The following is a 72089-nucleotide window of genomic DNA, read 5'->3' as shown; positions in this document are numbered from 1 at the left end:
TACGGTCCTTCACATCGCTCTCTTCCCACGCATGCGCAGTGGATACAGCGGGGTCTGTCTTGCACTCTGAGGCTTCAGTGGGCTGAGCAACTTGAGGGAAGAGACCCTCGATTTTACCTTGCTTAGTGATCAAAGTTTGAGGCCACACTGGGTTTCAGGGAGGTTTATGTGGCTGTTGAAAGGCAGGAGGCAGAAGCACAGGCTTCCAAACCAAGGAACTTCCTAGGGAGTCAAAGGCCATGTGGGGCTGGCTTCTGCCTGGTAGTCCCGGCTGGGAATAGAGGAAGACTGGATAACATGGGCTATTTCTGAGTGTAGGAAAGAATCAGCTATGGAAGGAGAGCAACGGTTATCAAATTCCTGGAGCATAAATTAAGACAGACTGGAAGTTTCTAGCAAACGAACAAGAGACTATCTCCAACGGCAAAAGCAAATGGATAGGGATAAACACAAATTTAGAAGTTTGGGGTAAGAAAATAAAAGCTGCATCCTCAACCCCAAAACTTCAGAAGCATACCAAGTCTTAATAATGAAGGATGAGGGCAAGGCTGGCCTTTAGAATCCAGGGAAACAGCAGCAAGGAGAAAGTGCATCATTGAGCATCTCCCTGATATTCACCTAAAGCAGGCTCTGGAGAGTGTACTATACCAGATGACTGAATCCAGCAGTGCTTGGCAGCTTGGGAAGTGAAGTCCATTGGAGTGAATCACTAGACTGTAGTAGAATAGACAGTGGGCAAGGCCATAGAGAAGACCAGAGTGTTGGTGGAAATGAAAGTGTTGATGACAGCAGTTGAGATAAACCATGTAGTTAGGAAATTGAATCAAAGGGCTGGAAGCCTGATTGATTATAGAGTGTTTGCCAAAGAGGATGCGCTGCATTGATCACTTTGAGTGTTGGAAGAGCGGGTGTGAGGATGGAGAGGGTACCTGGAGGTCGGCCGGGGGCAGGGTAAAGTCAGGAGGTCATAGGTGGATCAAGTACCTGGGTTGAAGTTAAAACATCAAAGGCCTATGTGGCTGAGGTCTGGAATGCTTCTTCCCAGTGAAAGCTAGATCACCCAGGGCTTTAGAAGGAAGCTGATACAGCTCCCAGCCTTGTTCCAGAGAGGATGGTTGTAAACAGAGTATCAATACAGAGACTGGAAACGACTGAGCAAGCCATCAGCTGAAACATTTTTATGAATGTAAAACTGACACAACAAACACTATTAGGTTTATTTAAAGTGATTTTTTCCAGTTTTTTTAATCAATGTGAATGAGATATGCTGAGTTCTTATTGTTATTATTTCCCTAAAGATAATATTTTAGTTGCTAGGGCAGACCTTTCCAAGGCCTCTGTGCTATTGATGTCTTACTTTTTTATTGTTCCAGTAGAGGGCACTCAAAGCTCAAATAAGCGTGCACAATCATTTTTCAAGTGATTGTTTTATGTAATTAAACCATATATTACATTACAAAGAAGAAATCCCGGCTTAATAAGATTTAATTACTAGTCACACACGCACATTTTACAGGATGAGAAATGATCGTATAAATAATGGAATGGAGACTGGTCTCCCCAACATACTTTCATGCTCACTCCGTGTGCACTAGAAGGAGAAACAAAGTTTCATAAAACAAAACAAAACAACCAGGGTAGACTTTCCAAGTACCAAGCCTGAAAAAAGACATCCAAGCCTCAAGTTCTGTTTCAGTTTCATTTAGACTTCTCTAAGAAGGTTTTCAGGAAAACTAAGAGTAATCTTTCAACTACTGGACACATCTTCAGAGGAACTAATCAGAAAAGTCCCTAAAAGAGAAGTGTGCTCTGAAGTAGACTCCCCATGGCAGACACACCTCGAGTGAATTAGCTCCCTAGCAACATGGGATGAAGCCACAGTGGGTGGTTCCCAGGAAGTTCTTAGGACCATTCCAGGAAGACCGTGGGCTTTAGCGGGCTGGAAAAAATGCAAGTCTTGTCACTACTGGAGAGGAGACTGTCCCCTAGCATAGGATTAGCCATGCCTCCACTGAAGTGGCTCTAGGCCAGCGTTTTGAAGTCTTATTATAGACAGATTGGTTTTCCGAAAGTCAGCTTATTCATGGCAGTGGGACAGAGATCTGAACAGCTATCCAAAGAGAACTTTTCAAAAGTACACTCCTAATAAGAGGGCATGCAGAAGACCCTGAAGATGTCTAAACACCAGTAATGAAAAACAATCAATTTTAGGGTTGTAGATCAAATATAAAATTACAGTAATTGTTGAGTATGTCTAGCCTTGGTATGTATTGTTGGGAGACTAGCAACACCTGTCTGCTGTTTGTTCTTTTGCTCAGATCTCTGGCATTAGTGTAATTTATATTTGTAGTCGATAAACTACAAGACTGAATCTAGTTTCTAAACTTTGGCTAAATATTTCCCTTACCTAGTTAAGGAAGCTTATGTGCCTTATTATAAAGATAGCGGCAGTCATAAGAAAATCAGTTGAATGCAAGTGGATATCAAAGGCAAAAAAGCAAAAAGAAAACATCAAATAAACAATCAAGCAAACAAAATAAAACCAACGAATTCCATGTGAGACACATAGCTAAATGCAAATAAGACATGGTCCAGTCAGGGAATCTGACTCGGATAATTTTTGTAAGGCTTTTTTTATTGTTATGTTTTGTTGCTTTTTTTTGTTTTTTGTTTTTCTCTCTGTGAGTCTCAGCGACTCCTTCTCTACGTCAAGCAGATGATCTCCAGAGTCTGTGCCTTTAGGTAAGGGATACAGCTATGCTTCTCTGAGGACAAATTCTTCTGTCAGTGACCTAATGAAGACATGGCTACAGGCTGAAAAGGTGACTCTGGGTTTAAAAGCACTGGTTCCTCTTCCACAGGACCCAAGTTTGGTTCTCAGGATCCTCATGGTAGCTCATGACCCCTTAAATCCTACTCCAGGGGACCAGGTTCCCTTTTCTGGCCTCTGAGGGCACCTGTACCCAATGTGTGTGCCTCCCTCCTCCCAAAAAGACACATAATTTAAATCAAAAATTTTAACAAAAAGGACTTGGCTACAGAGAATGATTGCAGAAAACCTGGAGACTGAGTGTTGGGTGATTTCAGAGGAGTTAGCCATAACTCAAGGGTGTCAGCTGCCCTGTAATGTTCTATACTGTTTTGTCTTTAAGGCCACATGATGGCTTAGATTCATAATCTCATATAGTAACATTCAGCGACATAAAATTGTCTGTTTCTGTGTTTTTAAGGGCAAAACTCCTGTTGTACACATTCCAGATTTCACCTTCCTGGGAAAATCTCTGGGATGTGTCCAGACCTTGATGTCACTGCTCTTGGAAATATCATCATTTCCAAGATGATGATATTTAGCCTGGAGTGATCAAATCTCCAAGGGAGACAGGGAGAAAGTCCTATCCCTTCACAGAATGACAGGTGACCGTGAACGACATAATATTTTAGCAGGCAGTGTGGTAGCTGGTTGCTGAGTAGTCGTTTCCTCCATTCATCTTGTTTGCAAATGTGTAAGAACTATTGCTCATATGAAAACAATACACGTTTCTAATTTACCAACTAACTAGCTAGCTAACTAAGTAAGTATACACAGTCACTTAGGTGACACTGTCATCTATATTATGGTCTGAAAATCATCCTTATTAGAACAAGTTCTCAGTTTTGCCAAAGTCTGTTGTAATACCCGAGACTGACATATTAAATTCCAAACCTAAAACTGTTTTAATTGGATCCCAATCATTGGATGTAGTGAAATTTCAGGGTACAGATGTTGTCAAAAGCTGTTGCATGGTTCCTGGCACTTGGCTAAGTGGCAGTGGTAAGGGCAGAGGACTGTAGCACTGTCTCTCAAATTCATTATGATGACACTGGAAACGCCACATACTCAGTTGTTCTTGTCCCCATGGTGAACTAAATTGATTCTTAAAGGGCCTGGAAGCACCTTTTTCATGTTCCCCCATTTTCCATTTGAAGGGATCAATTCAAGATGATTCTTCTGTGGGCTACACCAATTCTTTCTTATTCCACTCCTTCACAACACAGCCACAAATGTAAAACCAGGGGTGGTTCATGACCACAAGAAAAGTTGTGTAGCCTCTATTTGAGACATTTTAGAATCTACCTTCACTGCATTGGCCAACAACCTTGCTGCTGTTGATGCAGTGGGCTGCTTCTTCGGGATGGGACTGGGCTTCCTATTGCTCTCTATTCAGCTCAGCTGGGGCTGCAGTCTGAAGGTTTAGGAGATTGTCATACTGGAAGAGCAACTGCATTCACGAATTGTCAAGAGAGCTGAGGTCCAAAATACCAGAAGGTTCATCAGGATGTTCTCAACAGTTAGGGGAGCAGGGCAGAGGCAGATGTCAGCTGGGAAATGGATCCAGAGATTCAGAGCCAGGACAGCATGAGCAAGGGAAAGCACTTCATGATCAAGGGAACACATCCAGAAGAGGGAGGTGAGATGATGAGGGCTGGGTAGGTCAGCCAACCTGCCTCAGCATGAACAAGGGATAAAAATACTCTCTAGACCCGAGATGGCTTGGCCATTAAAATCACTGGCTGCTCTTCCAGATGCCCTGTTCTTGATTCCCAGCACCTACATGATGGCACACAAAGGCCTAGAACTCTGGTTCTGGGGGATCCAACACTCTCTTCTGGTCTCCACAGGCACCAGACATGCAGGTGGTGCACAGATCTACATGCAGGTAAATTACCCATACCTATATAATAAATAAAATGACCAAAACCAAAGAGTTTCCATGCTGTTGGCATCCCCAGGTTACGGGGTCTTTGGGAATGGTCCTGATGAAAATGGGAATACATTGTATTCTACGCTGAGAGTGGTTTGCTGGGACTCAAACCTGCTCTTTCTCAAAATTAGCATGAGTTTCTGTGTTTTCTCTGTCTCTGTTTCTTTCTCCTATTTTAACTGCTGGGCCACACCCTTCTTTAAGTTTTTGATGTAATGCTTCTGAGGTATATTACAAGAATATTATATAGCTTAATTAAGATTCATTATGTAAGGGGCAATAAAATGGTTTTCAAAATAATAGATGGAAATCGTAAATATTCTGCCTATACTAAAATAAAACTCTCTCTTCAGCTCCCGATTTTCTTTTGTTTTCCCATCTTCGTTTGTTTTTGTGCTTTAATTATTTTTCTTTTTGGGGACAGTATAGTTTTCACTGTGTAGTTCACTGTAGATCAGACAGGCCTAGAAATCCACCTGCCTCTGGCTCTCTTGTGCTAGGACCATCAGGGTTGACATTCTCCTATCTTAATCTCTTATTGCTCAAGATTCGTTATAGATTTGGGGATCCTTAGTTAAATGCAATTCTCGAGAAACTGAGCTGAGATGAAATTTATTGTGCCTCTGTCTGTATAGAGTGGAGCACCTCAGGAACACAACCTGAGGACACAACATCTTTATCAGGTCCCTAGGACAATAAAGCCCGCAGACAAAAGCACTGGAGCAACTGAGCCTTGTTTTCTTACATGTGCCAGGCCTGGAAAGTCAGAAATGTTTTCAAGGAAAGTGTCTTTCCAGACAACGTTCGGCTCAAGAAACAGAATGCTCAACTGAGCCTCAGGTAGGAACTTGACTTCTGAGTAGACAGTGTGCTCTGAGGCACACGTACAAGAAACACCCTTTTGTTTCCCTGCTTTGATATTTTTACCACGATGGTGTATTGCCTCAAGGCCAGAAGATGGCTGCTACAGCTCTAACCACGACATCTCTGTTCGAGGCAAAGGAAAGAAATGTCTGGCACTGTTTATGTTTCTGTCAGTAATGGGCAAGCTCCAGCAACCAGAACTGAATCAACATTGCTTGCTACAGAGAAAGCTGGAGGGGATGTGTGTATGTTATTTTTCCAGTCTTTAGGGTGGAGGTATCTGGGAGAGTGAGGTAGGGAATAAACTTGCCTAAAAGTGATTGCCACACCTCGCTAAAATATAGGCCCAGCACAGGGAAGCTATTAAAACCCAAAGGTAAGATCTTATTTGTTTAACTTGGGCACTTTTACTGGGTTTTCTTATTTAAATGGAACTGCTTGGCATGCCATAAGCAACCTCCGAAAAGCGTGGTGCAGCTGAGAGCCTCAGAGAATGACTCCATCCTTACGTTGGGCAGTGTATGGGAATGGCAAAGACGGTGTTCAAGATGGAGTGTTTTTCCTCTCTTCTCGGTATGTTTTTCTCTGCTTATGCCCCACCTTTTCATAAAATAATTTCACAGAAACCATTACGGAGCAGCACAAATTAAAATTAGAGCATAAGGCCTCTATCTCCATAGCAAAGAGCAGGCTGAATGCAGGGACCTGGTAGAGACGCCGTCCTCCTTGAGGTGACGGAGCCCTGCAAGTGGGCATCTATGTGTCCTTCATGTATTTTTTAGTCAGAAGACAGGTCTTAGCACTTTCCACCACAGGTCTGGGACCACGAAGAAAAGCAGAAGTATGGGGAAGGAAACAGACTCCTCAACCCACTCAATCTATTTACTTGCCTAGCTCTTTCCCTTTCTTTTCGTCTCATGGTTTTCCTGAGAGAGATTTTGTTCTATTCCTTCAGCTGTAGTAGGAATATGCTTTTCTTTGGGCCTGGGGCAAAGCACAGGGCCTAGCAGGCATCAAAGTACAGAGCATTGGTGACAGATCTATCTCTACAGCTGCCTGGCCACTAGGAGCCTTGTTGTCTACATGATGCTTCTTCCGCTAAGGGACATATTTACTACTACTACTATTACTATCATTCAGCTAATTAACAGTTTTGTGTTGCTTTCTCGGACTAAAGGAAAATGAAACACACATTTATTGAAAATATATAAGATATCAGACATTGGCCCTGTTTCAGCCTGCAGCATTTGATCTAGCTGGGGTGGGGAAGGGAGCGTATTGCAGTTGGGTTAAACTATGTGTCCAAGGCCAGAGGGAATCAGTGGTAGGAGTGGGATCAGAGCTTGAGTATGAAACTGAAGTCCGGGACCCTCACATTATGTCACTTTAAAGGAATTTTACACATTTATAAAACAGGGGTTAAGTCATTTTGATTTCCTCTGCTTCCCAGTCAATTTCTCTGGGAAAAAATACCCAAAACCATCAGGAAGACTCCTAGGTATGGAGTTCCAAAGCTTGTTCATGACACCTTACTGACTTGCAGTTATGTGACTATGCTACACTTGAGGCTTCTCAAAACCTAGTATACCTACCTACAGAGTAGACACAGTGACTATCATCCCAATAGCTTCATGGTGATAATGGTATCGGCATGAAGGAATTGTGCCACAGTCAAATTATTTACTTTTTGTTGGGAGGTGTTTTGGAGAAAAAAATATAAGCTTTAATTATATTCAATGCATTACTTTTTATTACTGTGATCTCAAGATGTTAAAGAATTCTTTAGAGTTCATTCATGGAATGACTTTTTAAGGAAAAACTGGCTGTCCTGTAGGAAAGGGAAGATTAAATGCTTCTTGGCTTAGACATTTGCAAAGCCAAATGTGGACTCCGCAGCACCCCGATCTTTACAGTGATGAGTATGGTGGATAAAGAAGCAGCTGCTAACATCTGCCTTCTCTTGAGACCTGGGGAGGCTACTTTTAGTCAAAGTTGTGTTCCAGGCATCCACCATAGGCCTCGATGTAGATTATGATAAATTTGGGGAATTTTAATGTTGAGCAGGCACTTGCTGTTCCTTAAGACGATTGGAGGAGCTTTTATCCTAGCAGATATCTCCTTTCTGGTATTGAGATGAGGTAGCTGTGGGGGGGTCAGGGTAAATGGTTTTCAAGCCAGACATCTCCTGAGGCCAAGCCTACAGACGAACGTAGGGTGGAGAAGGGAGCACAGGAACTGTGTGACACAACAGGTCTCAAGTGACAGTGATCAGTTCTCCTGGAAGGAAGAGTTGCTCACACGTGGTCTTTCAGACCTGCAGCTCATACACTCACATCTGTCTCTAGGCTCCTGGCCTCCTCTGCATTACACAGCCCTCCGCTCATAGCCACCTCCGGACTCCTGGGCTTGACTGCATCACACAGATGCATGACTGAGGCTCTCACATCTGTCTCTGGGACCTCATGGGCTCAGCTGCATTACACAGCCCAGCGACTCACAGGCTCACAGTTGCCTGTAGGATCACTTAGACCCTAGACACTGAGCTGGCATTTCAGTTCTTCAGGAAGAGGGCAATTGTGAGAGTCATCCAATTCCCATACGGGTCTTAGTTTTAGCCTTTCGTTATTCACGGGGATGTTAGCTGTCATTAGATAATTTAGCCACATGTCAGGCAGCTTGTGTTTGTTTGCCATGCCACGTAACTTCTTGGTTTTCTGTCTCATAATTTCAAATTCTTGAAAGTCAGTGAGTAAGTTGAGATCTTCCTTCCTTTCTCCTCCAACCCCAACCCCTCTTTCTTTCCTTTCTCCTTGTGCAGTTGTGAACCAAACGCAGTTTATATATAGAAACTAAAAACAAATCCTTGGCTGTGACTACACAAGAACAAGAAATTCGAAGGGATGTTCTCCCTGCATGACATCCTAAAAACTAAACAGTATAGGGTAATGTACAAACACAAGAGCAAGAGTACTAGACTGACTATCAAAAGGGGAAGGAAAGCAGTCAAATAAGAGAGTAGGAAAATGCCTTTGGACTGTTGAAACAATTTAGCAATGGAATAAATTACTAAGGGGCACATTTGTGGCTCCTTAAATCAAGGTGTTCAGGGGGAAAGAAAAGTGAGATAGAACACATCCTCAGGTTGGCCTTGTTAAGCAGCATAAGTGTAGACAGGATATGAGGGAGTGCCAGAATTATTCCCGTGGAATGTTGCAGGAACATCAGTGGTTGGTGGCACCATACTGTGCTGGACATCACGACTCTAGAAGACCATGAGGACAACGCAGCTTCAGCAACTCCCAGGCATGTTTCCAAACATGGAGATGCTTTACGCTCAGAAAACTGACTCAGGCTCATGATGAACCTAGAAATATTATTGCCTGTGGGATCATTAGTGATAACTAATAACACATTAAATTTACAATCTAACGGATTACATTACTTGTTCTCATGTTAGCTAATTATAGATCAAACCCACATCCCATCTCATGGGTGCTTGATGTGGAATAGAGTGATTAGAATGGGCAGGTAAATCATGATTTGTGTTGTCTCATTTTGATTAGAAAACTCAAGGTCACCAGAGAATAGTTGTGAATAGAAAGATGAACTGGCAGGGTTGTATATGAGACAGAGAAGATGGGAGGAAAGGCTGGGAAGACCTTTCTTGTCTGAATATCTCTGTCTATGGGTTGTGAAAATGCTCCATGGCATTTTTTTTTTCAGAACTGCTTCAAGGACAAAATGAGAGACGTATTTTAATCTCTTTATCCTTTTCCAGTGAAGCCATCTTCCTGATTCCCTTTTTTGGTTATTTTCAAACACCAGAGGAAAACAGAAGTTCTCTGAGAGCTACATCTGTATTAAAGGTCCCCCCAACTCCTCAGCCTTGACTGACTACAGGATCCTGTAGATTTGGGAGAGGTGGAATTTTGAGTCGCCTCACGCCGAGTATAGTCACTTTCAGCCTGTGTCTTACTTAACATCCCCATGACGATGAAGTCACGCTGTCACAATGTGCTGCGAAGTTTACATTGTCGGTCTGGATGGATTATCATCTAAGATTGCTGTGAGGTAATGTCTGAGACCATAAGAAAAATCTCCCCGCTCTGCTGCAGCACTGCCGCATGCCCCTGGCAATGTATTTAATAAATGTTAACTTATGATATCCTCATGTGGCTATAAAAGGTCATGAAACCTCTTGCATGATAGCATAGGCCAATCATGGACACTTGCATATGCATTTCTTGACAGCCACTCAAATTTAGCCTAGAATGGATAGTTTTCTTTTTCTTAAAGTAGAGGTGCTATTTTTATTTTTTAGCCCAATCCAACAGACAATTAAATCAAGCATTTTTTTGAACGTTTTCATTAGTTCTGATGTGCTGGTTTTGACTTGGCCAACCCATGTTCAACCTACAAAATAAATCAGCACCTTTCATCTGACAAGAAAGGGAAATATTTTGGCTTAATTTTTTTATTAACAATTACTGAAACATATTTAGCTTCTTTCAATCTATACATTCTGCTATTTCTGTTAGCTTAAGAAAGGTTTCTTGTAATTGGACTGACTTTCTGCCAATTACTAGTCTGGTATTCAAATTTTTGAACCCACCATGTCTAATTCTCTGTTTTTTCTTTCATGCTTTCTCTCATTTGTCCATTGTTCATCTCTTGGCATATTTCTTTCATGAAGAGATGATGACAATGCCACCATTGCAGTTTGTTTATTCAGTTTCTTCCTCATGGATGCCAGCCATGTTCCGTGATATGTGAAAGTCAACAAAACATATAAATTGTACACTGTATTATGTGTGTAAAGTTATGTGCTGGATTAAGAGTTTGACTATGAAGGCTAGTGATGAATGTTTTTAAGACATTATTTCTAAGGTCATAAAAATATATAATGTTACTTAAATTCTAACAGAACTCTGATGAGATTTATGCCCTCCATCTAGAGATTGTCCATGGCTTAATCAGTGTCTTGGGGGCTTCTTCAATGCATATGGGGCCAGGATCTACATTACACCTCCTCATTCCTGGTTCAGGAAGCTATGGTTATGAGATAGGAACTGCCTCTTTATGTTCTGATTTACTTTAGGAAGTTTCTAAGAAAAAAACTGGAGAAAAAAGAAAACAGACTGGAGAGTTATTTCTGTTGAGATAAACACCTCTTTATGCCTCGGGATCAGGGTAGGAGCTACATTTCCTCAGAAACCCTTCCCCAAATCCTCTAAGTACTGAGTGGGCTGGAATAAGAGAAAGCATTCATAACAATTGATTCTGATATTTTAGGGTTCTTATGATAATACCAGACAGTCTTAGAGTCATGGAGATGAAGATTCAGAGAAGTAAAGCAATCTAGATGACAAATTTCCTACCATCCGGACATAGAGAACAGATAACAGACCAGGTCTCAGCAAAAAGCACCCACTTCAACTCACAGTGTACATACCAGCTGTATAACAGACACGATCCACCCAGAAAACAGAGACAATATAACAGCACCAAGCCTGAGGAAATACAGAGGTATAGCAGCTGAGCAAATAAAACAGTTTGATGGTGTGGAAACAGAAAAAAAAATCTCAAGGTAAGGAACAGAACTTACTTTTCCCCTCTAAAATGTTTTTAGAACAAATGAAGCCCAAAGGGCAAAGAGAACTTTTTTGACTTATACTCAGTTTGTAAGAACATTGGTATTATTCTCTAGTTACAAACAAAAAGTAGAAGAGATAGATGACAGAGTTTAAGTCCTGGGACTCAGAGTAAAGATACAGAAAATATGAGAGAAAAAGAACATCATAGACATTAGTTCCAAAAGATTCACTATCTAATTAGTTAACAGTTATGATCTATCATGGAACAATGTATCTCCATATGGTCATGTTTACTGTTTCTCATAGGTTTTAATAAAATTCATCATCAATGAATGCAGAACATGGGTGAAGGTTTCAGTCACAGGACCTTGTTCTATTATTCTACTACTTTTCAGTGGAGCACAGAGCCTAAATCATAGGAACAAGAAGCAGGGAAATGGGCACAGCATGGCTCTTTATTGTTTTTAGGAGTAGGAAAGAGAAAATAGTCAAGATCCCAGTGGGAAGAATGCCAGAGGGGGGCTGCCATTCAAAAGTAGTCATGAAGAAGCAGATGAATTAAGTTAAAGTAGCCTACAGGGAATCCCTGGGAGTCACAATATGGGTGCTTATAAGGGTATAAAGCTCAGGGAATATGTGGTGTAGCAATCAAGTGGAAGGTATCGTGCTAACCGAGCTCTTCCAAATTTAATTTTCATCTTTAGTGTTCTTCAATATCTATTAGTCTATATAAACCAATATACTATGCATATACAGAGACACACATATATTTCAAAGTGAGTAGGCCAATTAAGGTTGGCTTGTTAGCCTTTACCACCATCTTAATTCAAGGCCTTCTTAGGTTCTGCCTAAGAATCTAGGCATTTCCTAGAATTCCTCCCAATGGGCCCTGCCCCATCCTCCGTCTGCTCTTTGCACCGTTCCTAACCGCCCCACTTGTTCCAATGTCAGGAAGCTGTGATTTATTTTCAGCTTTTACCCTACATGCTTGGTCCACTCTCATCTTTCCAGACATTGGATCCCCGGTGAACAGTATTTCCTCAAGCCATGCAGCTTCCCCGATGTGGGGCACGGGCGAGTCTAAGAGTGAAGCCACTAAAGGCTTTTGCCACTTCCACAAATGAGATGACTGAGAGTTACTGAAATCTTAGCTCAGTTGCACCTTCAGTGCCTGTCCCAGGGATGAGCTATTTGGCCTTTCGAAATGTAAGAAACTTTATGAGAACAACAGGCAAACCTGCTTCAAAAGGTTGCTTAGTGGATGAAAAGCGATTGCACATACATCAAATGTTTCACACGACAACAATAACACCCACATTGTGTTCCTGCTCACTCGGAAGAATAATGTTAGAGCTTTGGCTATCATACCGTAAATCTTGGGTGCCTCCTACACACTCCATAAGTTTGATTCATTCTGTTCTCCTTACTGGCCTTTGAATTCCTTAATAGCAAGGACTTTCATACCTACTCCATCTAAGAAATCCATTCTCCAACCACATACTGTGTGGACCAGCTCTTCATTAACTTTTGTCTTTGGCATCTTGTCATTCAGTGGGTTCTTTGGAAACTCAGAGCTTCTTAGCTCTTTGTATCTTCCTCCAGGCATAGCTAAACTTCATTCCTGGTTTATCTCCTGTATTCTTACATAATGATATTTGCATAAACCATTGGCTGCCTTCTGAATTCATTTCTTTCTTTCTCCCCAGTCATAGATTTATCAGCTTTCTATTGGCATTTTTTCTTTTCCCTATCCCAGATAAGTCTTGCTATGTCACCCAGGTTGGCATTGAGTATTCAGTGCTCTTTTGAGCCCTTCTGTCTGAATCCTCCTACAAGAGCCCTCTTACCTGGGCCCTGCGCACTGGGCTTTCAGGCATGTACCATGCTGCCAGGCATTTACCTCCTCTTTTGCTGTGTGGGGGCTCTTGCCCAACCAGAACCTATCCTAACATGTCTCTGCATGCACCATTAACTGGGAAGCAATGGCAATGTCCACACTTGGAAACCGAAGACGCACATGCAGCCCGCAGCTAGGTTATCTGTCTCACAGCGTGGGCTGGGGGATATTTTTATCATGGTAGGATGGACGTTAGGATAGTAGTGCTTCATCAAAACAATCAGTTTCTCTCCTGTACACCGTGAGCTAAGAAACCAACTAGGCAACACACAAGAAGAAAGTGATTTGATACCCCTGGGAACTTCAGTCACTTTTAATGTCCCTGAACTCTACTGGCACCTCGAGCACCTCAACTTTATCTGTGGTAGTCAGCTTTCTTTCGCTGTGACAAAATGCCAGGGTGGGGATTTGACCCATGCTCCAGAGGTTTCATTTCATAGTTCTGTGGTTCTATTATCTGAGGGCCTGTGGTACAAAAGAAGGTCTCAGAGGAACATCCAGTGAATAAGATGCTCACTCACAGCAGCTGGGCAATGAGATGCTCTGGTCACAAGTCTACTTCAAAGGTAAGGCTCCAGAAACTCAAGTGCCTTCAACTAGACTCTGTCCACTTCAGCTGGCAGCAATTTAGGAATTGTCCCAACTGCCAGATTCTTTGTAACCTCATTGGCTGACTTATGTCACCAGATACTTCCAAATTCTTTCTTGGCTTCCTGCAAGGTGTTCCCCACTCAGTTTTCCTCTCCCATCCTGACTGCTATTCCAAATTTTGCACAGCCTTCTCTTTCTACAGTTAAATATGGGGCTCCCAGGACTCTCTCTTGAAGATCTTTCTCCCAGTCTCTATTCCCTCCTGGGAAGGCATTCACTGCTATAAGAAATGGATCTTCAAATGGTGATGTTTCAAAGTCAGCAATGACAGGAAATACACGTTCCTGGTTTATTGCACTTAAAGAATGACGTTTCTGACTCAGGATCTCATCACAGAGGTCAAACAGTTATCAGAAGCTGGGCTTTGTAGTAGATGCCTGCAATTCCAGCTATTCAGTAGGCTAGGGTAAGGGGACCGCAAGTTCACGGCTGGCTATAGAGTGAGTACAAAGCTAGCCTGGGAAATACAATGAGATTGACTGTCTCACGGTAAAAAGAAAAGTGAGCTGACAATGTACCCAGTGGTAGAATGCTTGCTCAGAGAGCCAGCATAACAACAACAGCAATAACAACAACAACAAAAACAATGCCCAGCTATCAGATAACAGAGTGGGAAATGTTAAACTACTTGAGGACAGAGGACAGCATCCTTACAACTCTCTACCTACTATCAGGGCTGTGATCCCGAATAGAGGGAAGGGTGCTATAAGATGCTTTAATAAGTAATCCCTTCCGTGAGAATCTTTCTAGCCTTTGCAATCTCTTCCTCCTTCTGAAACTTGCTCCTAGATACAAAGAAGAGTCATTTTCCGTGTGAGGGTTGAGCTAACCTTCAACTGGATTAGGGTGCAACCGACTACAATTAGGGGTACCCTGAAGAATTTTGACTCATCCAAAAAAAACTAATAATAAATTGCCTCCCAGGGCAAGGTAAAGGAAAAAAAAGATGCTATTTTTATTTTTTTAAAAAAATGTACAATTCAAAAGTGAGTCACAGGGTGTGGAAAAGACTGTTCTGTGTTTAACGGTGAGAACTTGCAGGGGTCCCTAGTTCAGTTCCTGGTTCAGTTAGGTGGCTCACAAACTCCAGCTCCAAGGGTTCTTACACTTCTCACCTCCTTGGACACTCTGTTTTTTTCTTTCTTTCTTTTTTCATTTTTGGTTTTTCGAGACAGGGTTTCTCAGTAGCTTTGGAGCCTTTCCTGGAAACTAGTTCTTGTAGACCAGGGTGGTCTCGAACACACAGAAATCTGCCTGCCTCTCCCTCCAAAGTGCTGGGATTAAAGGCCTGCCCCACCACGGCACGACTTTTTTGGACACTCCTAATGAACACATCTCTACCCCAATGTGAATAGATAGAATAATTCTTAAACAAAAGGAATAAAACTACAACAGGGGTATTTTTGCTTAAATTCTGCAAATAACAGAGAAGGATTCGGCAAAATGGCAAAGACAAAGTGGGCCTCTAAAACCTAAAGGTATTTCAAATCAACAATGGACTTACATGTAGAAAAACTTGAAGGAACAAACAAAAATACTACTCAAAAGTGCAATAAATAGAAAAAAAAATCATTTTTAAATGCAATAGGTTTTTTCTTTATAAAGAGAAAAATCTACTTCAAATTAAAAGTAAAATGCTATTCAATGAATTATCACTTTTTGTAATAGACAAATTTTATCTAAGGACATATCTAGAAGGTCCGAGTTTGCATATGTGAAGTTGTCCTGAAGCTCCTGGTCTTCACGACACAATGCGATTTGGATACTCAGGATTAAATAATAGAATTAAAAAGAGAAATTTTGAAGAAAACACAGGTGAATATTAATTGGATTTCCTGATAGAAAACCTCAACAGACACGAAGAATGCTAGAAAGGTCTGCATGCATTTAAGTACTCTTTTGTTAGAAACACTGCAACAAAACGAAACAGTGAATAATTAACCCGGGAGAAGTCGTGGAAATAGGTAACTGAAAGCAAGGTGCAGTCTTTGCTCTCAAGGCTTGTTAGGAAGAGTAAAATATGCTTATATTAAATTGCTCATAATTCAGCTTTATTTGGAATATGTAAGTCTTTAACATAGTAGTGGCTCGAAAGAAACTCACATGAAATATTTAATCTTAATGAGTAACTTAAAAATCCAAAATTAAAGAAAAGTACACTAGATTTATCTTGGTATGAGGACTGGAACTAGGCTATGACCCAAGCTGATCTGCAGGCATGGGGCCTCACCTCGACACTATTACAACCTGAAACAGGGTAACTTGGTAACATGTATGGAAATATTACATATGTCCACATTTGTAGATCCAAAAATTCATTTTCTAGGAATTTATCTTATGGAAGATAATAAGATTGAAGTAAAAGCATTTTTTTTTAATGCCTACAAAATTTCAGAACTAGTTATACACTGTTAGTTGGCTGGCTCTAAAATAAAGGCATTTGTTTGATTTAATACCATTTGGACATTACTTTTCCAAGAAACGTGGTCATTGACAACAGTCAACATATAATGAATGACAGATGAAAATATCAATTTATCCAATTATTCATTTTCAATTTTGCTTTGCACATACACCTAAATAGCAAAGATTTTGGGAAGGAGGATCATATGTGATTCACATTTCTTATATCTGCATGCATTTTCATGTTCTGTGTAGAGAATATATGTTACTCTTATGTTCAGAATGAGTGGTATCTGAAAGGCGATTGACTGGAAGTGGGCTCCTCAGCTGCCTTCTAAAGCGTCCTTCTATGCTAATGTGCCAGAAGAGGGCGCTGCTGTCTCTTTCCAAGGGAGTAACAGCTCAGTCACCTGGTAAATCCGGATATTCTCCCCAGCACAGAATTTGATTTTCTTGGTGGTCACGTTGTTTTTATCTGCCTGAGAAAATTTCATAAGCGTTCCAAGTGACCCTATGGAAACGTCCTATAGTCACAGTATTAACAAACACAATGTTTATAATTTGTGTTTGGTGAACCTTTGCCAGGCACCTTCTATAACTCACGAGTACCCCTTCATTGGAAGAGGAGTGAAGTAGCGCATGAACTTAGCCCTAGGCTGAAAACTGCCACAGGCACAGTTTGCCCCTCAGGAGTGTGAATTCGCCACCAATTACCTGGTTGTCCCTGTGTCTTCCCATCGTGGCATTTTTTGCTTAAGGAAGCTAACAATCTGGAGATCTCAGAGTTGCTTTGCGTTATTATTAATTGAGTTGTCGTGTAACATTGTCTGGCATGTCCTTCCTGGAGCAGCCTCTCCTCTCCATCTCCTGGTAGACTGCTCATGATTCAGTCCTGAGCCGGAAAAGACCCAAGGAGTAAGGCTTCACCCTTGATTATTGCTCTCTGCTTTTGCTGAGTCAATTTTACCATGACCCAGATCCCCCAGGATTCTGGTCCTTTCTTCTGTTCTACCATGGCATCTCTCATGTGTTTCCAACTAAACTTTATTTGACTCTGACTCCTCAAAACACCCCGAGGTTAGACCTTAGGTAAGGGAACACCTGCCAGATGCCAGTTTATGAGCGAGACAACCCAGACTATGGTAAACCATTTTTTTTTCTGGTGTGCATAATGTGTCTGTGTGTGTGTCTGTGTGTCTGTGTGTGTGTCCGTACATCATCATGGGGACAGTCAGACAGTTTTCGTATGGTCAAAAGAAAAGACAGGTTGAATGTTCTTAGATTATAGGGATATAATCTAAGAACTTGGGAGGTGGAGGCAGGAGGATTGCAAGGTCAAGCTCTGTCTTCTCTGGCTGTTAGACCTTGTCTAACAACAACAACCAACCAACCAAACAAACAAAAACCAAAAGTAAAAAAGGAAAAGAGAACAGAAAATGTGGCAGTGGGATGCTGCGGTATTCTCTGCAGTCTATGAGCTGAAGTGGTCTTCCTTCCCTTTTGTCCACCTGCCTCTTCTGTCCCTGGAATTCTCCACTTGGTAAGTAGGAGTGCATGAGGAACTGGACCACACAAACGTCAGCTAGCTGGTGACTTTCAAGTTAGTGAAGCTACGCTAGTCAGCTACAGAATGCTTCCAGGTCTTTCCGATGGTTCGTGTAGGACAGTGAAGGCTCATTTTAGCCAGTGGCCGCATTGTCTACATATCAGTCATGGTCTATGTGCTGGGCTTGTGATGATGCCTTTATCCTGTATACAACGATTGTTATCTGTGGAGGACGTGCCTTTGGACAAGTGCTCACTAGTCAGGGGAACTGAACTATGATAGCAAAGATCTGTTAAAAGTCTTCAAGTCTGAAACCAACAAATTAACCCCATGTAGTCTAACTTCAAGACCCATATGACTATTCCCTAACTTTTGCCAGTATCCCAGTGGGATTTTCACATTTTGGAACTCAGGTGTGCATAACCCAAGGCCTAGGCCACCACGAAGACATGCCAGAACTGCCTTCTGCAATTGGCTGCTGCCACCAGGGTCCAAGAGAAGCACAGGTCATTTGGAGTAGCATCCTTTCAGAGACTGCCTCAATCTCGTGTTCAGGAAGAAACTGTCCTGGGGTTGTTCTTTCCTGGACTGAAGACCCTTAGTGAAACTTGGCCCTTTCGTGCCTCTGTATGAAAAATGAACTCTTCTCCGGGAGTCTGAAGCGAAGGTTAGCGATGGCTGCTCGGAGGGGGAAAGTGTGAAATGGTAATCACTTTCATATGACACTTGAGAAATGGTATAATAAAGCTGAGTAAATTGGAGCATGAGTGAGCCAGCCCTTTGCTTAATGATGTCACTCACTCTGTGCTTCCTCCAGCCTATGATTAATAAAAGGGGGTTATTACAGTAACTCACTCCTAGTGGGCAGCAGTGACGTCAGCAGCAGCTGAGCAAACTGACTACATTTAGTCGTGCGTGTGTATGTGGGCATCCCCCCCCCCCCCCCCGTGACTAACATGAAGCTAACAGCATCTAATAAAACAAAAGCTTCTTGAAAGTTAAGGAAGTTATTGGTGAACTCTTCTCTACTTGGGAGCACCATTGCAATTGTTCTCACTTCATAGGTAAATGGTGGTAGATAGAGTTTGGCCAAAATGACATTATTGGCCTTCCAGTCCTTTCATTAAAGTGATCACAAATGGTCTTTGAGAGACAAGATTTTCACCTTTACGAGAACAGCTGTTCTTCCACCTATCATTTCAGCCCCTCTTTCAGGAGGAGTGAGTAAGCGGTCAGAGCAGGGACTGTGGCCGTAAATTGTCTTTGGAAAGCTTAAGATTACAGAATTCAGTGACTCCAGTTAAACGGCACAAGATTGTCCTTTCTTACACTTTGCTCCCCCCAACTGATTAATGCGGACAGAGTCCTGCTTACTGTCCACCTTTCCAAACCTGACCTTCCTGAGATTAGAGTAGGGCTCCTGGAAATATTTATTGACCAGGCCGGGCTGCTGCCAGCGTGTGCTGCCAGGACATGCATTGGGGAGGTCACAGTGCAGTGAGGAGCAGCACCCCAGCCACTGTGGCTTAGACGTGCCTGGGAGCTGCTCCCACAGAGGGACACAACCTTTGGACTTTATCGGGACATGCAGGAGGGAGCAATTCCCTGATCTAACACACACACACACACACACACACACACACACACACACGACAGCTTCAAGCTTTTTATTGGCTTTCCCCTCTTGGATCTATAATAGGAGGACACATTTTAGAGGTATCTTTGTGAATAAGCAAAATTGGATTGGAATCAAAGTCTCTGTTGTCTTGGCATTCTCATGGAATCTATTATACATTAAATCTCTGTGTCTTCAACCCAGGAACCAGGGACTTGATGTCTTAGGGGATCCAGGTAAGGGAAGGAAGGTAATGCTCTGTTCTAGGTTCCTCTGAGAATGCTTCCCATAATCTTCTAGGGGGAAATAAATCAGTTTAGGTAGCAGATGTTTCCTGGTTGGGTTTAAACTGAGTTATGATCATTTGTGAACGTTATGCATGCTGGTCAGAATTTTGAGAAGGCATTTTTGTGTGGTTTCTCTATAGGTTACAAGTGATTATTGAGTCTGCATGTACTAGCCATTCTTGGGAAGAAATCCAGGCATTTATGAATCATTTCGGAGTTGATTGAGGCTTTTGGTTCTAAAATGACCATTTACCTGAGTAGACGATGATTCACACGGTGGAGGAGATGGCATGGCGTCATGATGTCTAAGACACTCCCCTTATGGCTCTGTCCATTGACAGATGAACTTTGACTTACCTTCTCCTTTCTGGATGATCTGGGCCACCCAGAAGCTAAGCCATGAACTTGAACCGTATTCACACGCATGGTAGCTTGTCTTCAGCTACTTCTGTCTGAGATATTTATCATTTGTGTTGATGGCGCTTTTTCTGTGTCTTTCACAATCATGCCTGGGACCTCTCAGACGAACAGCAGCACCCAGAGGGCCACAGCCTTCCTTTAAGACTCTTACTTCCTTATAAGACGTTGGCAGGACATTATATTGTTTGGAATGTACACTAGGATTTAGGCAAGAACTCTGCTTTTTTTTTTCATTGGGTGTTTATTGTATATCATTCTCTTAAGGTACTAGACAATAAAATGAAACTATTTTTGATTTTTTTCTTTTTAAAAGTTAAGATAAACATAGCTTTCTCACATTGGTAAAATCAACTTTGGGGAATTCTCTGATGCGTTGATTGACCTGTTACTGAATTGCTGAAGTGAGGATCCCCATTCTTCACTTACCCTTCTTTTTTTCCCCAAATATGTTGTCTTCGAACACCTTGGGTAGGAATCAGTTTATTTAGATTTGTTGCTTGCCACCAAGACTGTCCTTGGTTTGACCCAAAAACTGCCAGAAAATGTATGGAGGGCATGTAAAGAACAAGGTGGCCTAGGAAAAGTCAATTATCTATTGCCTCTTGTGAGTCTCTCGCCATTGGGCATCACACACACACACACACACGAGGACGCAGCGTCACTTCGATCACTAACACTTTGCGTAACTGGATCCTTTCCAGTGATGTAGTCTGGGTTCCCAAGTCCTCTTGGAGCATGGATGGAAAGGGAACTGGGTGAAGCCTTACACTCATGACCCTAACTCAGGGCTTTTCCTCGTTATAATTATTGCTAATTTCTCTAGTGTGGGCACCGTCCTGTGCTGTGCATTGCGGGAAGGCTCTCAGCATCCTTGGCCTCTGTTCAATAGATGCCAGTGGTACCTCATTCCTGGTTGTGGCAGTTGAAAACAATGTCAAATGTCCCGGGGAGCAAAACTGTTTCTGCTGAGAACCACTCTTCTGGAACGAAGTAGAATAGTTTACTTTTTTCTTCTTTTTCTTTTCCCGTTTTATCTCTAGCATCTGGGTGCACTATTGAGTTAACAATCTTCAATACTCTGAGAGCAGGCCCTCTTAGGTAGCCTGAGGCCTGGAGGGATATTCTGGTAGTTGTGAGAAAAGTGCGAGTTTTAGGAAATAGGGTCTTGGGAGTAACTATTTCTGATTTGTTCGTTTTGATACATTTCAGAGAAATTTGAATGTTCCCCTTTCCCTTTTCACCTCTGTCTTGAAGTACAACACCCCCCCACCCCCATAACCCCCTTTGATTTTGACGGCAAAGCACTGCTCTGTTTCTGGCCCAAATCCTTGTATCTAACATTTGGTCCAAACTGGCTCCAGGCTGTGGTCGGTAGGAAACAAGATAGGTCTGCCAAACCCATACTCTACTGAAGCCATTGGATTAGATGCTTCACCAGGGACTCCCACAGTCTACCCAGAAAATACCCACTCAGAATCCTTCCTCCTCTTTCCGGATGCTAACTGCCTCTTGGAGGAGGGATGACCGCTCACAAGGAGGCAAGGGTTTCCTTCTTAAACCCAGAATAACCCCCAGCTGCCAAGAACACCTAGAAAGCCCTTTTCATTTCCAGAGTCACGTTTCATGTTCACTTTCCCAGTGGGGATGAGGCAGAAATCATGATTTTTTTTTTTTTTTTGGAAACAGATTTTTCATGGGAAGGAAACCAAACACCCTGAGTTGTCAGCAGCTTGTCCGTGCCTCTGAACCACCAGCCTCCTGTCATTCAGCTGAATCAGAGGATACTTCTCAGTCACCTGCTAAGGGTGTCCATATCCCCTGTTTGGTATATTTAGCTAAATCACAGATTCTATGAGCAGCCGCTAACCACAGAGTTGTGGACAATGGCCCCCTTTCCAAGTCTGGCTCCTCGATTCGGGAATAGCGAGGGGAGAACGATTAATAGTCTGGATGAAAGCTTGAGGACATACGGTTTGCCGGAGAGAAAAAGTGAATATTCTCACTTCTTGATCTCTGCCAACTTTATACTGGCCCAGCTGCTGCTCAGGGCAAACACACTAGTCCAGAGTTAGCTGTGCCCCTATGATACGTGTCATCCCAAGCCACAGGCCAGCACCGAAATGCAGGTCTCCCTATCAGCACAAAGGAGCTCTATCCTCAAAAGAACTTTGTTTCTTGACCAGCTCGCTAATTGTGATTGAAAACACCAGCTCCCCAGCAATGCTCACGCATCCGAGTTAGCAGAAACAAGACAGGCCCTAATTGCTCCATTTACATAAAAGTAGAAACATACAACTTCTAAATATAAATCTCTGGCACATCGTTTCTTTTGCAATTACAGTAAAATAAGGTACCAGTTTCCCTCCGGGCTCCTCCTCACAGCAAGCTGCTCCCCGGGTTCGCTAGTGGCTGCTCCTCCAGGCGAGCACAGGGCCAGCTTAGAGTTGGAGCTTTGTTAAATAGCCAGTAAATCAGAACGCCTCCGCTAGGTGCAGCGCGGTGGCAGCGGGCCACTCTGCCAGTGCGGTAGTCGGTGGGACCGAACTCCACACTCGGGAAAGGGGCAGTCTGCGGGCGCCAGGCCTGTGCTGCCGCTCGCCTTGGTCGGCCCGGAGACCGCCAGCCCCACTGCAGGTCCTGGTCCCTGACATTCCCTGGCACTGAGGGCTGGGATCAGAGATTCCCAGCTGTACTCACTGAACAGTGATTTTTTTTTTCCTTCCCCTCCCTGAATTCTTTAACTGCCAAAAGGGGGGGAAAAATCAAGAGCTGCGCTTTTAAACGAAGTTGCCCTTGCTGGTGTTCAGGGTAAAAATAGAGGCGGCCGCTTGGACCGGCTTGGCCCTGAGTCCAGGCGTCCCGCGAGCCGGGCTGGAGCTGCGCATTCGGGAGTGATCCCTGGAAACTACCAGCAGGTGCTGCTCAAGGTACGGTGGCAGACTGAGAAGGGACAGGGCCTGGGTGCAGGGAGTCTTCGCGGGAGGGGCAGGAAGTGAAAGAGAAACCAACCCGGTTCAGAGCTGCGCTGACCAGCGCACGCCCTGGGCCCTGGAATTCAGCAGGGAAACGCTGATCCCCAGCCCAGAATATTCCACAGAAGCTATTTTAACCTGCCTGCTTCCTTCACCACCCCAACTTGATTTCCACGGAAAGAGAGGAGACTTTCCCAGCTCTGAGGTTGGGGGATCCAGCTACTACGTCATGTCAAAGCTGATAGACTGACTTAGCAGGTGGGCACTTCCCATGGTGTCAAAGGCCAACAGGGTCTCAGAGTGACCTCTGTAAGGTGGCCTCTGCAGTCAGGGTCCTGAACATTCCCACGACACACATGTACCAGAGATAACATTCTTTATGTCCACTGAGTTTTGACCCTGAGATCCCATTTTATAGATGGAAACACTGAGGCTTGTGTTTAAATGATGAGGAAGCCTCAGAGTTTGGTGTCTGATCGAGGCACTTCCCTGTGGCACCCACACTACATTGGGGTGTAAGTGGTGCTTTCCCTGAAATGGTGTGTGAGGCAGGGGGTGAGTTTCGATGCTTAGAGCCTCTTATCAAACAGTATGGAAGTGTCTCTCTTCCAAGGGTTTGTGTTCATCCTGGGATGGGTATGGGATGGAGCATCTCTGCTTTTCTTTCTGTCTTTGCCACTCATATTCCTTGCTTTCCCTGTAACTTCATTTCCTACTTCAGTTCTGCAGTTCTTAGAATGCTCCTCTCTCTCCTCCTCCCCCACACAGAGCTAGCATCCACACTTTGTAGTCAAGAGATACCCTTGCACAGACAGCTCCTGGTGTCCTAAAGGAACCTTCCCCCACTACACATCAGGAGACCAGAGCCTCTACATTTTGCTTGTGGGCACAGTGAAAAGTTTATTTTATGCATGTTAAATCCGGCACACAAAACAACATATCTGGTCATATGGCTTTCATTAGCTCCCAATTTTGCACATTTTATCCAACTTGTCATGTGAACCTGGCCAGTGCCTCGGCTGTACTCCTTCCTGAGCACAATGGCCTGTCTTCACTGTGCTTTATTGGGGTGTTCCTCCCTCTCTTATCTCCCTGCCAGGGCGATTCCCCCAAAAAACAAAAGTGCCCAAACTAACTTTACTTCTATTTCAAAGAAGAGTTTACTTCTTTTCATTAAACTCATGTTGATAATGTTTATAAATTATAGGACTTGAAGTTCTAGCCTAAAAGAACGATGTATGTTTTTTTTTTCTTTGTGTGTGTGTAGTTTTGTTTTGTTTTCTAGTTAGGAAGTTCACTTGCAAAGAAGGACCATTTCCCAAGTCTGGGGTGATGAATGATGCATGAAGCAGGCATTCAGTTTCAAGGTGTAAATTAATAGTGTGAGGCAAGGCAAAGAGACCATCACCACATGGACATACAGATTTTCCTAGGTTTTCCTCAAGAAACTGGCTATTTTAATCATAATTACAAAATTAGCCTTCCTATAAAGAACACTGTGAATTTTTCTTTGCTGCGGGAAAGGAAAGTGCTGTGCAAATAGTGGGAGCTTTATGAAGGAGCAGATGTTTTATGTACAGACATGAAACTGAACCTGAATAGAACAAGACGTGAAGTGTGAGGAGGATGAAGTCAGAATGGGGCAGTCTTGGAGATGGAGGTGTGCGCGTGCTTGACTCTCTCCTTTTTTTTGTAAAGCATGGACTAATTCTAGCCACAGGCTTTCCTGCTCACTACATCACCCAGGTAGTGTCTCAGAAGCCAAGAGGGATTTCCATAGATAATGAATTATGAAATGTCTCACTCTGGAAAAACGAGTCATCTGCTGATGTCATGCTGATTCTAACCAATCCTAAACAAAGCCCCAGCCCTCCTCTTTGAGAGGTACCAATGTGTGAGTGTAGGACTAAGTACTACAGTATAAAACTTCACAGTGCCAATGCCATGAAGAGGAGCTCAGACAGCTCTGACCTCATGATACAAGAACCGGCTGGCAAACCAGAAGGGATCTGAAAGGTAATGCTTTTAAATTCTTGCTTATGCGCTCTCTACACATTAAAAGTCACTATGGCTAAGGGGACTTTTACAACTTTTTGGCACCTTCGTAGGTATTGTAATTTGTATCGTTTTCTATTGTGTAGGCAGGTTAATACTGTTTTTAATAGTCCTGGAGCATGCAAATAGATTATGTGTTTATACAACCCACTCAGCACACATATACAAGTACATATGCCAAAGAGAAAGCTATTTTTAAGAGTTCCATTTGCAAACAGTAAATTCAGGGAACACACACATATTCACATGCAGAGAGAATCCAAACATTGATAAGTTGCTCTTATCCAAATGCTACTATTAGGACTCTCGAGTTGTTTAGAGTCATTAAACTTTTAGCTCTATGTTAGTCTGTCTTGTAAAACTTAACTGCACCACAAAATGCTCCGGGTTCTGTATCTGAGACTCCAAATAGGTGGGTGACGTTATTATAACACAAAGATATTTTAGTGAACCATTGTAATTCCCATACCCCTGCTACCCTCATTCTTTAACCCCCCTTCCTAAAAATGAGAGTTTTAGGTAATATGGACAGTCTTAGCAAAAACAGCAGAGTCCTCAGTGTTTCTGGAACTCAGAGTCCTCCCACCCCTGCAAAGGTGTCAGAGGGCTTGTAACCAAGAATGTCTTGTGCCTTGTTACTTTCTGAGAAAGGTCGCATTAGTAAGGTTCAGGAAGGCGTTGCTACCTGTCAGAACTGGAAGTTTAACTTAGTGTCATGATTTTATCAACCTCTTCTCCTTGGATGTAGACCTTATGCTTCTAGTCCTGACACCTATTAACTCTGTCCTCCTGACCTGCTTTGCTTGACTAAAATGCTGCGAACATGGTACTCATCAGGTAGAAGCAGAGTGTATCTGCGGAAACGAAGAGGGCTTATGTGTAGGGAAGAAACTGAGAGGGAAGGACAGCTTTAACAGATGGATGCTTTAAAGATACTTCTGCAAGATAAAAGCAATAAGACAGAAAATGAAAAGGGGGTGTGCAGAACTTAAAAAAAAAGCCTCAAAAAGCCATTGTTTGAAAATGCACATTTGTCTTGTTCGGTGAGCACTGTTATCCTTGATGATTTCAGCTCTGTTGTTACTTTGAAGGGAATTAGGAAGCAGCTAAGCTGGCTGCCATGAATAATATGGTCAAGACTGGGGGTGGGCACACAGCAAACAAAATAAAACCAGCACATGCCAGATAAAAAGGATTTTGTCGATATATTTCAGAGATTCTTTCCCCATAGGGCAGCTATTCACATTGTAAGAGTATATTCTTTTTATGAAAGAACATGTGAGAAAGGCCAAATGAATTTTGCGCTTTATCTGTGAAGCCAGGAAAAGGGACAGTAGGCTATAATTTGTGAGATGTGTGCATCAAGGGCAGGGAGAGAGGGAGGGTGGGAGGGAGGGAGAGAGGGAGAGAGAGAGAGAGAGAGAGAGAGAGAGAGAGAGAAAGAGAAGAGAGTACCTCTTCTCTGACTAGGGCTGTAAAATGCTGCTTGCCCAAGGGAGCTTCCAATGCCCTGCTGCGGTGCCCAGTTGGCAAAAACAGAGTGGATTATATGACCACAGACAAAAGTTCTGCTGCGCTCCAGGTCCCATCGGATCGCCTGCTGGCATGAGGACCCTGGGCATTTAAATATGAATGAATGGCAGAAAGAAATGCTTCTGGATTCTGTCAGGCAGAACAACCAGCTGTCTTAGCCCCTCTGCCCCAGGCCCAGTCCCCTGACCTGTATCTACTGAGGACTTCCCTCAGCCCCACTTCAAGGCCAGGTGGGTGCTTGCCTGCTCCCGGGTACTGAAAGGCCGTGGGAGAGAGGACTTCAGGGACATACTTTCCAATCAAGTTATCTCAGTGAATGGAAACAGCGCTTTTAGTTTGTTTGGGTTTCCCCTTCCAAAGAAGGAAGGTGAACCGGATTGAGCAGAGAAAGATGAAAAGAAGGAAAAAAAAGTAGAAGAAAAAGAAAGAAATTTCTAGACCCAAAGTGAACCGAATTAGGAGCATTTATTGTAGAAAGGACTGAAGAGTCACCCCCCACCCCCAGAGAAGGGTAGGATTTGAAGAGAGGTGTGCGTGAGGGAGCAAGGAGCAGAAGGCAGGCAGCCTGTCAGAAACGGCTGTCCCTCCTCCCCAGTCACACAGCTCTTACTCACAGACGCCCTCCCTCTCCCATTCACTCGCTCACTTAGGGCCAATCCGTCTCTCTCTCTCTCTCTCTCTCTCTCTCTCTCTCTCTCTCTCTCCTCTCTCCCCTCCCCCTCTCTCTCCCCCTCCCTTGCTTTCTCCCTCTCTTTCTCCCCCTTTCCCTCTGTCTTCTCTCCCCCTCTCTCCTTTCTCCCTGTCTCTCTCCCTCCCATCCTCTCTCAGTCTCTGTCTCCCCCCCACCCTGTCTCTTCCTTCCTCCCTCCCTCTCTCCCTCCCTCTCTCTCCCTCCCTCCTTCCTTCTCTTTTACTCGGAGACAGTCAGAACTCTCCTCCCTGACAGCCACAAACCTACAGCCCTGACTGCATTCAGAGAGGGAACCTGCAAAGAAAACTTCACAGGAAACTTTTTGCTCTTGTTCCAGAGAATTTGCTGAAGAGGAGAAGAAAAAAAAAGTCCAAAAAACCTGTGCGTGAGGTGGGGGGAGGAAGAGCAGGGCCTTTAAAGAAGGCAACCACACGACTTTTGCTGCCAGGATGCCCTTGCTTTGGCTGAGAGGATTTCTGTTGGCAAGTTGCTGGATTATAGTGAGGAGTTCCCCCACCCCAGGATCCGAGGGGCACGGCGCAGCCCCGGACTGCCCGTCCTGTGCGCTGGCCACCCTTCCGAAGGATGGACCTAACTCTCAGCCAGAGATGGTAGAGGCTGTCAAGAAACACATCCTAAACATGCTGCACTTGAAGAAGAGACCCGATGTCACCCAGCCGGTGCCCAAGGCGGCGCTTCTCAACGCGATCAGAAAGCTTCATGTGGGTAAAGTGGGGGAGAACGGGTATGTGGAGATAGAGGACGACATTGGCAGGAGGGCCGAAATGAATGAACTCATGGAGCAGACCTCGGAGATCATCACCTTTGCCGAGTCAGGTGGGTGCTGGCGTTGGGGGTGGGGGCGGGGGCAGGGAAATGTATTTCGTTGACAGTCCTAGCAGGAACTTCTTTCCCTCCCGCTAGAGACTGCCCGGGAAGGTTATTAGTTAGTAGGTGGTGGTGGCGCCTGAGAGGCAGAGGAGGGGGAGAGGACTTCTTTGCCAGGGAGCCCTGCCCCGCGATGGCTAGCTTACACTTGCTAAATAAATTCAGCGGTTACCCAGAGAGGAAGCTCTTGGGCCAGTCTGGAAGGCAGTCTGCCTGGGGCTCCCTGGCTGCCCTGCCTAGGAAACCAGATCTGAGCAGCCAGATGAAAGCAGGGCATTTGGGGGTTTGGGGGTGCAGAGGCAGCATCTGGACCCCAGCCAAAGTTCTTCTGGGGTAGTAGTGAGAGCGCCTGGGGGCCGGGTGCAAAGGCAGCGCTGAAGCCACTGTCTGAAAACAAATCTCCTTTAAATGTCTGATCTGGGGCTACATTGGAGCCAGACTCGGGCATATTTCTTAGTGACAATCATTTTCACCTCTGGAAAGCCTGCCTCTGTGCACAACCCACCCAAGACAGCAAAGAACAACTCCCAGGGCAGTTAACATTAAACTGGTGATTACTTTCCGGACAGTGACACTTTTGCTTTCCAAATAAAAACAGAACAACGATAATAATAATAATAAAAAGCAAGAGCATCAACAAAAAGCCAAAGAACCTCATCCCCAGCACCGTTTTATTCTTTGTAAAGTTACTAAGAACTTTTTGCCAAGGAAGGCAACCTTGACGATGTACTCTCAGACACTATGACGAACTACTCAAGCCTTAAGAGGAAGAACTTGAATAGATTCTAACTGTTGGCTCAGGGCCGCACTAACCTGTTGATGTAGAGAAAGTACCTGTCTAAAGCTGAGACCCCAGTCTTGGCCCTGGTTGCTCAGACTTTCAGGAGCACACAGATCTCACTGCAGGGCTGTACGACTGTGGGAGCTGGCATACAGCTGAGTTAATAATACCTTTTCACTTTCATGGTAAATGCCAGGCTAAGGAATAGGATCCCTTGCCAAAGCCATTTGAAAGGAATGCCATTGTTTTGTGTGGTATAGCATATGGCTAGCGAAGTACGTGCGGGGACTCCCAGCATTTTGTTTAAAAGTTTACCGCAGCAGTATAAACAATTAAGGCGACACTCAAAATTTCCAATCCTGAAAACCTGTTGAGTCAGATGTTCTATTTTCGAGAAAGCCTTGCAAGACCTGGGCATCCTTGAGGGCTGGGTAGGGTGGGATTCCACAGGCTGCTGGCTGGATGGCTTCCTACTTGGGAGAAGCCAGGCTACCATTCCTAGACAGGTTAACTCTCAGGTCCTTCCTACTTTCTTACCCATCAGCTCCTTCTTGATACTGCTCCCCAAACCCTGGTCATTGTGACTTTATTTTCTGAACCTTATTGAGGAAAAAGACAGGTTGGACTTTTCAGGTTGCTACTCAATTTTCTCCAACTTTCATAGTTGGAAGGTGAAAGAAAATCTTTAAAACATTGGGTGGTGTATCTGGGATGGGTTCTGTGTTTTAGAAGATTGATCCTGGTCCTCACACTTTCTTATAGACAACCTTCACTGATGATGGCCTCAGTTACAATTTCTACTAACTTGGTTGTAACTCTGTCATGTGACTAAATATACATCTGACTTCCACCATGTTTAACTGCACAGTGGGTGCCTTCTCTCTGACTTACTGAGCTTGTACAGAAAATTCATGATTTGGCAGTAAGAGATTTGGCAAAGAATTGGACCGTTTAGCTCTTTCTTACTTATGGCCTTCTCAATACTAATGACTCTCTCCGTTAAATAAGATCTTGTCATTTTTGCTTCTCTGTTGTTTAGTTTGAGAGAAAATGAGCTACTATTTACAATGGTGATTCCCTGGACTCACACATTGACTGAGTGTAAAAGCTACAAGTGGAAACTCCTATAGTCCAGGAACATGGCGCATTGGTTACAGTAGCTTAGCGCTCTTATGAGAAGTAGCACACATTGGCTTCCAGTTGATTTAATATAACCTCACAGATGTAAGTAAGGATCATAGTATAGACATCTACTCTCTATGTAGCGTAGAATATGATGTAAGCATTTTGCTGATGCAGGAAACATTATGTATCATCTGATCAGTTAGAGCAAGTGCATGAAAATGAACCGCAAAGATCTGTCTTGTGCCTTTTGGGGTAATTCTACTTTCCTATGTAGTATGTTAACATATTTCCAGAACAGAAAAGGGCATATGCCTTTTCTCTTTTCTTTGTAACTATTTGTACAACATGGAGTGCGGCTGATGAGTGTCACCTATAAGCACACAATAGACGTGCCTTTTCATATCAAGGTTTTTGGTATGGGATATGTGTTTTACTTTGGTCTCTTTAGTCATGATTATTAGATAAAGGTGGCAAACCCATGAGAATAAAGAGACTCCACGGGCTAGAGTACCTTGATCTTTTAACTGAATTTGTCCGACTGTATTCAAGGGGGAAATAGTTCAAATTAGTGAAGTTGATTTAGATTGCCTTGACTAAGCAGCAGGTATTCACTCTCAAGTTCTCTGAAGTCTGTTTCAATAAATAAATTTTATTTTTATAGATGTCACCCAAGAGTGCCACCCAAAGTTAGCATATGACTGGCCCCAAACTCTCGGTGCTCACTTTTCTTCAAAGGAATGGCAGCAGGGATGAGTAAAGGCAAGCAACTATGGCTTCTATTGTCAATGAAACTGAGATCAGAGGATGTCTTGGCTGATACACTGTATTTTTTTTCTATTTTTTCTTTATTATAGTAGTTGTGCAGTAACAGCCTACCATTGAGTCTACATAGATCCTGCCATGGCTAGCTGCTGATTTTCACAATTAGCCTACATAGGATAGAGAAATTGAGTCTCAATCAATAGCTACTGTCCAGGTGTTGTCTAACGCGGCATACCTTGCCTCTCTTGGAGGACACCAGGGACAGAAGATCTGAGTTGGACATGAGCTCCCCAGGGTGTACTTTTCTACACCTCAAGAAATCCATCTGAAAATGGAGTAAACTCGCACAGCTCCACTCCCCCGCCTCTGCCTTTCTGTGACCTGTTTTGTGAATTACACTTCACTGAGCCTCTTAGGGTTTCACACGTATCGTATCTGAATTTTGGAAAAGATTGGCCACCAGAGGGCGCATCCCTAAACCTTCATCTCTCTATCTGCTAATCTGGAAAAGGCAGTTTTGTGCCTACTCGAAGCCTCAGCTTGAAGCACCCTAATCTGGAAGATTATCAATTACTTTTTCCCTGCAATCCCATCTTCCTGCAGGGTTAGGATTTTATGGACTGGGAGGTGCACAACTCCTTGTAATACATTAAGTAAGACAGAGGCACAGCAATAGGAAAGCCGTGGTTCACATGAATATCCCACAGCTCCATCGGCCACAGAGGAGTGATACATTTCGAAAACAAACAAAGCAGGGCTTGGGATGTGTGAATCATGAGCCACACTGATGTGAGCAGAGGCTCTCCCTAACACGGTCTCCAGGGTTTTACAAAAACACCTTCCATCTCCCCCACTTAGGCTTCCTAGTTAGCCTACTTTATCAGTGCTTTTCACAAGGGACAAATGACAAGTGACTTCTAACAGGGAGAGAGAGAAAAAAGACTATTTACTTAATGCCTGGTAGGAACATGGAGTTCAGCTGCTGGGGGCGCATTTGTTTCCCAGCTGAGAGTGTGGAGAGAAACCGTGGGGGAACGATGTGCAGAGAGATGAGCACCAGCTTTTTTTTTTTTTTTTTTTAGTTTTTGCCCGTGGAGTGGGTGTACTGTAGTGGGGATGGGGAGATGTCAGGAGAGAGAGAGAGAGAGGGAGTTTTCACAGGGAGAGAAGGAGTACCTTCCCACTTTTTATGAAAACACTTATTTGTCTTGGCCCTTCTGCTATATTGCGCTTGAGCGCCATCTCTTCGCTTTAGCTCAGAACTCTTCATGACTGGCTGGTTCCTAGGTCCACATTTACAAGTGTAAAAGTTTTCAGGAACTCTGGAAAAACTCTCCAGCTTGACTCTTGAGAATTTTTTATTCTATTTATATCATGAAGTTAAGACTTCTCTCTCTTTTTTTTTTCTCTCAAACATTTAACCCTTTTCATCATCATTCAAATGGGAGAGGCGATGGAGGATAAGTCAGGCCTGAAGATTGACAGTAATTCAAAAATGATCCCAGTGAGAGCTATGAAAGCTGAGAAGTTAGACGGCATAATTGGTACAAGCAAGCTAACACACCTGCTGTAGGCAAGATGCTCGATTGCAGGACAGGGGGATGTAACCTCTCAGACCTCCCTGATGCCTTTTGCAGAAACCCCTGGAGCCATCCAGAGGCTGACTTAGTACCTCTGAGGACACTAGATCTGTGACGTTGGCCCCTGTACCACTCACTGGGCTGGATCTAGGCACAGGGAAGCTCGAAGAAGAATGGGAAGTTAAAGTTACACATATTTACAGCCATACTGTGCTTCTCCCGTGCTGAGCTTAAGTGTGCACTGGGAATGGCAAGGCTTTCCACGTGAACAGCGACGTGTAAAAGGGCAGCATATTTTACTCAGGATGTTGGCAAGGAAAAACCAGGCTAAACTAAGCTGAAACTTTGTGTGTATTGACTATTTAATTGGAAATTTTCAGTCATATGCTTCCAAATCTGATACCTGGACTTTGGTGCACGTGGCATTTCCATACTAATGTTGGGGAAGAGAGCGAGCAGCCTGCTTACTGAAGCCTTGGCATACCTTTGTGACCAAGTTCGAGAAGAATCCTGAAAGCAAAAAAGAATTGCTACAACCCCCCTTCCTTTAGGCTGACACAGACTGCCTTTCTGCCCAGCCCTACCAGCAGGCAGCATTTCAAAGGTATTCCCTATAAGGGACAGCATTTACCCCTACTGAATGTTCTGCCCATTTTTTTTTTCCTGCTCTGCCGTGTGTCCACCAAGCTCCCAGGGGCTTAAGTGATGAGGTAGGATCACCCACATGGGTTTGCGTGGGACTTTCTTAGTGAATTACTCAGACAGAGCAGGCTGTGATACAAGCCTTGCTCACAAGCCTCAGGACAGAAAATAGCACAGAGGAGGAAAAGAACGTTACCGGGGTTGTTAATGAAAGGTTAACGAGCCAGCAGGTCTCTCTGGGGAGCTGCGGCCTGGTGGAGGAACCCAGCACACACCTGTACACCCGAGGGCCGTACTTGCTTACGGAGCACTAGGGGAAGGCACTTATTCCAGGATTTTACAGCCCCAGATATTTAAGTCAGGCCTGAAATGGATGGGAAGTTGATCCTAAACGTCTCAGCCTTAGCTGTCTTTCTTCCCTTTTCCAAATCATTACATGTTCAGCATGGGGCCTGCTGGAAGCATCACTGCAATATAGCCATTTCTCTCAGGTAGTAGATTATATTTTTCATCCTTATGTAACGAGCTTGAGCGTTGTAATATATTTCTGAAACCAACAGGTCTGATAAACGGTCAATCTGCTTCAGCTCCCATCCATCTCGCTCTCCCCACACCCTTCTGCAATGAAAGCTAAGGTAAAAAGAGAGAAAAAAATGCACTGCTTAATAAGTCAGAATACAATAGAACTTATAAAATGTACCTGCGTATGAGGTAGACGGAGGAAGACTTGACTCTCTCCTCCCCCTGTCCTCCTGGGCATACGGCAACAGCATTTTCATGAAATTGGATCTCAGTTTTATTTTTTTTTCCCCCTGATAAAATATCATGCAACACACAAATAGCAGTTCCAGAAATGGACACCAGGAGAAGGAGGGGACAGGCATGTCAATTAGTAGGGGAAAATCCAAATGTCAGAAATATGGGGGAGAAATGAAGCAAGCTAGGGTAGAAACAAATACAGGATCCGAGGCTTGCGGCTGGTTCATTAAACCGCAGCGTAAATCAGCACCCTTGCCTCCCCGTGACACACAGGCAATGGCTTGCAGTTAATTGTCAGCCAAGACCAGCCTGCAAGGCGTTTGATGATGACTCTCTGAGTCGAATGCCGCAGCACCTGACAGCCTGAGTCCCCTCTAATGAGCTCTCTCTTTGTATGATCCTCTGGCAGGAACACTAAATCATTTGCTTCCCAGTGCAGCGCCTGTGAAGAAGGGGCGGAGCTACCCCATGCATGAGAAACTTGTTCCCATGCAGCGAGGGGCCATCCTGCAGGCTGTCTGACAGGGGCGCATGGTCTCAGCCTTGCTGACCAGGATAAAAAAGCAATTCGCACGCAGTCACTTGTTCTAGCACGCCAGTTAATCCTCTCTTGTCCCCTACCCAACATCTCCAGGCAGCCCAGGACTGTTTATGGGAAGCTTGGTAGGAGCAGGTCAGCAGGGCTCTCAGCCCCCTTCCCCTCACAGCCATGCCAAGTGGTCGAGGACAGAAGAGGTTTGGGAGAGGATTGCCCTTCTTGAGACCTAGTGAACTTTGCCAGTCAGGAGCTGTTTCCTAGAGGAAGAAGGCAGCCTCTCTGGGCTTCTCTAATTTAGCTGCTACTTTTGTTCTCCCTGTCTGTGGACTGACCCCCGGGATAGATCAGAACTACAGAAAGGGCGCTGCTTGGAGGCAGGAGGGAAGATGCTAGGTAGGTGGTTGATACTTTCCAGAGGAATAGCAGATGTGCCCCTACAGTGGAGGAACATGCGCTCTTCCAGGCCCCCTGGACCCTATCCCTCCCTCACTCCAACCTTTCTGGATGCCTCATGTGCCCTATCACCCTTATGAAGTTTTATAATAACTATTCTAGATTTTGCTCCCTAGAGTCTTTTGCTTTCTTATAAAATTAAACAACAACAATAAACCCACTTAACCTGAGTAAAAGGTAAAAGGATTCACTTTAAAAACTGTCACCCTGTTTCCCTTTTTCACTGTTCTCTGCTCTTACATGCCATGAAATCAAAATCTATTAATTATTTATCTTGACTCCTGACAGAAATGGGAAGTCACTCAATGGAATGTCTCTGCTTATCCTATCTTCCTGGCAAACTTCTAGGCAGTTGCCAGGGGCTCTCCATGTCTATAGTCAGTGCTTCCTGGCCCTTGTCTTTGTGAAGCTATTGTAGTCATAGTGTACACTGTGTTAGGTTGAGGTTGGAATCCACAGTGTACCATGAACAGGAATGCTTGCCTTCTGCTGTAGCGCACTTGAGACTGTGCTGAAATTTATGGGACCATAAACATCTAAAGGTCTCCATTGATGAGCATGGCTGGGTTTCTGTTAGCTATGGAGACCATCCTTGGGAGCTGTGATGTCAAAGATAGACCTCTCAAAGATTGTTCCCAGATTGTACGTGTACTCCATGTATAGCAGACAGCTGTTAGCATGGACATGGTCAGGTAAAAGAGAGCAGGCTTTTATATGCCTCCTGATAGCAATATGGAAGGGAAGGGAAATATATTTTCAATCAAAGAATTCTAGTCTGGACACGTGTTTCTTATCATAAATGATACTGTGTAATAAATCTACAAGTGTCTATGAAAAGAGAAGGAAATAGCAAGGTTCTGGTCCTACATCTAGGTAGATCTCTGAGTGGTTTGGGGGATGTTTTTGTTTGAAAAGCAGATAGAAAGGAAAGTATATTTTTGGTATTTATTCAGTGCGTTTTAAATGAACAGAGGCAAACATAAGGGGTTCAGAGTTAGGAGTTGCTTTCTTAATTTAAGGCAGCTCAATGCTAATATGGCCCCATTTGTGAATTAGTAACTTAGTAACTACCTACCCTCTACTGCACATCATCACACCACCGCAGTGAACAAGACAGATGTGACCTCAGCTGGTTTCCTAAACTAAACTGCCGCGAGGGTGGTTGTAGGTGAAGGGAAGGAAGGCGATGGAAAGTGACATCCGGTCAGATGGGCAGAGCCATTGTTTAGGTTGGCCTGGGATGGCACAGGAACAGCCAGTGTCGCTGCTGCAGGTGGGTTGAAAGCTCAGAGTCACAAGGGGTTAAACAGCTGGGCCATAGGGATATGGATTTATATGAGGCACAGAGTCCAAACTCATGGGAGTCTGTTGGATACTGAAACCAGAAGGCCACAAGAGAGGGTTCAACTGGAGTAAGACCCACTTTTAGGGAAGATTTCTTTAACTGCTTAACGGAGAAATGACTGAGAGAGGCCCCATGCAAAGCTTTGGAGGTTGTTTGGTAAAAGGCCTGCTGCTCTACCTGGGCACAGGTTGACAGACAAAGTCGGCCGGGTGCTGACTGCTGACAGGAAGAAGACATAGTCTCAGAGAGTCTGGCCCCCACGGACACACACATAGCTGCAGGGGACGGACAGAGTTTTTGGCTTTTTTTTTTTTTTTTTTTTTTTTTTTTTTTTTGGTGGGACAGTAATGCCACAACTTGCCAAGGCTTCCAGGGCTTTTCAGCTAGGTGAATCCATCTGATTCTTTCCAACCTGGGTCAAATGTTACCACATTATTCTCATCTCATAGATTAAACTAAAATGCAGGAGCGAATGAAATCAGTGCAGAAGCTCAGGCTTCCTTCACGACAGAGCAAGGCCCACACACTTGTCTCTGTTAGTGGCGTCGCCCATAGCTGTCCAGCTCGGTGTAAGTGAAACATGGTCACAAGCAACATATAAAGAAATTCATGGGACTCTGTTCTAGTAAAACTGCATTGAAAGGCACTGAAGTTTACAATTCAGGTAAGCGCCACACGTTAAAAAATGCTATTTTTCTTAAATCATTTCAAAACTGTAAAACCCTTTCTACTCAGTGGTCACAGGGGAACAGACTTAACTCACGTGTGGGCTGTAAATTGATAACCGAGCATTGGGAGAGACAGTAGATAGCAAAGATGCCTGATGTCAGTGATAGATGTGCAATTTTCAACTAACATGCGTTTTTTTTTTTTTTTTTTTTTCCCTCTCTCTCTTGTGTCATTTCATCTTCAGGCACAGCCAGGAAGACACTGCATTTTGAGATTTCCAAGGAAGGCAGTGACCTGTCAGTAGTGGAGCGTGCAGAAATCTGGCTCTTCCTGAAAGTCCCCAAGGCCAACCGAACCAGGACCAAAGTCACCATCCGTCTGTTTCAGCAGCAGAAGCATCCACAGGGCAGCTTGGACGTGGGGGAAGAGGCCGAGGAAATGGGCTTAAAGGGGGAGAGGAGTGAACTGTTGCTATCGGAGAAAGTGGTCGATGCTCGGAAGAGTACCTGGCACATCTTTCCGGTGTCTAGCAGCATCCAGCGCCTGCTGGACCAGGGGAAGAGCTCCCTGGATGTGCGGATTGCTTGTGAGCAGTGTCAGGAGAGTGGTGCCAGCCTGGTGCTCCTGGGGAAGAAGAAGAAGAAAGAAGTGGATGGAGATGGGAAGAAGAAAGATGGAAGTGATGGAGGGGTGGAAGAGGAAAAGGAGCAATCACACAGACCTTTCCTCATGCTGCAGGCTAGGCAGTCGGAAGACCACCCTCACCGCAGGCGTAGGCGGGGCTTGGAGTGTGACGGCAAGGTCAACATCTGCTGTAAGAAACAGTTCTACGTCAGCTTCAAGGACATTGGCTGGAATGACTGGATCATCGCTCCCTCTGGCTATCACGCCAACTATTGTGAGGGTGAGTGCCCGAGCCACATAGCCGGGACCTCTGGGTCCTCACTCTCCTTTCACTCGACCGTTATCAACCACTACCGCATGAGGGGGCACAGCCCCTTTGCCAACCTTAAGTCATGCTGTGTGCCCACCAAGCTGAGACCCATGTCCATGCTCTATTATGATGATGGCCAGAACATCATCAAAAAGGACATCCAGAACATGATTGTGGAGGAGTGTGGCTGCTCCTAGAGCTGCCGGGTCCCAGAGGAAACGGATCTAGACAGTCCAGAGAAGACAGTGGCAAAATGAAGAAAAATATAAAATATCTGAATTAAACAAAACAACCAGAAAAATAGAAATAAAAAAAACCCACAAAAAAAACAAAAACTAAACTGAAAACAAAACCTAATGAAACAGATGAAGGAAGTTGTGGAAAATATCCTAAGCCAGGGCTCAGAGATGAAGCAGCGAAGGAAACAGGGATTGGGAGGAAAAGAGAGAATGGTGTACCCTTCATTTCTTCCAAAACCAAACTGATCGCATCAGTTTTATCCAAACTGGGTATTGTCCTCTCTCCTGCCTCTTGCGGTTCCCTTGCGAGCCTGGAAGTCTACTTGTCTATTCTGCAGTAATGTGGGCTAGCACAACCCAAATACGTCTAGAAAGCCATGAGTTTTAAAGGGCCAGTCCCACCCAGATACCCAGGTCATAAGTATGTTTATGTGACACTATCTCTGTGTATTTGAGTGTGCACACATATGTGTGTGCACACACACAGGCACACACACACACACAGAGGTATTTTCACACACCACATGCATACACATACTGGTAAAAGAACAATTCTGTGCAGGTGGTCACATTTTCTTTTCTGTACCACTTTTGCCACAAGACAAAATCAACATAAAAGCATTGAGAACAAGAATGGGAAGAGTGAAAGATGAAGGAAGAAAGAATACCAAGTCACATTTCGTTAAGGTGCTTATGATCTTAGAACTATGCAACCTAATAGGTTTGAAACTGTTTACCTGAAAGAGGACAAAAAGAGAGACTTTTTTGTATTGGAAGTAACCTGATTAATTTTTATTTTCTTCAAGGAGAGATACTTGAAAGGAATATGTTTGTCCATCTGTTGGATTCAAACATTTCTATATTTTGTAAATGTTGTTTTTTTATCGTTTACTATTTGCACTACAATGGTGTTTGACCTGTCTAATCCTTATTTAACAAGTATTTTCTTTGGGTGGGGGTGGGGGTGGGGTTTAAGAGCTGCACTTCATGTGAGCTATAAAAGAACTGCTACAGCACACAAAATAGCTATTTTTATTATTATAATTATAATTATTATTATTATTTTGTACCTTAAAAATAGACACATACACCAAAGACATTTGTGTGAGCCTTTAAACAGTCTGTCTGTGGTTGATATTGTTCGCCATCAATGAGTCAGGGCTTGAGGGTTAAGGTTGAGTCAGGTGGATTGTGTTCAGGCTTAAGAGACCTGAGAGGTTTGGATTTTGACTCTTTTTTACATCCATGAAACAGGACATTTCATACTGGATGTACAGTAGTGTACACTGTTGGATTATCAAGTTCAAATTCATGAGACTACATGCTTGTATGTGTATATATACATTGCTTGTGCATATGCATACCTGTGTGTATATATACATGTATTGTACCATGGCCATACACATTTTAAGCACTTCAGGCTGTCATTTTTTAAATGTTCTTAAAACAATGAATGTTTGTGTGCAAAACACAGTATTTTTAAGAAGGATAAGTGATAGATTTTTCTTGCTCTTACTCTGTATTAGGTGGGTACATTTCAAATATTTGGATGGGAAAAAGCCTGAAAATCCCAGCGAGTATCCAGCGAGGCCCTCTTTAAATGTACAAGATGAAATCCCCCCTCTTTCTCACCCCTGCTCCCTACAACTTATCCCCTGTGGGGAAAACAGGATGTTAATAAAAACAGTGGGCTGAGTTGTTTCAACTTATATTTATTATTTATTGGAATCAATCTTAAATCAGAAACTTTTCGGGGAAAAATATCTCTAGGCTAGAATGAAAGTTCTTTTTTTTTTTTTAAATAGTGTTGTTACTACTTAAATAATAAAATATTCAAGAAAGTATTTAAGGCAGTTGGAGATAAGAGCGAGAACACTTAGGAGCCAGGGAGTAGGGTAGTTGTACAAATCTCTAATATTTTATTTTACAGCCAAAAATATTGACCCATAAGTTTGTATTTTTCAGAGGCAAAACTGAAAAGATTGTCTTATAAATATCAAAATACATGCTTAAACACAAGTCTCTAATTTAGCCCACTATTTTGCTTGCCTAAAACAGCTGATAAACTATACATCTATGTATTTAAAATACAGAGCCTTATTTTTACGGACTTGTTGGAAGTTTGAAAACTTTATAAAAATGAAAATCTCTAATTGAGAAAAACTATATTCCTTGGTATTTTATAAAACATTGAAACTTTTAGCATTAAGTCAGTCCATAGACTAAAGTCATTGTAGGAAAATGAAATACAAGTGAGAAATTAAATCTTACAAAAGCAGGTTTAACTCTTAAAAAAAAAACTAAGTCAATATATATTCTATATACTAAGTCAATATACACCATCACATTAGGCTGTATGTAGGCAATCTTCTTTAGTCTTGTTACTGGGCAAACATACTTACTATGTTCCAGGGGCCTTCCCTGTTTTATGCAGGAAATGCATGTACTGCATAAGAAATGAATTATAATTAAGGTCCATCGACCTTGGAGATCTTGCATGTGGGGACAAATGGCATGGTGAGGAAAATTGAGGGGAAGTAGATGGCCAGGTTCAACTTTGCCAATTTTTATGAAAAAACTTTAGGGTCCTCTGAATGGTTTCCTTAGGACTGGAGCTAAAACTGGGACCTATAGACATAGTAGAGGTCTACTGTGCCATATCAGAGCTGATCTAGACCATGGGAAAAGCAGGATTTATGAAACTACTAATTATAGTTCTCATTCATCTGAGATGGATCTGTAATCTTTTAAAGTCCTTTAAATTCTAGATGTATTGGGGGTAAGCTCGGGTTTGATTAGTAACCATAGTAATTAAATCTAGGAACAAAATGAATTCCACAGGACAGTGTAATGATTGGGGATCAAGTGACGTGGTTGTCACATACCAATAAACCACATCGGAGCTCATCAAATTGGTATGGCCTTGCAATAGAATTTAAATTGTTAATATCTCTCAGCACATTAGATATTTTGCTATTGTTAGCACTCTCAGAAAACACCAAGTCTTGTGAACAACTGGTCCTTTTACATAGCTGCTTAGTCCAAAAATCAAAAGCTTTGACCATCTAACATCTTAGTTTCTTCATGGTGTGTCTGACCTAGCATCAAAGTGGCTCTATCTAGTCTTCTCACTTTCTCTAGGATAATTGTGAAGTATCTGCCCACATGAATTCCAGAAGTTATGAAGAGCATCTGTGCTCAACATCTCTTTGAAAATTAAATACTTTGTAAGCTTAATTGACACCCCCCCACACCCCCCCCTAAAATAAGCCACATTCCAGCACAATGACTGGGATTTTCTTATCCTAGAAGACCGACCAATTCCATGTTCATTTAAGATTGATTCCACACTCCACGATCAAGGAGAGAGGCCTTGCATCTTCCTGAAAGGCAGAATAAGCAAAATTGTTTCACATTTGCGGGACTGAACTCAAGAGGTGACTAAGAAAAAAAGAGTAAACATGCCTCAGTTGTAGTAAATATACATCTAAATGATTGTGGTCACTTGAAAACTATGATTTCCTGTGGGCCTTTTAGCAATTTCTCTTTTCAATATAGATAAAAACTCAATTACCCCCAACGCCCGCACACGTAAAACTTGTAGACGTGGGCAGGAGGTTTGGGGATGAACACTGTATGTGTTTAAAGTAAACCCTGTAACACGGAGAAGTTATTGGATGGCTCAGAGATAATGAATGCTATGATGCTGTTCACATCTTCAAGAGCAGAATCACATGTCTCAGCTATATTATTATTTATTTTTATGCATAAAGTGAATCATTTCTTCTGTATTAATTTTCAGTGGGTTTTACCCTCTATTTAAATGCTTTGAAAAACAGTGCATTGACAATGGGTTACTATTTTTCTTTAAAAGAAAAATATAATTATGAAAGCCAAGATAATCTGAAACCTGTTTTGTTCTAAAACTTTTGTGTTATGTGGTTGGTGTTTGTTTGTTTTTTATTTTTATTTTGTGAGTTCTCTTGCATACTGTATGCGATTCTTTAACCAATGTCTGTTTGGCTAATGTAATTAAAGTTGTTAATTTATGTGAGTGAATTTCAACTATGTCAATGGTTTCTTAATATTTATTTTGTAGAAGTACTGGTAATTTTTTATTTACAATATGTTTAAAGAGATAACGGTTGGATATGTTTTCATGTGTTTATACCAGAAGTTATTTATTTCTATTCCATTCCAGCGGATACTCTGGTGTTTGCGAGGCATGCAGTCAATATTTTGTACAGTTAGTAGGCAGTATTCAGCAATGCCTGATAGCTTCTTTGGCCTTATGTTAAATAAAAAGACCTGTTTGGGATGTATTTTTCATTCTTGTTATTTGTCTACTTGTTTTCCAAGATCAACCGTCATACATACCACTCCACATTTGCTAGGTGGTAATTTTGTTTCTACTAATTTTCCAGAGATGAGAAATGGGCAGCTTATGGGACTAAGGGCAAACTGCTGACTGAGAGAAGTCAGGTAGAGGAGTATTTATCTATACCGCCACGTCAGAAGCTAACACTAGGCTACGATATTTATCTTGCTTTTATTTAATTATTGTTTTTCCGATGGTAGTGCCAATCATTTATAAGGTAGGAACTTTTTAACTGTTCTTGCCACTCTCTTTTTCTGTTTCCTTTCCTTTTCTTTTTGTCTAGAGTAAGTCAAGCCAGAGACCAATACACATGTGGAAGAAACAAACTTTATTCTAGAACCAGAACTAACAAAAGCAAGTTGGGACCAAATGTAAACTCAAGAATTAGTTAATAATTTAATCTTTCCTCCTATAGTTTCCATCTGGTTTAATACCATCTTTGAGAGTGTTTATTACCTCATTTTGGATCCTAGCTTATTTTAATTTCTGTTGCTGTGATAAAGAAGAAAACTTGACGAAAAGCAACATAAGGGAAAGAAGTGTTGATTTCAGCTTACAATTCCAGAGTCAAGCTCACCATTGTGAGGGAGTCAAGGCAGGAGCTTAAAACAGCTAGTCACAGTGCATCCAATCAAGAGCAGAAAGAAATGAGTGCAGGTGTGCCCAGTTGCTTGTTTGTGCCCAGCTCAATTTCTCCACTCTTACACAGTTCAGGTCCACCCCCACCCAGCCCAATGGCTTATACATGAAATTGTATTGTGAATTTTATATAGACACTATCTTAACAGAGAGAAAAACAACTGAAGTTTAAAAGGAAATATTGGTAATTTGCAAACAGACACATTAGGGGAGAAAGAATGTGTCCTCATTTTACACCCAAACCCAAGTCTATTGTGGTTTCAGCTTTAATCACAAAACAATTGTGTTAGGAGGCACTGTCAGTTTGGGATAGAATTAGTGCCTGGATTCCTTCTCCAGTTGAAAGGACTCTGCTATTTCTGCGTGGCTGCAGCTCTGAGTGTTCTCTCTTGTCTGTGAAAGGAAGGCTTAGCTCCAGAGTCTTTATGACGCCCTCTCTGGCTTTACTTAATTATCATGCAATTCGTGACTACAGTAAGAAGAATAGGAAAAACGAATTGTTTACCCATGAGCCAAGTACCATGGAGCAGTTTCAAGACTGTTTGGAAATGTACAATTGCTTCACTCGATGATGTCTAATTTCATAACGTCTTGTGTTCCAGAGAGTTTAGATTCATCAAGTACACACCAGAGAAATATTTTTCTTATAGAAGACATGGCAGCTAAGATCTAGAGGTGGTTAGGGAAATATTAGGCCTACTAACTGAACACACATGATGGAGGGTCCCCTGTTTTTGGTCCCCACAGGAAGAAGTCAGAGGAAGTGTTGGTCACTGTTTAGTCTCTATCAGAAAGGCACAGAAAATCCAAACCTGGCTAGAGCTAATTTGCTGCTATATTTCTTCCTGTCATGATGCTGGTCTGCCGGCATCACTGTGATGTGGGGCACACAGTGTTCTGACACAAATACCATAATGTGGCAACAAAAGCCCCCACAGAGTCCGCCTTTCATTAATGAAGTTGTCTAAACACAGTAGAGTATCAAGGCTAAGCTGTATGTAAGGCTCTATACTCATGGGATAGAAATGGTCATTAAGGCAAAACTCTTCCATTGTGAAAGAGTGAAAAAAAAGTCAAGCTTTGCTAATCTATGCCAGAAGCAGGCAGGCCTAAGGCAAGGGATGACAAAGCACCCAGCTTCAAAGTGTGTATTGTGCTAGTGCTGCCGAGTCCTTTGAAGACAGGCATCAAACTCTCCTAAATGGAACCAGGGAGGCTTCTGCCATTGATCTCAACAACAAATGTTTGTGTTTCATGGTCAATTTGTTTATCCCTCAAAGACATTTAGTAATTCTGTCGTTAAATGGGACAGTCTCTTGATGATAAAACTAATTTTCCATATGAGTAGTCATATCCTAAACATTATAGAATCACCACGTAGATGCCATGCTTGGAGGCTATAGTGTATCTTTAGTAGCTGGCTATCATTATTCAAAGTGTTATGGGGCTCATAAGTTGGAAATCAACCAATGTTAACACTAACATGAACACAGAGACTGCTCTTTTGTTTCCTGGTGCCCAAACCTGAATAATCACACAGAAACTATATTAATTGCAACTTTGTTTGACCAATGGTTCAGGCTTCTTATTAACTAACTCTTACATCTTAAGTTAACTCATTTCTATTAATCTGTCTATCGCCCTGAGGCTGTGGCTGACCTAATATTCTAGCTGATGTCTTTCTCCTTCAGCAGCTACATGGTATCTCTCTGACTCTGCCTACTTTCTTTATATATCTCAATTCGGATTTAGGGCTTGGCTTTTTTTCTGCTAAGCCATTGGCCAAAACAGTTTAATTCATCAGCCAATAAAAGCAACACATATATAGAAGGACATCCCATGCCACTAACAATCAAAACAATGCATATATACCAGTCTTTACTGGACCAAGGGATAGCTAGTAGCATCAGGAAGTCACTGACACAATGTACATATTTGTTTTGCTAATGGAGATCTCTAAATAGTTTTTTTTTTTGACAGTTTGTTTCAGTGTAAGAAGTGATGCCAGACACAGTATTTGTCAGTTAAGGGAACCACAACCTGGTTACTACAAGCCAGGCTTGGAAATAGTTCTCAGACAAGAGCAGTTGAAGAAGCCTGTTGCCCATGGCTGAGGCTGCATCACACAGACACCTACCCAACAAAATCCTTTATGCTTTCAAGTCATATACAAATTCTAGTTCCCCTTTCTCAATTATGAACCTTGGTTACTGCTTGACAGATGAGGAAATTGTGACAGAATCTTAGGTTCTCTACTATCAAAGAAACAGGATGGGACAGAGCTGGGGGTGGAACCTAGAAAGACTGCACCCTCCTGTATTCTAGTCCCTGTCTAACAACTTCGTGGCTGTTGCTTCTCTTTTGGTGAGTCCACAACACAAATTTTGGTCTTCCTTCTGCTTCTACATACACATAGCATATTTACAAATGCACCAGACAACACCCTATTGAGCTGCAGCTACCAAGCAGCACTGTGGCAAGAAGGGAAGAGTTGGGGATCAACACACAGGAATGAAGAATGTATTGCCTCACTCAGCAAGCCAGATTGCATTGACATCTATGGGTCTCATTGTCGACATCTACAGAAAGGGCTGGTGTAGTATCCATTAGTTGTATTTCATCTTATGGATGCTATAACACAAAGTAGTTGGGCATAGATGAAACATATTTTCCTTCTTAAATTCCTTTTTTTCCCCTTGTTTTTTCGAGACAGGTTTCCTTTGTGTAGCCTTGGCTGTCCTGGAACTCATTCTGTAGATTAGACTGACCTTGAACTCACAGAGATCCACCTGCCTCTGACTCCCAAGTGCTGGAATTATAGGTGAGAGTCACCATGATCTTGCTGCTATTTTGTTTCTTATATCCCAGTATTTTCTTTTTTTTTTATTGCGAAAAAAAGAAAAAAAAACATAAACAAAAAACAAGTTTCCACCTCCTCCCAGCCTCCCATTTCCCTTCCCCTCCTCCCACCCTTCTCCCCCTCCTCCCACCCTTCTCCCCCTCCTCCCACCCTTCTCCCCCTCCCCCCACTCCTCTCCCCCTCCCTCTCCAGTCCACAGAGCAGTCCGGGTTCCCTGCCCTGTGTTAAGTCCTAGGTCCTCTCCGTCCATATCTAGGAAGGTGAACATCCAAACTGGCTAGGCTCCCACAAAGCCAGCAAATTAAGTAGGATCAAAACCCCCTGCCATTGTCCTTGGTGTCTCATCAGCCCTCATTGTTCGCCATGTTCAGAGAGTCCGGTTTTATCCCATGCTTTTTCGGTCACTGTCCAGCTGGCCTTGGTGAGCTCCCCGTAGATCAGCTCCTCTGTCTCAGTGGGTGGATGCACGCCTCGTGGTCCCGAATTCTTTGCTCATGTTCTCCCTCCTTCTGCTCCTCCTTGGGACCTTGGGAGCTCCGTCCAGTGCTCCTGTGTGGGTCACTGTCTCGAGCTCTATCCATCACCAGATGATATAACCCCAGAAGCACAGGCATTAAGGGCAACATTGAATAAATGGGACCTACTTAAACTGAGAAGCTTCTGTAAAGCAAAGGACACTGTCACTAAGACACAAAGGCAACCTACTGACTGGGAGAAGATCTTCACCAACCCCGCAACAGACAAAGGTCTGATCTCCAAAATATATAGAGAACTCAAGAAACTAGACTTTAAAATGCTAATTAACCCAATTAAAAAATGGGGCACTGAACTGAACAGAGAATTCTCAACAGAAGAAGTTCAACTGGCCAAAAGACACTTAAGGTCGTGCTCAACTTCCTTAGCAATCAGGGAAATGCAAATCAAAACAACTTTGAGATATCATCTTACACCTGTCAGAATGGCTAAACTCAAAAACACCAAGGATAACCTTTGCTGGAGAGGCTGTGGAAGAACGGGTACCCTCATCCATTGCTGGTGGGAATGCAATCTTGTGCAACCACTGTGGAAGTCAGTGTTTCGGTTTCTCAGGAAATTCGGGATCAACTTACCCCTGGACCCAGCAATACCACTCTTGGGAATATACCCAAGAGATGCTCTATCAAATGACAAAAGCATTTGTTCAACTATGTTCATAGCAGTATTATTTGTAATAGCCAGAACCTGGAAACAACCTAGATGCCCTTCAATGGAAGAATGGATGAAGAAAGTATGGAATATATACACGCTAGAGTACTACGCTGCGGTAAAAAACAATGACTTCTCGAATTTTGCATGCAAATGGTGGAAATAGAAAACACTATCCTGAGTGAGGTGTCTCAGACCCAAAAAGATGAATATGGGATGTACTCACTCATAATTGGTTTCTAGTCATAAATAAGGACCACGGAGTCTACAATAGGTGAACCTAAAGAAGCTAAGGAAGAAGGTGAACCGAAGGAAAAACATATAGTTGTCCTCTTCGCTAAGGGAAGTAGACCAAATTTCCGGGGAGAAAATGGGATCTTGGGGGGGGGGTGGGATGGGGGTAAGGGGAGATGGGGAGAGAAAAGGTAGAAGGGAAGGAGGGGGGACCTGGGAAACGGGAGAATTGGGATAAAGGAAAGGTGGATAGGGGAGCACGGAACCACAATTCTTAGTTAAGGGAGCCACTTTAGGGTGGGCAAGCGACTTGACCCTAGAGGGGCTCCCTAGTGCCCAAGATGAGGTTCCCAGTTAGTTCCTTGGGCAGCTGAGGATTGGGAACCTGAAATGACCCTATCCTAGAGCAATACTGACGAATATCTTGCATATCATCATATCCCAGTATTTTCTAAATAGAGCCAACATCACTAAAATTTTTCATTTATATTTGTTGTAGAAAAAACAAATGTTAAAACCATTCAAAAATGTTGACTGATGGATTGCTTCAGAATTACTTTTCTAAAATTAAAATTTTAAAAGTTAAAATATAATTATAGCATTTTCCCGTTTCCTTTCCTCTTTCCAATCTTTCCTGTGTACCATACTTGAAAAGATGACTTCATTTTTGACTGTTTTATATATGTATATATATATATATATATATGTAGCTTTATTATATAAGCAACCAAAATATAGCATATATATGTATAGCAATAACAAATATTTATATTTGCCTAAATATATAATTACTGTCCATTTAGTGTTGCCTATTAGTATATGATTTCAGGACTGACTACTTTGTATTAGATAACCAATTATGATGCTCTTTTCTGGGATGACTATTTGTCTCTCTCTCAGAGCATTCCTTAGGTGCCTCCAGTTCTTAAGGTTGAAGCCCCATGAGATCCCCTCTTACATGTTGGCAGGTGTGTTTGGTCGTAGTGATACACAGTTACTGGCACCATTAGCTTTCTACTGCTCTCATAATATACCAGAGACAATTTGTAAAAAGACAAGATATATATTTGCTCACAGTTTGGAGGTCTTAGTCAGCATTTGGGGCCTATAGACAAGCCCCACATCTTGGTGGAAACACTAGATGGAGCCAAATAATTCAACTCATCTTCCAGAAAGTCAAAGAGAAGCCAAGGAGGAAGATCCATAGGTTCTCTAACAAATGTATACATACATACATACACACACATACATACATATACAAATACATATACATATATACATATACTCACCTTCTGAGTAAGATGGAGGACAGATTGGAAACCTCATCACTGAAACTGAGTGTAAGGAAACAGTAGAGATAAGATGCCAAGAGCTCTTATCCAACAAGAGTCGAGTGAATTAACTTGCTAAGCCAGAGGAGATCTTTGTGGAGAAGCAGAGCAAAAAGGCAATATTTACAGTCGAGCAGGAAACTCTTCACATCAGCCTGCCTGTCTACTAAGCTGCCCAGCTCCCAGCAGCAGAACTTAGAGGCAAGTGCTGTCCTCACATATACCCTAACTGCAGGTCCAAAATGGGGTCACAGAGTATTACAGGGGTGCCGAGGAGCACTAGTTCTTGGAGCACTAGAACTCCAAGAACTCTGGGGAAGCAGAGAGCAGTGATTTTCATTATCCCCTCCTGCACACAGTGCTACAAGGTGCCTGCTAGAGCCACCGGGATCTGAGGACTCACCTTTACCTCAGCACAGCTGTGCCAGCTACCCCCTTCATATGTACTCTTTTTATCCCTTTACTTTTCTTTGATTCAGTTTCTACTTTTGCATATAATGTTTCATGATGATTTTGCTCTTGTTTGTGTATTGTTCCATTCGGTCTTAGGCATGTTTGTTTTTCTGGACTCAGTTTACTACAAGCCACAGCTCACATATGCACCTCTTGTTCCTGTCTTTCCCTTTCTAGCTAGTTTACCCATCTCAACATTTTCTTTTTCAAAGTTGATCTGATATTTAATCACTGTCCTTATCTCTTCCCTTCTATGCCCAATCTTCCTAAAATCTAAGTATAATACACACTAGATATTTTCCCTTCAACAATTACTGAAGTTAATTGAGTAACTGCTATTAATTACCTAGTATGATGCTTGTATAACGCTAATACTAAGCAGCTGTGGTTATTCTCGCAGAAAATAATATGGAGTTTACACCGGAAGCGCCAAGCTTCTGGTATGAGGAGCTATTTTCTGAACTACACACTCAACTCTACAACAAACACTTTCCATATTAACATTGCAAGTATGTCAACTGAAAGAACACAGCAAAAACAATAAAAAGCACATATAGTCTACGATGAGATAGTATCTTCAGTGTATGACAGGGAGCTGAAGCCAAGAACTCTCACCCATTTGGTTGTCTGAACAAGACCAGCATAGTTATAATACAAGGTGGCATGCTAATGTGGGCAAAGGGGATTCCACGTGGTCCAACTCCTAGATAATGAGCTGGTGGCTACAGGTGGTCAATGCTTGTTAAGAGAGGAAGAATCAGTCTCCTCCAGGGGCAATCTCTAGTCTATGTTTTTTGTTTTTTGTTTTTTTCGAGACAGGGTTTCTCTGTGGTTTTGGAGCCTGTCCTGGAACTAGCTCTGTAGACCAGGCTGGTCTCGAACTCACAGAGATCCGCCTGCCTCTGCCTCCCGAGTGCTGGGATTAAAGGTGTGCGCCACCACCGCCCGGCCTCTCGTCTATGTTGACAATATAAAATGACCAACCCTGGACACATGTATATACTCAAAAGGCCATCGATACATATGTGTGCATAGGTACAAATATAGGTGCTCATACACACATATATGTGTAACAGTATAACCAAAGAAGGTATCATGAATTTGGGAGGTTGATTTGCAAGGAATCGAAGGTGGAAAAGGGAAGGGCAACAGTGGTATAGTGTAGTGATCATGTACAAATTACTAAAATAAAATTGTTAAATAAATAATAATAATAGATAAACCAGGCAAAGAAATAACAACAGATGAATAAATCTCAACAGAGCAATGTAAGAAACACACTAAAATACCAACACAACGCAATTACTGCAAAAATTATTAACTATATAGTAATAGCATTTAGTGAGATTGAGTTAGATGAAATCCTAGAAAACCCAAAAGAATTATTATAAATATTTTCAAAGAAATTAAAGGGAATAAGCTCCCGATTAAGAACATAAACAAATGAAACAAGGAAAGTGAAGCAAGATTATGGAAGCAGAATTCCACAAAGAGACATAGAGAAGAAAACCAGGGTAAAATGTAGCTTCAGAGTGTGCCTGTCTGCCTGCAGACATACTCCTGACACGTGATCATGAACTCACCTTCTGAAATGCTAAGCAGTGCCTCATTTAAATGCTTCCGTATGTAAGCTTTCTTGATCATGATGTCTCTTCACTGAAATAGAACAGTAAGTTAGACTTGTGTCTTCCCAGACAAGTCAACAAAGTTCCTTCTGATCCAGAAAAAAAAATGTTAGAAATGAATAAAACACAGTGAGTCAATCAAAAAGATTTATGGAAAGACAAATGAAGAGAATGGATCAAAGAGAGGACAGAATATCTGAGTTTGAAGAGAAGGTGGAGGAAGCAGAGCACACAAACAAGGACAAAGACAGAAAAATATAGAACTGTCATGAGTGTCCGAGACATGTGCAGTGGATACTCGGGCAAAGAGGAAGCTGACATGGGATAGACATGTGTGGTAAGTACATCTGTTTCATGTAAGAAGATAAACCTACATATAACAGATACATCGACGTGTGGTAGGTACTCCGAAAAGATAAAATCTACATGCAATAGACATATAGAAACAGATTCACTGGTAAATTGATTAGAACTGAGGACTCATATATAAACCTATATTCTTATAGACACTGGATTTTTAACAAAGAATCCAATACACATTGTAGAAATCAGCATCTTCAACAGATGGTGGTGGTCAAACTGGAGAGTTAACATGTAGAAGAACTAAACATCAACCTCATATCTTGTCCTAAACAAAAATTAGCTCCATATGAATCAAGGCCCTCAATATAAGAACATATAGCCTGGTTTTAATACAGGAGGACATATTGATTATGCTTGCACCTAATGGCACATGAAAGAACTTTCTGAACGGAACCCTGACGGCACAAGGATTAAGACTGACAATCAGTGGGCTCTCTTGAAACTAAAAAATACTGCACAGAAAAGCACACCACCATTGGAGTAAAAAATAAACAACATTGTAGCACGAATAATAAAAACCCAGGGACAGATATTGGGGTTCAAGCTGAAGATTGGAAAAGCAAAGCAGCCAAACCACTAGAAAGTTCTTACCTCTACCAAGGCTCAGATAAAGGGGCAATCCAGTCCTCAACATGACTACAGACTGCAATGCTCTTATCTCCTCCTGTCTTATATTCCTTTCTCCATCCAGACATATCATTCCTGCCTTCATCTCCCTAGTGCTGGGAATAAAGGCATGTGACTTCTTAGTGTTGGGAACATCTTTGTGGAAATTCTACTTCTCATTTTAGAACTATTCAATCTTGTGTAGCCCAGGGTGGCTGGAATTCGCTCTAGTGGCTTAGCTCTGCCCTCTGATTTTCAGGCAAGCTTTATTAAAACACAAATAAATTATCACTATACCAGATAGTGAAAAAATATTTACTAGTTATAATTCTGACAGAGGGTTAGTATCTAGAATAAAGAGAGAACTTAAAAAAAATTAATTTGGAGAAAGTCCCATGGGCTGCTGAGAAACATGAACATCCTGTAGCATTTAGAGGGAATGGTCAGGATAAAAAAAAATTGACACAAGAAAATCATTAGCTTGGTCATATACTAAAGACAAACTGAAAAAAGAAATAAAGGATACAATGTCTTTCACAATAACATTAAGAACATCTTGCAATTAGCCCAGTGAAAGAGATAAATGATCTCTATAATGAAAACTTTAAAAGACTAAAGAAAGAAATTACAAATGATTTACTACAAAATGGAAAACTTTTCCATGATTGGAAAAAACAATCTATAGAGTCAAGGCAATACAAATGAAAGTTGCAGTGATATTTTTCACATAAATAAAAAAAATCTTAAAATTCATCTATGGAAAGACAAAGAAATCATGAAAAACAGAATATTGCTAGAAGTATCATCATAGTTGATTTCAAGATATACTACAGAGTCATAAAAATAAAAGCAAGATACTTGCATAAACGCAGACACATGGGTCTTGGAATAGAATAGCAGATGCAGATATAAATACCAAAGAAGTCCTGATTTTAACAAAGATGCCAAAAACACACACCAGAGAGAAAATTTCAGCAAATGATGCTGGGGAAACTGGTCAAGAAATTGATTTCTTATCTCTCACTTTGCCAAAAAAAAAAAAAAATCAACTCAAAACAAATAAATAAAAAAAAAAAACCCTCAACATAAGTCCTGGAACAGTGAAACTGATAGAAGAAAAAGTAGGGATACATGTGAAGATATGTGTATAAAGACAAGATAATAATGAAAAAAAGATTTTGACCACTCAGGAAATAAAGTCAATAATCAACAATGGTTTATCATGAGATGGTAAAACTTTTTTTTATATCAAAATAAACTCTCACTCAAATCAAGAGACAGCTTATGGAATGCAGGAGCAAATATTTTCTGCCTCTATATGCAATAGAGTGTATTGCATATAGAATATACAGAGTATATAGTATATTCAAAGTACAAAAAATATACAAATAACTAAAAACCTAGACATCAAGAAAATATATATCCTAATAAAAACCAACCATGGAACTGAATAGAGAGTTATCAAAAGAAGAAATACAAAAGGCTAAAAAACACTTTAAAAGGCATTCAGTGTTATTAGCCACAAGACAGATGCAAACTAAAACCTTTGAGAGTCCATTTCACCATGATGAGAACAGGTATCATCAATAAAATCAATGACAACAAATACTGATGAGAATGTGGGAAAAGGGAATACTTGGAGCACAACCAGGTGTGGCCACTAAAAAATAAAACTATCACATGATGCCGCTCTGCTGCTCCTGGGCACACAACCAACGGACTCTACATTCTTCTATAGAGACGCAGATACATATGTTTTCATTGATGCTCTACTGACAATAGCTAAGAAATGGGATCAGCCTAGATATCCATCAAGCTGATGGATGGATAAAATGTGGTTCACATGTATGATGGAATTTTATTCAACTGTAAAGAGAAAAGAAGTCTATAGGAAAAGAAATGGAATTGAAAAATACACAAAATGAGGTAATCCGGGCCCAGAAAGAGAAACACCATATGCTTTCTCTAATATGTGGATCTTAGTTTTGAATTTTAGATTTGCGTGTTTAATTTGGAGTGCCTGTTGAGGTCAGGAAGCTAGAAATGGCCCATGAGAGGGGGAGGAATATACTCTACAGGGTATGAGAGACTAGACCAGATGTGGTATGAAATTGGAGAGGGAGATGCTTGGGGTTAAAAGTTTAATCAGGGGTAGGGTAGAGGGGGCAGAATGTAGAAGGGGTTGTGATTGGGGCTAGAAAAACTCTAAGAATGTACAAAAAACCCCATGGAAACCTACTATTTTGCAAGCTAATTTAAAAAGTACAATTAAAAAATTTGAATATCTGTACCCAAAAGAGTGGACAATGCTTTCTCCAGAAAACATGAGTAACTAAATAAAAATTTCAGTGCCACATATAAGGTAACTCTATATGAGTTATTGGTCAGGGAAGCCCTAGATGTCTCCAAAACAACACAAACAGTTGTCAAAGTTCCTGATTACTCACCATAAATAGATGATAGGGCCCTATTGGTAAAGACACAACACAGTTTGTCTACAGGACACAGGGAACTCAAGTTGGAACTGCCTGGAAACTTCTTCCCTTCTGGCTCATTTCAAAGTTTAGTGTAGGAGGGTCTTCTGTCTATGTGTTACTTTCATTGTTTAAATAAAGAAGCTGCCTTGGCCTTTAGATAGTCCAGCCCTTAGGTGGGTTGAGTAGACAGAACAGAATTCTGGGAGGAAGAAGGCAGTGTGCCAGATGCCGTGGCTCTCCTCTCCGAGATGGACACTGGTTAGACTTATGCTAGTAAGCCACTGCCAAGTGGCAATACACATTAATGGAGATGGGTTAAACTAATATTTGAGAGTTAGCCAATAAGAGGTTAGAACGAATGGGCCAGGCAGTGTTTAAATGAATACAGTTTCCATGTAATTATTTCAGGTAAAGCTAACTGGGCAGCTGGGCAGAACGAAAAGCAGCCTGCTCCTCTATTACAACAAAAGCTCAGTCTTCCGGGGGAAAAGCATTATTGGTATGACTCAACTTGTGAATCCTTCATCCTACAATACTGGTCTGCCAGGAAAGATGCCCACTGGTGCAATAGTGCTATGAAGGTTATAGAGGATAACCCACTAATATATGATTACATTTGAGACCTGTTCTACAGAAGGGAATTCAAGCCTATTATTATAAATCTATTAAAAAACATTTTGCATAAAACTCAATGCTCAGAAGTCCTAGAGGTGAACCTACTACGGTTTTGCTAAATGTACATGTTATCCAACTGCACTGTAAATATGCTTATACCCAGAAGTTTTACCCATGCCATCATTCTTGACCAAAGAAGCTTCATCTACAGTGGGCAGCAATGAAAAAGAAACTCATAACTGTCCAAGTGGTGATAACATGTCACTGTTGTGTGCTCAGCCCTAAGTGGGACACCCTTATCCATATCTATAGGGTATGGAAGTGCTAACAGAAAGACTTTAAGAGCTGAAGGATGTGAAAAACTGCTGCGAAGCATTGCCTTCTGCACATGGTGTGGGGGTTTGTCTCATGAGCTCACTGCAGTAGTGTTTACCTTTCCAAGTGTCTAACGGGTGTTCTCCACCAACTCTACGTAGAAATATGTTTCTTTCCAAAGATTATCAAGAACAAACCCTGTTGGGAGCAGTGAGACCCCAGATCCGGAATTTCTTGTAATCTCCTGATCTGAGTGCCTACAGCTGCTCTGAGCATGAGACCTTAAGGAGTTCCTGATGGCAGGATAGTGGTTTCTGGTGGGTTTGGCTGGGGTATGGCTATCTCTGTATAATCTGCCCCTGAACACAATAAAAGGGCATTCTTGGGGAATTCAATGATGACCTGTGTCACTGTCTCTCTGTCTGTGTATGTCTGTGTATTTTAACTTCCAGCCCCTTTGCCTAAAGCTCGGTAACTGGGTTCAAGTGCACAGACACGGGGGCGCGGTGTGTGGCAAAACCTCTTCCTCCTGCTCGGTCCAGGTCATTGACATCGAAAGTGGTACCATCCTTTTTTTCTCACACCCTTGGCTTATACCGAAGGCCTTGGGGTATGACAGTCGATCACTCTCTTAGAAGGGTGCCATGAATGTCACCTTCCTTCCCTCCTTGATCTCTGACAGTGGCATTTGCTTAGGAGTGGATATAGTTGTTGCTTGGTTATCATCAATCACTGAAGCTTATATTTTTCACCAAAATAGTTTTCTTCAATAACTTTGTTAAAACTATTCATTCAGTCTTAATTTTTTAGGTAACGAGGCATACTAATGTATGATATAAACTAAATAAGTATTTAAACATGAATATGATAATGAAAGTATCTCATGCAAAGAACACATTTTGCCCATAATTGAAGAAAAAGCTTCTAAGTACTGGAAAAGCCATATGAATGTTATTGGTTTAGATATATGAAGTAGAACTGAAGCCAGACAGGAGTGAGTAAGAACGTTTATTGTTTGTATAATAGAAGACCACACTTTCAGACAAAATGACACCAACTGTATCTTTTAATCATTCCAAGTCAGGTTTTTGATGTGTCATCAGGCAATGGCCTTTGCAAAAAATCTGGAAAGTATTCATCTTCTCTTTTATTTGTCTTCTCTTCTCTAGACTGCTTCTCATGGCTTACTTTAAACAATAAAGAGGTAATCATGCAAAGTCACTCATATCTTACCTAGTAATGATCTGATCTAAATGGGCAGAGGTTAAACATGAGGACTGGAGGCCATGTTTATTGGAGATCAGGGGACAGAACTTCTGGACTTGGGATCAGTTCACTAAGTGATAATGCTGCTAGGCCATCTGGACTTGACTACGGTGAACAGTGAAGAATCATATATCACAGCATCCTATTCTATTAAATAAACCCTTTTTTTGTAGTATGGAGGAATGGACCTTTGGAATCCAGGTGAATACTATGCCTATGGGTTAAATTACTGACCTTACAAATGATATTTAAATCCACTTGATGGGAAAAGAGAATTTCCACTCTCCACAGCCTAAAATGGACAACAATGAACACAAGCCTATTCACAATCACACAAGTGGACTTTTCGGAAAGTCTAGTGGTGTCTGCATATGTGCAAATGTGCTTTGTTTTCAGTTGAAATAGTCCTTGTCTCTTTTTAAATTCTGTAGCTTTATGGCAATGGCAACGCTTCTACCTATTTTGTTTACCAGTCCCTGGGAGGCTAATGATCTGAGTTCTATACAAACAACCCCTCCACAGTGCTGCTTTCCTGTGGGATGAAAGATCGTAGAGTATCTTTTAGCAAACCCATTTAGTCAACACTGGAACTGGTAGATAATCCACATGGCCAGAGTAAAGATCTTTGTCCAGTGTTCTTGGCAAACTAAACACATGCAGTGAGTGGGTCATTGTGTACAGTTTCCGTGTTCTCACTGAAGTGAACACATGCAGAAAGGGGGTCATTGTGTGCAGTATCAGTGTTCTCAGAAAACTGCATACATGTATTGCCTGGATTCTTGTGTGCATTTTCCAGTGATCACTATGACTGTATATACGCAGTTACTGTGCCCCATGTCAGCGTTCTGAATTCTTGCCCTCACTCTGCATTTGGGTGCACAGTACTATAGGTTCAGCTGTATTTCTTTGTAAATCTAGTGATGTTTCTTGTGTTGTGTCACATGGAAACTTGTATTAGTATAAAACATAATCTACTAAAAGGCTAATAAGTAAATTAAATGATTCTAAAAGTTAGTGGAAAATCATTTAAAACTTTGGTGGCTAAATTATCCATGGCAAAGAAAACAAATACACACACACACACACACACACACACACACACACACACACACACTACAAAGCAAAACTGAAACAAACAAAAAACAAATATAGAAAAGAAACACATTCATAAAATTCATAAACTATAAATATACTTAAGTTCTTGTTTTTGACTTAAAGAATCTTGCACAGGAAATTGTAAAAGTCATACAAGAAACATGATGTCAACCTTTAATCAGAGATCCACTTTCAAAGAAAAGGCCCTGGCCCAGTGTCAAAAGCTTGACGAACGAATCTACAGTGACATATTTTATGTTAAGACCAAATGTTATGGACATATGTCATTTTGTATAATTACCCTCTTCAACCAACTTCTCCTCCATTAACTAGCTCTCTCCATGTCAGGCAGGAAGGCTTTTACGGCACATTAGAAAGATGAGGTAGGAGAAGCGTAAATGTGTGAGTGGCTTTGACCGTATGTGAGTAGGAGGTGGTGCTAGGGTATATATTAAGAAATTCTACAATGCCCGAGTCAAGTGAGTTTAGATTTAATAAATGAAATACCCACAGAATCACATATTGTTCAGCACTGGAGAATAACTGCTGAAAAAGCTAGAAGTGTTCAAGAGCCTTGGACATTGATACTGATATTCTTTTTAAATTTGGGGTGCACCCACCCATTGAGACAGTGGAGCTGATCTACTGGGAGCTCACCAAGGCCAGCTGGACTGTGACTGAAAAAGCATGGGTTAAAACTGGACTCTCTGAACATGGCGAACAATGAGGGCTGATGAGAAGCCAAGGACAATGGCACGGGGTTTTGATCCTACGCAATGTGTTGGCTTTGTGGGAGCCTAGCCAGTTTGGATGTTCACCTTCCTAGATATGGAAAGAGTGGGGAGGACCTAGGACTTACCACAGGGCAGGGAACCCTGACTGCTCTTTGGACTGGAGAGGGAGGGGGAGTGGAGTGGGAGGAGGGGGAGAAGGATGGGAGGAGGGGGAGAAAGGTGGGAGGAGGGGGAGGGAAATGGGAGGCTGGGAGGAGGTGGAAACTTGTTTTTTTTTCTTCCTTTTCTCAATAATAAAAAAAAATACCAATTTAAATTCCCACTTCTTCCTCTCCTCCCCTCCCCTTCCACTCCCTCCGCACACCCTGCCCCCAACCCCCTCCAATCTTAAGAGAAGGCAAGGCACCCTGCCCTGTGGAAAGTCCAAGGCCCTCCCCACTACATCTAGGTTGAGCAAGGTGTACTTCCAAAGAGAATAGGATCCCCAAAAGCCAGTACATGCAGTAGAGACAAATCCCAGCACCATTGTCATTGGCCACACAATCTGCCCCAAATGTCAACCACATTCAGTCCAGTTGGAGTTGGTGAGCTCCCATTAGCTAAGGCACATTGTCTCAGTGGGTGAACCCCTTATGGTCTTGATCTCCTTGCTCGGAATCTCACTCCTTCCCCTCTTCAACTGGACCTTGGGAGCTTAGTCCAGTGCTCTGGCGTGGGTCTCTGCCTCTGTTTCCATCTGTTGTTGGATGAAGGTTCCATTGTGATATTTAAGATAATCATCAGTCTGACTACAGTTCAGGCCCCCTCTCCTCTATTGCTTAGGGTCTTAGCTGGCATCATCCTTGTGAATTACTGGGAATTTTTCTAGAGCCAGGTTTCTCACTAACCCCCAAAAGGCTCCCTCTATCAAGATATCTCTTTTCTTGCTCTCATATCTGTCCTTCCACCATCTCAACTATCCCATTCCTTCAAGCTCTCCCCAACCCTCCCCTTCTCCCCTCCTCTTCCCCTTCTCCCCTTCCCTCTACTCCTGACTCTGTGCTCCCAAATTTTGTCAGGCCATCTTGTCTGCTTCCAATTTCCAGGTGGAACTATATGTTTTTCTTTGGGTTCACCTTATTAGTTAGCTTCTCTAGGATTATGAACTATAGGCTCAGTGTTCTATGTTTATGGCTAGAATCCACACCATATTCATATTTTGGGGGTCTGGTTTACCTCACTCAGGATAGTGTTTTCTAATTCCATCCATTTGCATGCAAAATTCAAGATGTGATTTTGACATTCTTTTTTTTTTCATTTTTTTTATTGAGAAAAGGAAGAAAAAAAAACAAGTTTCCACCTCCTCCCAGCCTCCCATTTCCCTCCCCCTCCTCCCACCCTTCTCCTCCTCCTCCTATCCTTCTCCCCCTACTCCCACTCCTCTCCCCCTCCCTCTCCAGTCCAAAGAGCAGTCATGGTTCCCTGCCCTGTGGTAAGTCCTAGGTCCTCCCCCCTCTGTCCATATCTAGGAAGGTGAACATCCAAACTGGCTAGGCTCCCACAAAGCCAACACATTGCGTAGGATCAAAACCCCGTGCCATTGTCCTTGGCTTCTCATCAGCCCTCATTGTTCGCCATGTTCAGAGAGTCCAGTTTTAACCCATGCTTTTTCAGTCACAGTCCAGCTGGCCTTGGTGAGCTCCCAGTAGATCAGCTCCACTGTCTCAATGGGTGGGTGCACCCCTCGTGGTCCCGACTTCTTTGCTCATGTTCTCCCTCCTTCTGCTCCTCATTGGGACCTTGGGAGCTCAGTCCAGTGCTCCAGTGTGGGTCTCTGTCTCTATCTCCATCCATCACCAGATGAAGGTTCTATGATGATATGCAAGATATTTGTCAGTATTGCTTTAGGATAGGGTCATTTCAGGTTCCCCATCCTCAGCTGCCCAAGGAACTAACTGGGGACCTCGGCTTGGGCTCCTGGGAGCCACTCTAGGGTGAAACTGCATAGAGGAGACAATTACTTTCATTGCTCATTTTCTCTATGATTTAAAGCAATTACACTCTTTTAATATAAAAGTACCAATGAGTAACACCTACCCATCTGTATCCTGCTGGTTTGACAGTCAGCCTCCAGTCCAGTCCCACCTCAGCCTTGTTTTCTGAAATTTACCTTTTGGGTGATCCTCCATCAGATCACACATTGCATTTGGATCACTGTGCGATCAACAACATACCACAGAAATGTTGGAAAGTCCAAGATTAGATTTGGAGGGATCTTTGGTTTTTCCCAGGTCTTCTTGTCTTTCTATCTATCTGTCTCTTTCCATTCATTCTGTGGAAAAGAAGTTGCCAAGCCATGAGAAATCTGTGGTGGTGCATGCCTTTAATTCTAGCACTTGGGAGGCAGAGGCAGGCAGATCTCTGTGAGTCTGAGGTCAACCTAGTTTAAAAAACAAGTTCCAGGAAAGCCAGGATTGTGTCACAGAGAAAAACTTTCTCGATAAAACCACAAAACAAAACAAAAACAAAAGAAAGAATGAAAAAATACAGTGCATGTTTATTATACCCTCCCCAAACTTCTCCCAGAGCCCCCTAGCCTTCTTATCCACCCAACTTCATGTTCTCTCTCTTTCTCAAAATATGCAGGGATAAATCCGGACTAGCTGAACATAGCGGACAATGAGGAATACTGAGAATTCAAGAACAATTGCAGTGGGTTTTTGATCCTACTGCACGTACTGGCTTTGTGGGAGCCTAGGCAGTTTGAATGCTCACCTTACGAGACCTGGATAGAGGTGGGCAGTCCTTGGGCTTCCCACAGGTCAGGGAACCCTGATTGCTCTTCGAGCAGATGAGGGGGGGGGGACTTGATCGGGGGAGGGGGAGGGAAATGGGAAGCGGTTGTGGGGACGAGGCAGAAATCCTTAATAAATAAATAAATTAAAAAAAATATGCAGTAAGTCTTAAAATTGTGTTGTTTGATTCCTTCCAAATTTTGAAAACCTTTCTTAGCTCTTGAGTGCCCATCCCTGATGGGACAGCTACATCATCCTTTCCATGGGAGATGTAGTGGAAATAAGAGACAGTGGATGGAAAGGAGTGCTGTGCAAAGTTGTCTTCTGTCCATGACGCTATTGTTGGACCCCTGAGCTTACAAAGCAGGGATTGCTTCCAAAAGCTGGGACCCACCAATATTCTGTCACGGATGAGGAGAGTCTCAGGAGGACCCACACTTCCCCAGGAGTCACTGTCCCTTAATTGTTGTTGAGGAAGGACTAGTAACATTCCTCATTGGTGAAGTCACTGGGAAATTGTCCTTCTTCCTTATCCATGCTCATGTAGGCAACCCTAAATAAATGCAATGGGTCACAAATAAACAAACAAAATGACCTGAAATTATGAGAGGGAAGAAGCAAGGGTTCAGTGGGAGGAAGTATGGGCTAAGAAAGAAGATAATGGGAAGGAGTATGGTAAAAGTGTGACATGTATGTATATGTGTGTAAAATAATGAAGAACGAAACTGTTTCAGTTCTTCCAGATTCTTGATTTTCATAAAAATTTTGGAAGATTTCATATCTACAAAATATTATGTATGGATTTTGATAACTGTGGCATTATATATGTACTTCAATTTGTAGATAAATAGCATTTTTTCTATCTTTATTGTTTCAATCTATAAATACTATATGTCTTTGCATAATTCACTTCTGCCTTGGTTTCTTTTATCTTGTAAGCTCTGTGCAGGTTTGTTAAAATCACACCTATTTTTTTTCTCTTTTTAAAAGGTAATATAAATAATAACTTTTTTTGCTTGCAGTATCTATGTGGTCATTATTACTTATAGCAATGCAATCAATTTTAAATGCTTTTCTTATATAGTGTGACTCGCTGATAATACTCATTTCTCCTAAAAAATGTTTTGGTAGAAATATTTTTCCTTTAGTTGTCAAAAGGAACAGTTTTGTTGCTTTCTTATATCTATATGTCATTTGTTTACTGTTCATGCCTTAGTCCATTAGCTGTAACTTACAGGTTTATTTGCATTTTAGTTGAGTAAAAGAAGACATCCTTATTCCATTGTTAGCCCAAGGTTAAATTACTGCATATTTTATAATTTAAAAAAGTTAGATAAGGTTTTTGAAGATATTCTATCAAGTTAAAAAAGTTACCCTCTTGAACACTCCTGCATTGCTGCAAACTGTAGTAGCCCCTTTGGATATCGGTATGGCAATTTCTCAGAAAATTAGGCAACAACCTTCCTCAAGACCCAGCAATACCACTTTTGGGTATATACCCAAAGGATGCTCAATCGTACCACAAGAACATATGCTCAACTATGTTCTTAGCAGCATTGTTTGTCATAGCCAGAACCTAGAAACAACCTAAATGCCCTTGACTGAAGAATGGATAAGGAAAATGTGGCACATTTACACAATGGAGTACTACACAGCAGAAAAAAAATGACATCTCAAAATTTGCCAGCAAATGGATGGAGCTAGAAAACATCATATTGAGTGAAGTAACTCAGACTTAGAAAGACATATATCAAATATCATATGTACTCACTCATAAGTGGCTTTTAGACATAATGCAAAGAAAACCAGCCTACGATTCACAATCTCAGAGAACCTAGACAACAATGAGAACCCTAAGAGAGACATACATGGATCTAATCTACATAAGAAGTAGGAAAAGACAATATCTCATGAGTAAATTGGGAGTGTGGGGACCATAGGAGAGGGTAGAAGGGGAGGTTGAGGAAGGGAGTGGAGCAGAAAAAATATATAGTTTAACAAAATAATAAAATATATAAAGTTGCCCTCTTTTGATACTTTTTTTTTTTTTAAATTTATTTATTTATTAAGGATTTCTGCCTCGTCCCCACAACCGCTTCCCATTTCCCTCCCCCTCCCCCGATCAATTCCCCCTCCCTCATCTGCTCGAAGAGCAATCAGGGTTCCCTGACCTGTGGGAAGCCCAAGGACTGCCCACCTCTATCCAGGTCTCGTAAGGTGAGCATCCAAACTGCCTAGGCTCCCACAAAGCCAGAACGTGCTTTCGGTTTCTCAGGAAATTCGGGATCAACCTACCCCTGGATCCAGCAATACCACTCTTGGGAATATACCCAAGAGAGGCCCTATCATACAACAAAAGTATATGCTCAACTATGTTCATGGCAGCATTGTTTGTAATAGCCAGAACCTGGAAACAACCTAGATGCCCTTCAACGGAAGAATGGATGAAGAAAGTATGGAATATATACATATTAGAGTATTACTCAGCAGTAAAAAACAAGGACTTCTTGAATTTTGCATACAAATGGATGGAAATAGAAAACACTATCCTGAGTGAGGTAAGCCAGACCCAAAAAGAGGAACATGGGATGTACTCACTCATATTTGGTTTCTAGCCATAAATAAAGGACATTGAGCTTATAATTCATGTTCCTAGAGAAGCTAAATAAGAAGGTGAATCCAAAGATACTTTTTTTTTGCATCATGAATGGGTATTGGGTTTGTCTTGGGAGCTTTCAAATCATCTTTCATTTAGCTTCATGTTTTCCTGGTCCTGGTATACAAATGTGGATTCTGGATTATTAAATTGTGTTATGAGATTGAGATGCTTAGTCTCTGTTAAACTTACTGTCACTTGGTTTCCAGTGACACTCGTTGTTGGTTGTAATACAGCTTTCATTCACTGGCAACGCAGATCACCATAGTACGTTTATTGCTTCTTGTCTTTACCATATGGGGTGTTAAGTAAAGGAGGAAAAGTTATGACAATTAGAGAGGTGAACGATGTGAGATGAAGAATTATAAAAAGAAATCACTTAGAGGCCAAGCTCTCCTGATGTAAAGAAAACACTGAGTAGGTTGTCTCTTCCAGCAGAGGAGGGAAATGTAGGCTCACGATGAGCCACGCATATGACTTCAAAGACCTGAACACACCAGTTGGCAATAAATATTTATAAATGAGGCTGAGGTATTTAGACCATTAGCCTGCCACATATGCCTTCCACACAATGAAATATGAAGCCTAAATCATGATAAAGAAAGGAAGAACAAATAATCGAGGAGCTAAATATAGGCTTGGGTAAATGTTCAGATGCATTTTAAAATATGGATCTATGCACACAGGCATTTTAGGCAAAGTCAAGGTTTAAAATAGTCACAGCTGCTTCATATTTCTTTTGTTTCCCCTATATTTTTCTCAACTCATACTCTCTTGTCTTTTCACACTCCACCATGCCAAATATAAGCAGAAGTACCTATGTTTTGTCTGACTAAGTAATGCTTTTGTTAAAATGAAGAAGAAGGACATGGCTACAAGGAGCACAGTTGTTTCATGTTGGCCAGATTTCAAACCTTGTTCAGAGTCAAGGCTAAAATTTCCCATCTTAGTGTGTCATAGTCTTATAGTGGTCATTCTGGACATTCATTTATGGTGGTCATGGACTGATGAGTTTCAGAACAGAATACAAGCTCTTAAGTTAAAATAAGGGTTTAGGAGAAATATAGGCTTTATTCTAAATTCTTGAGTCAGAACTGAGACAGAGAGAAACAGGAGCTAATGGGACCAAAAAATTTATTCTAAATTGTTAAGACTGATATCCCTTCCAAATGTCATAGGGAGGGTAATGGACGGCCCCAAAGCCTTTAATTAGTTCATTTCTATAGCCTTAGCCTTTAGCTGCATCCACCATTCCATATCTGGAAATAAGCATAAGCAATGTAATAACTGCTCACTACCAAGTCTACATGTACCTGCTTAGGATAGATTTCCTAGAAACTCTGAACAAACCTCTATAGCTATTGTAGGGAGCCATTGTGTATTGATCTGGGCCACTGGCCAACCACATTTTTAGATGGAACACAATAAACCAATAAAGTCTTTAGAGTAAGTATAGCATAGTAGGTTGTCTTAGTTAGTTTTCTATTGCTATGATGAACACCATGACCAAAAGCAATTTGGAAAGGAATGGTTTATGTTTTCTTGCAGTTCATCAAGAAAAACAGTCAGGACAAAAATTCAAGAAAGAAATCTGGAAGTAGGTAAACTAAAATCATGGAGAAAAATGTTGATTACTGACTTTCTTCTCATGGCTTGCTAGATTTGACTTCTTATATATCCTAGCACCACCTGACTAGGGATGGCATCACCTATGGTGGTCTAGGACCTTTCCCATCCATCGTGAATCAATGAAATGCTCCATAGGCTTCTTCATACATTGTTCTAGTGAGAAAATTTCTGTAATAGAGATTCCCTCTTCCTAGATAGGTCTATGTCAAGTTGACAAGAACCAACAAGCACATTTGATCCATTGTTAGCCTGACATACAACTATAACACTTCTAAACCATAACCTCTCCTTTCTTATTTTTCCCCATCTTATATTAATATTGCTATCAAAATATAAAACATAAATATTTTTTAAAATTCTAGCAGTCTTAAAAATTCAAATGCTCTGATATTTAAAAGTTAAATCTTTTAAAAAATATTTAGTCCCTAAACGCTCAAGGTGGTGCATACCTTTTATCCCAGTACACCAGAGCAGAGGCAGGCGGATCTTTGAGTTTGAGGCCAGTCTGGTCTACAGAGCTAGTTCTAGGACAACTAGGGCCGTTACACAGAGAAACCTCATCTCAAAACAGCAACAATGAAAAATTCAATGTCTCTCAGTTGCAGGTTCTTGGAAAATAAACAGATTTTTTTCTTCTAAGAGGAAGGTGCAGGGCAAAGCAACAGTCGAATCAAAGCAAACCCCAAGTTAGACAATGTAAAAGTTCAAGTTTGACATGTGGAACCCATCCATGATTCTTTCTGCCTTGTCTTCAGTACAGACAGCTTGCTTTGTAAGCTTATCCAGCTGTGTTCCACAGCTGGCTTTCCTTGGCAAATGTCCCAAAGTACTTGAATCTCTCATAGGTTGAGTTCTACACAGGTTACACCTTCACCACTGACCTCTGTGACCTCTCTTTAGGTAATCCAATCTTGCTACATGGTGCCTCAGTTTCTCTCCCTGACCCCTTCAATTCTGGGGTCTTCACAGCAACTATTGCTGCACCTTGCCCAATGACTTCTCTTGGCCTTTCACAGTGCCAAGTGTTAGCTGCTTTCCGTGACTCCTTCAAGCCTAAAAACACAGCACCATGTGGAAAACTTTCATATATTTCCAAGCTCAGTTACTAGAATGAGGTGTAGTCTTGTCTCCTCTTGATTACAGTTTCCCATGAACTTGAATTTGAGAAAATACTTGCAGAGAGTTTCATCTGAATGATATTAGTCTCTTCTTGATCACAAATACTTTCGCAACTCCAGCTGACCAGTACCAAATAAAGCAAACGGTTCACTTTAGTGACACTGGTGTCTTCTTAATCACTGCTGATTATTTAGCCCAAATTGTGAGAACCACAGACTCTTTATTATTATTATTATTATTATTATTAAATTTATTCATTTATTTTACATCCGAACCGCAGCTTCCTCTCCCTCCTCTCCTCAAATTTCCCCACCTCCCCACTGTTACTCTGTGTCTGTTCAGACAGGGAAAAACTTCCTATGGGTGACAACAAAGCATGGAAAACCACATATTCTTAATTTGAAATGGCACATGAATGGGACCAATAGAGTCTTAAAGAACACTTGAGCTTTCCTCTGAAACTTCATAAGCCAGGCCTCCATTGTCTGTACTACTCTCATTATTCCCCAGATTCTCACAACAGTTCATTAAGCTTGAAACACTCAATGGATTTTCCAGTCTAAAGTTTCACATTCCTTCCAAAACCCTTGCCAAAAGAACATGGTCAGGTCTGTCACAGCAAATCTTGGTACCAGTTTCTGTCTTAGTTAGGTTTGCATTGCTGTGATAAACATTGTGACCAAACTCAACTTGCTTAATAAAAGGCTTATTTCATCTCACAGTTTACAGTCATCAGTGCAGAAACTTAAGGCAGGAACCTGGAGGCAGGACCTGAAGCAGAGACCAGGATGGAATGCTGCTTACTGATTTGCATTTCCTGGAGTGCTAGCTTTGACTTCTTATACATCCCTAGACAACTTGCCCAAGGGATGGCACCATGCACAGTGAGCTAGCTTTTCCCCATCAGTCAATAGAACACTTCACAAGCTTGCCTACAGATTGTTTTGGTGAGGACATTTCCTCAGTAGAGATTCCTTAGGTGCCAGAATTTGTAATTCTAGGTTAGTGTTAAGCTGACAAACAACTGACTGGCACACACTTATATGGTTTAGAATTAGTTAGTTTGAGATTAATTCTCACTTCTATGAACTTGCACCAGGTACTTGGAATTCTGGTATCTTTAAAATAAAAATAGAATCGAGATTTCAATGTTTTGTGAGAATTATTGAAAAAGCTCTATGTACAATTGATGTTATTGTTACAAGCAGAGACAGCTTCACCAATGGGAGCCTGAGTGACAGTAGCATGTGCCTCACTATTTTCTTGAAAAATAGAAGATAATCCACAAACATTGATTTTCATGTTCTATTGTCTCTATTCTACTATGATATCATTCTATAATATTTTAAATTTTTAATATGAGAAATGGGGCCTTGTTGTTGCCTTGTCTGGCCTTGAACTCCTAGACTCATATCAGCATCCTGACTCAATTTTCTTTGTTACTGGAACTTGGATAACTAATACCACACATAGCTTTTTCAAGGTTTTGAAATACTGTTCTTCTGTATTACAGTTATTTTTAATTAATCTATAAACACATCATTTTACCATTTCCTTCTCCTTCCTCTAACCACCCCATGTTTTCACCCATGCTCTGCTCAAATTATAGCTTTTTTTTTTACCTTGTTGCTATTCCATATATAGTTCATTTAGTGATACTTAAATTTATAAATTATTTCAGCCTGACCAGTTTGTTTTTGATAATTATTCAGGGAACTCATTCCTAAAGAAGAAGATTGCTCCAGTTCTCAGCATTCCTTTCCTCTTCATGGTTTTTAATCTAAGGATAAAGTCCTATAAGATTGCCCCCTTTTATGTTACATATATGTTAGTGTTGTGCTCACTCATGTCTTGTGTAAGCAGCTATGTTTTTGAGGCATCATGGGTAAATCTATGACTATTTTGGGAGACAAAAATCTCACATCAGTTTTTCTGGTTCTTTGACTCTAACCATCTTTTTGTCTTCTCTTCCATGATGCTCTCTGAGTCTTAGGTGCAGATTTGTATTGTAGATGTATCAATTAGGACTGAGCTCCCCATGATCATTTAATTTGTTCTTTGAATATTTGAGTGCCCCTGTTGTACGCTTCGGGTTACTATGCCATGATTGTGGTTATTGTGGTTCATAGGTGTCACAGCTGGGTGTGGCTTTTGGTTACTTCCATCCTTCATAAGCTTATATAGCATCTTCTAGTACTATGTAGGTAGTCCTCTGAAGGAAACTTTCAGGTCAGACCCAGCTTAGAATGTCTCTGTTATATGTTCAAAGTGCATGGTGTCATCATGTCTGAGTTACTGTTTTATTGCTGAGGAGATCTATTATGATGAAATCAACTTTTATTAAAGAAAGCATTTTACTGGGTGCTTGCTTACAGTTTGGGAGGGTAAGCCCATGGTCATCATGGTGAAAAGTGGATAGTATAGCACTGGAGCAGAAGTTCACAGCTTTATATCTTCATCCAAAAGCAGCAGGCAGAGAGAGACAGAGAGGGGCCAGGGAGGCTGGGCCTGACTGGACCTGGGGTGGGTTTTTGAAAACTCAAAGCCCACCCCCAATGACACACCTACTCCAAGACCACACTTCTTCCCAAATAGTTCCACTAACTGGGGACCAAGAATTCAAATATATGATCCTATGTGGGTTATTCTTATTTAAACCACTACACTCTAGAAGTAAGGACTTACTTTCAGACTGTGGGAGGTGGCCAAGGACAATCAAAATCATTTCTTGTTTTGTGTGCCCCGTGAGCTTCTCTGACCGACAACTTGAAAGTTTCTCATGCCTGATATTGGGGTTATTGCTCTAGAATTTATGAGTTTTTGGGAGAGCATTGGCAGCCTCAGAGGATTAACTACATTGAAACAATGTATGTATATACATAGATGTAACTGGAGGTTTCTTTCCCACCCACCAGTTCCTGAATAACCACTCTGAGGTTTAATATTAGTTATAAACCACTTGCCCTATTAGCTTGGGCTTATTATTAGCTAGGTCTTACAACTTAAATTAACCCATTTCTATTATTCTATATTTTACCATGAGGCTCGTGGCGTGTTCCCTCACATCTTTTGACTCCAGCAGCTGCTGGAGTCTCACAGACTCTGCCTTCGTTTACCCTTTATCTTTGCTTGGATTTGCTAGATGTATTCTGCCCTGCCATAGGCCATAGAAGCTTCTTTATTAACCAATGGTAATAAAACATATTCACAGCAAACGGAGGAATATAAACTTATATGTATTATATTTTATTTTATGTAAATAAACAATTATCTCTTTTCTTAAACTTTTAAAGTATCCTTAATATTATTACCCCTGTTCCCTCCCTCTCCTTTTACCCCTTTCCTTTCTCCCCAATAAAGTCTTACCAATTCCTTCCATTTCTTCCCTCAAATTGCTTGAATTCTTCTGTTTCTCTTTTTAGTGTTAGACCTCTTAATGGTCCCTTTTTACTTTCCTGGATTCTGTAGTTACTGCAAGTTACAGACTTAAATCTGGGGATTTGAAGCTAGGATAGACAGATGAGATAGAACCAGTGGAATTTGTGCTATAGGAAGGATATGGATTACCTCACTCCATGTAATAGTTTCTAGTCCTACCAATTTAGCTTCAACTTTCATTTTTCTTTATTGTTAAAAAGTGTTGCATAGCCAGGCGGTCGTGGCGCACGCCTTTAATCCCAGCACTTGGGAGGCAGAGGCAGGCGGACCTCTGTGAGTTCGAGACCAGCCTGGTCTACAGAGCTAGTTCCAGGACAGGCTCCAAAGCCACAGAGAAACCCTGTCTCGAAAAACCAAAAAAAAAAAAAAAAAAAAAAAAAGTGTTGCATAGTGTATGTACTACATTTTCATTATACATTGGTCATTTGAAGAACATTTAGGTTGCTGCATTCCCTAGACACTGTGAATAGAAGAGCAATGAATATGGCTGAGCAAGTATCTGCAGCGTAGAATGCTGAGTGCCATTGCTAGGGTTTCTATTGCTGTGCAGAGACTCATGGCCATGGCAACTCTTATAAAGGAAAATTGAGGTGCATCTTACAGTTTCAAAGGTTCATTCCATTATCATCATGGTGAAAGGTAGGCAGACATGGTGCTGGAGAGGTAGCTGTGAGTTCTATATCTTATAGACAGCAGGAAGTGGTCTTTCTCACTGGAAATAGCTTGAACATAGGAGACCTCAAAGCCGACCCCCACAGTGACACACTTCCTCCAACAAGACTACACCTACTCAAACAAGGCCACACCTCCTAATAGTACCACTCTTTTTGGGGGGAATTTTCCTTCAAACTATCACAAGTGGTATGTGTTGGTCATATGATATATTTATTTTTAGTATTTTGAGACTTCTCTACATTGATTTCCAGAGTGGTTGGACCAATTTGGAATCTACCAACAATAGATGAGAATTCCTATTCCTTCAAGCATTTGTGGTTGTTTTATTCTTGATCTTTTCCATTCTGAATGGGGAGAGATACAAATCTCAAAATTCCTTTGACATATATTTCCCAATTGCTAAAGATGTTAGAAGTAGTCCAAGGCTGACAAGTAAGATGTGTGTCCTGGCCAAATCTGAGAAGTTCTAGGGAGTATATGCAGGGATGTCCAGATTAGGACAGGACACTAGATGTGGAACTCAGACTAGTTCCTGGAATTAAAAATGATATATGGTGAAGGAAAAGCTCAAAAGGACTCACCAGGCTAGGCCCTGGAGTAGGATGTGCAGTACCCAGAAAATTTAATGTAGTGTGTGAGCAATGCGATCAAAGGATGGGTGAGTGTGTTGAGAAGAATTTCTTCTCTTCTTCACTATATTTTTTTAAGCTGCCAAATGAGGCCAGTTAAATAATTTTATCATTTCTCATTCAGCAAAGTTTAAAACAAAGGTGCTAAAGTCACGCTGCTGTTTGTTTAGAACTATGTCAGGGAGTTTCTTTGTACTTATTTTTTTTAAACCCTAGTTCAAATCAGTAGAATTACAAATAGTATTGTCAAAACCCTTTGCAATACAAAAATAGGAGTTTAGAAATTTCCCAGCAAGAAGACTTTGATAGTAGTACACATTTAACCTCTTATAATCCTTATCTGAAGTCAGTTTGACACCATTTCTGCACATTGACTTGGCTAAGTTTGAAATCTTAAAAGTTTATATTATATATATATGAATGTGATTAAACATTCGTTTGCAGTTCTCTTTCTTGGTATATGAGTTCTCTCTACCGGTTAACAGAGGAACATATTGAAACAAAGAAGAACGGGGCTGTAGCTTTAAAGGAAAGATGAGAACAAAGGAACTTGGCTCTGACCTCACCAACTTCAGCTCTATCCCAAATTATTGTGGCTTCAGAGCCACAGCTTCTTATATATACAAAGATGATGGTGTTGAGAAGGAAGATGATAATTCTTTCAGAGGGATATTATATAAAATAAACCATACTACAAAATCACTAACACACTATTGTTCACATAATAAACAATAGATACCTATTCCTTAATGTTTAATTGTTTCCACATATTCTTTTCAGTATGTTTTTTTTTTGAGTGTGGGATAATGTGAAATCAGTATTCTAAACTCTAGCTTGAATAGGAGCTTGGAAAATTCGGTCTTTTTAAAATAACCTTTTAATACTAGAATTTAGATCATTAAAACTTGAGTCTATAAATTAAATCTACCAAGATGAATAATTTAAAGTGATAATTTCTTGGGGAAAAACTTTTAACATTTATTTTGGGGGTAGTAACATGGATAATCT

At 41.7% G+C, this 72089-nt stretch overlaps 1 protein-coding gene across 3 annotated transcripts; it reads left to right on the top strand.

Annotated features, from left to right (window-relative positions):
* The first annotated feature begins 22885 nt into the window (after positions 1–22885).
* On the top strand, positions 22886–38891 carry Inhba (inhibin subunit beta A). Of its 3 annotated transcripts, none has more exons than XM_041630715.1 (3): positions 22886–22946; positions 27608–28107; positions 37057–38891. In XM_041630715.1, the coding sequence occupies exons 2-3, from the start codon at positions 27720–27722 to the stop codon at positions 37941–37943; spliced, it is 1275 nt and encodes a 424-aa protein (XP_041486649.1). In that variant the 5' UTR covers positions 22886–22946; positions 27608–27719; the 3' UTR covers positions 37944–38891. The 3 variants fall into 3 exon arrangements, with proteins under 3 accessions (XP_041486649.1, XP_041486647.1, XP_041486648.1); XM_041630713.1 differs by lacking the exon at positions 22886–22946 and adding an exon at positions 24945–25007; XM_041630714.1 differs by lacking the exon at positions 22886–22946 and having other exon boundaries at positions 27457–28107.
* Positions 38892–72089: the final 33198 nt, after the last annotated feature.

Source organism: Microtus oregoni, unplaced genomic scaffold (genome assembly GCF_018167655.1).
Source record: "Microtus oregoni isolate MIOR12 unplaced genomic scaffold, Mior012 000035F_ref0000213, whole genome shotgun sequence".
In the NCBI taxonomy this organism is placed as follows: Eukaryota; Metazoa; Chordata; class Mammalia; order Rodentia; family Cricetidae; genus Microtus; species Microtus oregoni.
Note: the sequence above shows the minus strand (reverse complement) of the source record. Positions and strands in the feature narration are given on the sequence as shown.

Excerpts from the sequence above, each read along its gene's own strand:
- Inhba (XM_041630715.1), top strand. The coding sequence starts at position 27,720 with ATGCCCTTGCTTTGGCTGAGAGGATTTCTGTTGGCAAGTTGCTGGATT. Across the intron at positions 28,108-37,056 it reads CATCACCTTTGCCGAGTCAG|GCACAGCCAGGAAGACACTG; the intron begins GTGGGTGCTGGC and ends TTTCATCTTCAG.